This window comes from Rhinopithecus roxellana, chromosome 1, assembly GCF_007565055.1.
Source record: "Rhinopithecus roxellana isolate Shanxi Qingling chromosome 1, ASM756505v1, whole genome shotgun sequence".
In the NCBI taxonomy this organism is placed as follows: Eukaryota; Metazoa; Chordata; class Mammalia; order Primates; family Cercopithecidae; genus Rhinopithecus; species Rhinopithecus roxellana.
Genome location: NC_044549.1, coordinates 128,554,955 through 128,627,043, shown reverse-complemented (window position 1 = coordinate 128,627,043; position 72,089 = coordinate 128,554,955). Strand labels below are relative to the sequence as shown.

The 72,089-nt window shown below is 42.2% G+C and overlaps 1 long non-coding RNA gene across 1 annotated transcript; it reads right to left on the bottom strand.

The window, feature by feature from the left end:
- Positions 1–16,838: 16,838 nt before the first annotated feature.
- On the bottom strand, positions 16,839–56,443 carry LOC104672751. Its single transcript, XR_749437.2, has 8 exons — positions 55,880–56,443; positions 54,886–55,064; positions 40,187–40,425; positions 19,190–19,475; positions 18,015–18,454; positions 17,839–17,896; positions 17,291–17,628; positions 16,839–17,032 (listed from the first exon to the last, which is right to left on the bottom strand). It is a non-coding gene; the product is annotated as an uncharacterized LOC104672751 (long non-coding RNA).
- Positions 56,444–72,089: the final 15,646 nt, after the last annotated feature.

Sequence of the window (72,089 nt, the reverse complement as noted above, 5' to 3'; positions counted from 1 at the left end):
AGTGGTCAGCAGCATGCTGGGATGAAAATCCCAGTCTTCTATCCCAGTTCCCTAACACAGAGATGCCATTGGTCCTCGCAAGAAGGGATTCCACCCTGGGCCTGTGCTTTAGTGGGCTCCACGTAAACACAAACACACAACAAAACATATTTATAAAGAAATGCATGGCTGCCTCTGTTACTGGTGCAGTATAACCCATAACCCTAACATCCACCCAAAAACTCATGTAGGGAAGTGTGTCTTCACAACTCTTGCCCTGTGTTCTTGAAACAAAAGGACACCGTGTTCAGATGATGGGAAGGTGTGTGGGTTGTGCTACTGCTATCATGGAGTCTTATCTTATGATAAGACTCACTACTTTGATATGTGGAGAACATTTTTAATGACAGAAGTGCCCATATAAGAGAAAAGACACATTGATTAACTTGTGAAATCCCTCCGTTTGAGCATTTTGTATAATGAAGTATCAATTTCCAGTAGTGCTAAGTATCCATTTTCTTTCTTCTTTTTGTGTGCCAATTCATGGTTTCAAAGATTCTCACAAATTAGTGCACTATTCAAAACAATTGCACAAGATGCCTGGGGAACATTTTGCAATATTAAACATTTCACATCACTATTAAATGTGTGTGTGTGTATATATGTCTACCTATAATACATGGAAGTTTGATAATGGTTCTTTACATTGTCAAGTAGATGGACATTGAACATTAAAATTGTGAATAGCTTTAATTGTATAAAAATCTGATAATATTTAATTAAAATTTAAAAATTAAAAGATTTTTCAGCTTTATTTAAATATTTTATTAAAACACTGATATTCATTCACTATTATTTAGATTGTGTCTTTAAATTTAAATAATCAATTGGAATATTTTTTAAAAACTTATGGAAAAAATATATAAAAATAATTTTAGTTTTTTATCTCTTATATTTATTGCAATTATATTTTTATTAAGTATACTCAATTTGGGATAATTTCAATGCAATTATATTTTAATTTTTAATCCTTTAGAGCAGTGCAATTTAATACAGTTATATGTTGCTTTACAACAGATATGTCCTAAGAAATGCATTGTTAGGCAATGTCATCATTGCGCAAACATCATGGAGTGTACTTACATAAACCTCGAGTGTAGCCTACTACACATCTGGGCAATATGGTATGGCGTATTGCTCCTAGGCTGCCAACCTGAACAGCATGTTACTGTACTGAACAATGTAGGCAATGTAACACAATGATATTTGTGTATCTAAACGTACCTAAATGCAGAAATGCTACAGTAAATATACAATATAAAGGATTTTTTAAAAGTACACCTGTATAAGGCATTTACCATGAATTGAGCTTGGAGGCTTGGAAATATCTCTGGGTGAGTCAGTGTGTGAGTGGTGAGTGAGTGTGAAGGTCTAGGATGTTACTGTATTCTACTTTACACTTTATAAATACTGTCCATTAGACGACACTAAATTTATTTTAAAATACTTTTATTTCTTCAGTAACAGATTAACCTTAACTTAATTTCTTTTACTTTATAAACTTTTAAATTTTTAAAAACTTTTTGACTTTTTAGTAATGACACTTGGCTTAAAACACAAACATTGTATAGTGATACAAAAATATTTTATTTCTTTATATACTATTTTATAAGCTTATTCTATTTTTGAAATTTTTAATTTTTCTTCTTCGACTTTTTTGTTAAAAATGAAGACACAAATACACACATTAGCCTAGGCCTACACAGGGTCAGAATAATTGGTATCACTGTCTTCTGCCTCCCCTCCTGTCCCACCGGAAGGTTTTCAGGGGCAATAACAAGCACGGAGCTGTCATCTCCTCTGATAACAATGCCTTCTTCTCGAATCCTTCCTGGAGGACCTGCCTGAGGATGTTTTCCAGATAACTTTTTTTTTCATAAGTAGAAAGAGTACACTAAAACAACAGCAAAAAGGATGGTAGATACATAAACCAGTACCATAGTCATTTATTATCAAGTGTTATGTACTATACATAACTGGATGTGCTATACTTTTATTATACAACTGGCAGTGCAATTTGTTTACACCAGCATAACCACATACATGTAAGTCATGCATTGCACTATGATGTTACCATTGCTGCACTATCACTAGGTAATAGGAATTTTTCAGCTCCGTTAGAATCTGATGGGACCACCATTGTCTCTGTGGTCTGTCATTGACTGAAACATCATTATTTGGTGCATGAACTTTAAGCAATGATGAAAGTGCTCTATATCTAGACTGTCCAATACGGTAACCACTAGCCACTTGTAACTACTGAGTATCTGAAAGGTGACTGGTACAACTGGGGAACTAAATTTTAAATTTTCTATAATTCAAATTAAAACAGCCACTTTTATTTCATGGCTATTATATCATATCCTATATCATATCATATTTATATATCATATCATATATAGTATGATTATATCATATTATATATGTATATCATATTATAAATACAGCTGGAGACCATTACCTTCCCTAGAAACAAATTCATGAAAATCGTGAGTATCATAACGTAGTTACTGATTTTGCCAGAATAAAGGAAAAAGTAAATTTTATAAAAAAGCATATAATTTATGAATTATTAATATCTTAATTGATTATTCATCCAAACACCACAGGTCCATCAACAGAACTCCCAGCACATGGGATAATAATTATGTTCAGTCATCTTTGATGTTTTGCCAGCTTTCAGTCAATTAGAAACTTTGGACTTTACACGTATTTTTCTATCTAATCATTATGAAGATATATTTGTCAAGGAAGGAGGATAGAAAACATGCTGTTCAACTCTTTGTGATTTAAAACTGTTAAATGTAGGCATATGATACGCAAGTTCTGCTTGAATTCTTGCCCTGGCTCTTGGCGAAGGGTCGGCCTGGCTGGATCTGAGTCATCCACCTATAAGAGGGACAACACCACACGTTGGTCACTGCTCTCAAGCCCCTGGAATACCACCCCACTTGGCTTCTCCTAGTAACAGTGGCTGCCTTTGCTTGCCCGTCTCCAACTCCTCCCAAGAGCACTGTTGACTGTGAGCTGTACCTTTGAATCTGCAGGGGCCCTTCCCATCTGCCTAAAATTTGCTATCAGTGAAACAGAAAAACCCTTGGGGGCACTGTCGGGGAACATTCTGGTCCACAAAATGCCTACCAGCCACCATGCCATTCTCATTCTCGCCATTAGCAACCTTCTCATTCCCTACATCATCAGAGTCCTATGTGCGCTCATTCTAGAGGGCCGATAATTCTCACGGATCACCAGTGTGGACTCAAATTATTTGTATTATAATCTCACAGCACAAGTAAAAAAGTATATGCCTATGGTTTTTGTTCAGTTATAAAGTTCAAATAAACTTTCTAGATTAAATACAAACAAACTACAACACTGATCAAAATAAAAGCAGCAACATTAACTTAATGTGGCAATGTCTTGTGGAAAGCAAATTGCCAGTGTTGAAACAGTAGAAAGTTCTTAATGTTAGTTTTTTACTGATTGTATTTCCGCATTTTAAATTTAGTAACACTTATACAGAGAATGCTGTATGTAAAATTATATGTGTGTGTGTGTATATATATATAATCATAGTCCACTGCAGCCTTGAACTCCTGAGCTCAAGTGATCCTCCTGCCTCAGCCTCTGGAGTAACTGGGACAACAGGCACATGCCACCATGCTCAGCTAATTTTTAAGACTTTTTTGTAGAGATGGGCTCTCACTATAGCCCTGGTCTGGAACTCCTGGGCGCAAGCCATCCTCCCACTTTGGCCTCCCAAAATGCTGGGATTGCAGGCATGAACCACCACATCTAGCCTAAAATTATATTGTTAAAAGACTTTGTTTCTCAGTTTGGGATAACCAGAACTCATAGTTCTGATCTCAGCTACCAGTTTTAATGAGGTGCTTCTTTCTAACTCCATCAGCTGTTTTGCTATCTGCAGGTAACGACTCTTACAACATTATCCAAATTGGGCGTCTAATTACCTAATTTATCTAAATTATCTAAAATATCTAAAATGGGCACATAGAATGGGCATCTAATTCCATTAGATTTCTGGTCTTAGAAGTGGAACATTTTTTAATTGAATATTTTCAAATATCCCTACAGCTAATAAGTTGGGAGCCATGAAATAAGCTCCTCCTCTTCCATGAATGTGGTCTGGTTTGCCACAGCCCAGTTTCTTATCAGTTCAGTTTCCTTGTATTTCCATGCACTTTCCTATTTGCACTACTTCCAAATGTGATGCCCACAGAGCCAGACACCATGTCATGTGGGCCTTTAGGCATGTGGCACTGTTCAAACTGGGAGGTGGCCTACAGTGTGTTTGTACACACATATTTTAGGTTATCATAAAGATGATTACACAAAATTTATAAATTCTCAGGAAACCTCAAAGTGTCCTTACATAAGTGATTCTCAAAGTGTGGTCTGTGGATCCCTTGGGGTTCCTGAGTCCTGTTACTAGGGTCTACGTGGTTTGCAGTAAAACCAAGATGTGATTTGCCTTTTGCATTCTGTTGACATTTGCACTGAGGGTGCAAAAGCAATACTGGGTGTTTTAGTTTGTTCAGGTTGCTATAACAAAATACCATAGATTGAGTACTTTATAAACAACAAAAATTTATGGCTCACAGATCTGCTTGCAGTTAATCTGAAGTACAAGATGAAGGCTCTGGCAGAGTTGATGTCTGCTGAGGGCGCATTCCCTAAGGACAGAAACTTTGAGCTGTACCCTCCCATGGCACCCATGGCAGAAGGAGCAAAGCAGCTCTCTTCAACCTCTTTTATAAGGGTGTGAATTCTAATCATGAAGTGGGCAGTTCTTATGGCTTACTGATTTCCTGAAGTCCCCAACTCTTAATACTATCACATGGGGTATTAGGTTTCAACATATGAATTTTTGGGGGACACCAATGTTCAGACCATAGCAATGGGTGAAACTGCTGGAATCTGAACACGACACCAAACTGTTACAGAAGGCATTATGTTCTGCATCATCATGCATTTTCTGCAAAGAAAAAAAAAAGCCATCACAGCACTTTGGGAGGCTGAGGCGGAAGGATCACAAGATCAGGAGTTCAAGACCTGCCTGACCAACACGGTGAAACCCTGCCTCTATTAAAAATACAAAAATTAGCTGGGCGTAGTGGCACCCACCTGTAATCCCAGCTACTAGGGAGGCTGAGACAGGAGAATCGCTTGAACCTGGGAGGTGGAGGTTGCAGTGAGCCGAGATCACCCCACTGCACTCCAGCCTGGACGACAGGTCAAGACTCCGTCTCAAAAAAAAAAAAGAAAAAGGAAAACTAAAAAGCCAATTTCATTTAATGTCCATGATGAAGCAGTAAAAATATACAATTTTATAATATTCTAAGCGACAAAATGGGAATTACATGCAAACCACTTCTGCTGCATACTAAAGTTAAGATACTGTCTTGAGGACAATCACTCATGAAATTGAGTTACGGAGCTAAACCAGCTGTTTTTTTTCATTGAATACCATATTTACTCTTAAGAACGACTAACACACACAATGGTTGCTCAGACTTTGGTGTTTGGTACACAGCTTTCCCAGAGATGCGTTAAGTAAGCCCAATAGTTTAGGGAAAACAACTCACAATATTTTTAGCAAATGATAAAATACAAGTTTTCAAGTAAAAATTAGAAAACTTGTACCCATAAGTTTAATAGTTTCTAAATATTTAAAAACGTTTCTGATAAGATGATAGGGATATTAATGAATTTATCTTTTTTTATACACTATAAGGAAATGTGTCACTATTTGGAAGATTTATGTAACTCAGTAAACCAATATTTTCCTATTGACCAATGCATATTGTTACAAAATCATGCATAGTCAAAGACCTATTCAAAGTGCAGAATAGACAAATGGATTTTAATGTAACAGAGTATGAAAAGTTTATTGGCATGGTTTCAGACTCTATTGCAATTAACTTTTAAGAAACTACCATTTGTCAAATTTTGAAGAAGTGTTAAGAAATATCCACAATTATCTGAAAAGGCTTTCAAAACACTCATATTTTTACCCTATTACATATCTATATGAGGCCAGATATTCCTTGTATATTTCAACTAAACAACATATTTCACAGATTAAATGCAGAAGCAAATATGAGAATCCAGGTGTCTTTGATTCAAGCCACATATTAACTGAGATTTGTAAGAATATAAAACACTGTCATTCTTACCAAGTTTTTGATTTAGTAAAAATGCAGGGGTTTTTTGGTAAAATATGTTATTTATTGTAACATATAATGGGCTTTTTTTATTATTAAATTATTCATCCATTATTTGATAACCTCAGCAGAGATCAAATAATATTATATATTTAATAAATCAATTAACAAATTAAATAAATTACTAAATATTAATTAATTTAATTAATAAATATGTTAATTTCCCTTAGCTTTAATTGCTAATATGGGAATATCAATAGATACAACTTAAGTGGAAGCTGAATTCCTAGACACACCAAGAGTCTACAGTCAATGTCATGGCCCTAATTGACATAAACAAAGATTGTGCAAACTAGAGTGATATCTGGGAAGACCTGGATGAGCCTATGTTTAGAAGATCCCCAACACAGCTGGAGTTACTTCAGATAACTCCTCGCCATAATATTATTATCATTTGATAGCTGCAGAAGATATCAGGTTAATTTATTAAATACATGATATTATTATTTGATATCTGCTGAGGGCCCTTTTCCCAAGGACAATTATAATTTACTAAATGAATTAATAAATATTAATTTTTTTCTAGATACCACCCACATAAACAAAAACTTTTTGGGAGTCCTCCAGAATTTTTAAGAGTTATCTAAACTATTGCCTTTAACAACTGGGAACTCCGATTTGAGAGGTGTTACCCTACGTTAAGCCAACAGCAGCCTGGCTCCTTCATGCTGTGCAGTGTGGGACAGAGCTGGGTCCTTGTTGTCATCAGCCAGACAAGCACATATTAAAGCCCACCTTAGCCATCGGCATTAGAGCTTTAAAATCAGCTCCATCCTACCATGCTGTCACTCAATCAGGTGATCTTAATGACCAGCTCTACATATCCTCCCTCCATGCCCCCACCCCCACCACCCGCCAACAAATCCGGTCGTCTATCTTTGTCAACAGTCCTGCAATGAATTCTGAATGTAGTTTTTCCCTTCCCTGGCCTGGCGTTTACACAGTACCCTGAATGAATCTATACTTACATCCAATGGAAATGAGAGGGATGATGCGGAGTTATCCGAAGTAACTCCAGCTATGTTGTGGATCTTCTAATCATGGGCTCATCTAAGCCTTCCCAGGTATCACTCCAGTTTTTACAATCTTTGTTTATGACAATTAGGGCTATAACATTGGCTGTAGACATTTGTTGTGTCTAGGAACTCAGCTTCCTCTTAAGTTCCAAAGTTAATCAGTTTGTGATCTTGTTCTACAACTCTCTGCAAGAAGAAAAATCACCGGGAAATAGTACATTCCGAAACTTGTCAAAGTTTCCTTATCCAGCTGGAGCAGTGCAGTCTCAGACCAGAGTCAATTCCTTGCCCAACAGAAGTTACTTTGAGCCATGAGAAGCAGCCTACTTACCCTTACATGGACACTTCTCCATAACCTGTGAAATGGCCTCTGTCACTGCCTCAAAGCCTCATTCTTGGTGGGCAACTCACCTGAATCCTGAGACCAAAATATGAGAGCTTAATGAACTGCTCCTCTGCTGTAAACCTACTATCCTTTCTCAGTAAGATGTGGATATTCTCACCTTGCTCTACCCAGTGACACGTTAATCTAGTTCTTACTTCCCCTGAGAGCCTCTTGCAAATTCACTGTTAATAGGAATCACTCTTTTATGCCTTGCAAAGAACTCCTCTGGTGTAAAGAATTTATACAAAGATTTACAGGATTGGTAGGGTAACAAGAAAAGCCATATCCCTAGCTGCCTGCTTAATCTGGATCCAACTGCTGCTAAGACAAAAAAGTACAACAAATTTAATAGGAAATCCGAACAAAACCCTAAGAACGAACGCTCAGGATTGTTTAGGTTACAATCTTAGCTTGAGAGATCTGTCCCTGGCATTTATACTTCCTAAAATAGAGAATTTGACTGAGTCAGGTGGCCACCATCCAAATGAAGTGCCTCAACTGGGAAAAGATTCATGCCAACCTGCTAGGGCGTGGTGTTTAGCCTTTCTTATATTTAGTCAATTCATGGGCTCATCATTTCGGGTGAGGTCATCAGGATGGTGCCACTCAGTTCACTTGGCAAGAGCCACAGCAGCTGATGTAGGAAGAAGCCTGTTGGAGTTTATTTTGCTAAAGGGCACCTGGGGGCCAAGGATGCATGGAGCCTTCATGAATTATTGAATGAACCCCCTCAACTGGCTCAGTACAATTATTCTCAGGGGACATCTTTATACACTCTTACAGTTAAAGTCTTGGTGGGGCTAGCTTTTCAAAATAATGACTCCAATTTTAAGGCAGTTCAGATAATTTAGTGAATTGATTTTTCAATATCTCTGTCTGTTACTGATTAATTTGTTGAGAGCGAATGTAGGCATCAGCTCTAATTTCCTTGAAGAGCTTTTATAAGTGACTTACACGTATAAAGGGCATCCTCCAAAACCATTTTAATTTTTAAAGATGCCAAACAATTTGCTAATTAAGTGTCTGTAAATGTGGACTAGTATTTCCCAAACTGTGCCCTCTAGGAAATGCTTCTAGGAGATGTTAATAGATACACAACAAAAATAAGTGAATGAAAGAAAAATTTTCAATCCATTGTCAGAACACTTTGGGAAGAATTTGTTTACTAGAGGGGATTCTTCTTGGAGATTTACTCTCCAATCAGTACATTTAAAGACTTGAAAAGTTCCATTGTAAAGAAATTTGCTTTTAATTAACCAAGCGTTTCCCAAATTTACCTTAACACAGACATTTTTAAATTTTTCCTTATGCTTCCCCGGATCCTAATTTTAGGACATATTGATCTATGTAAATTTTAAGTCAAATATATAATTTTGAAGCATGTGTAGAACTTAAATGGAACAGGTTAGGGAATAGGACTTACTTTAAATCAAAAAATTCGAGATAAAAAATTTGTGTGGGGAAGTTTACTGGATGGTGTTCTCAGGTTCAATTCCTGCAAGGAAGTAAAGACATAGCACTGGGCTGAAGGAGAGTTTGAACTGTGTTCTAGCCACATCAAAGGTCTCATTCTGTCACAGGGGATCACTGAAGCTGGAATGGGCTTTTCGAGTTGTCCTGCCTTGAGGCAATGGGGCTGGGCATTCATTATCCTCCTTACCAAGTTGCTTCCAGGAAGAGGTCATGATCCTGGGCTGGATCAAGAACTGTTATCTTGAGTTGAGGGTAATTCTTGAAGAAGGATTCAGCCAGAGTCCCCATTTCTTAGAGAGGCCATCAACAATTCGGATATTTAGTGCCTCATCCCTAAAGAAGGCCCTGGAGGAGCACCATGGCAGCTCTACTTGGTGCCACTTGGATCCATTTGCTTCGTAGATTAAGGTCTGAGAACATTTCCTCCAGAATCTCGGTTGGTCATTTCTCTTGGAGAAACTTACAAGAAAAAGGAAATGGAGGAACTACAGCCTCACCACCTGCAGCTCATATAGAGATTGCAACTGACATTCATCAGCTCCTCCTCAAGTACCATTCCAGATCCCCTTGTCCTCGGGTGGTAACTTTGTTGGTCCAGGTGGCTGACCTGATGTGGTGACCAGACTTTGATCTCTGAGGGGCCTGAGCTTCATAGCCATGACTGCTGCACTTCCATTCATTACCAGAATTGCTCCCATTGGGTAGCAGCAGCTCTATCTCCTCCTTATAACAGAGCCAGGATGCTGGCTCCTCTCCTTGCTTACTGTTGGCACAAGGAGTCAAACGTGATCCACTGATAGCCATAGCTAACATTTAATGGGAGCCTTCCTGGGTCTCCTGGTGGAAGCATTTTTTTTTTTTTTTGTCTGAAAACCAGAACCTCTAAACCCATAAAGTTGAGAGTTATAGAAATAGGAAATACGAATTTCACAAGTGGGTCGGTGGTACTGATGGAAGCGGGGCAACTCCTAATCGCCTCCCTTGGTTTCTGGATTTACCTCTTGAGAACACAGAACCATGTAAAGGCAGTTGATTTAGAGCAGTAGCTTTCAAATTTTTGGTCTCAGGACCCCCTTACACTGCTAAAATTATTTTAAACAGAAGCCGGAAGCTCACTGTGGGTGATAACTACCAATACTTACTGAATTTGAAACTAAAACTGAGGAAACTTTAAAATACTTCAATTCATTTGAAGATAGTGTGGAACACACTGCATGTTAACAGAAATAACATCTTCATATAATTATTATGAAGTTAGTTTTGACCTCATGGAACCCTGGGATCTCTCCTAAAGTGTCAGATTGTCCCAGAATATGAAGGAGCATAGTGAAGGACACTAGGCAGGTGAATTTTACTTGCCTTGGTTTGTAATACTTGATTCTTAAAGGAAGCTATGAAATGTGTTGACATTTTAGTGAAGTCTGGTCTGCTTTAGTGGAAGTGCTTCCTTGATTTACTCATTAATTTCTTTGCCAACAAAATGAAATGTTATTCCTCACTTTCTGTAAAATCTGCCTAATAGCAAAGCTTCTTTATGTTAGCTTTGTTACATCCTTGATTATTCAAGAAAAAAGTATCAAGTTATAAAAGAACTTACATATTCTTTACAATCATGTTACTTTCTACATTTAAAAAAATGCTATTTTGATTAAATAGATAACTAAATATCATTTTCAGGCACCCATAATCATATGTTAATCAAATGTCCAACTCTCCTCTGATACTTTTTTGATTTTTACCTTCTCAAAACCAAATCCAAATACAGAAACACATAAGGTAAAAAAAGAATATTTCAGGATATCTTTTACATCAAAATCCATTTTGAGATTTCCCAGAGGGTCCCTGGAAAATTGCAAAGATTTGTTTTTTCACTTTATAAGAAGAGAGGTGCTAGAGATAATTAGCAGTTTTTGTTATGTTACTATTATAAAGTTTCATGGGAAAAGTTGTCAAATCAGAAGAGACATTCAGTTAAATTTGGGTAGTTAAAATATTTTCTTAACGTAATGATTTCAGAAATTATGTGATTCTGGAAAGTCCCTGCAGATTTGTCAGTGCCCTTGCATTCTATGTTTTAACTTCAGAGGAAACGTTGACCTAAACTCTGTGGATTTTTTCCATATTCACCAGAATCTTTGTGTTACTTTGCCTGATGATACTAGACAACAACTGTATGCTATTAGTCATAATTTCCATTAATATTTATAATGTGAACTTCATCACAGACTTAATTCTTCAATTTGAATTTAACATATTCTATGCCACTGATTTTCTTTTTTACTTTTTTTTTTTTTTTTTTTTTTTTGAGATGGAGTCTCGCTGTGTCGCCCAGGCTGGAGTGCAGTGGGGTGATCTCGGCTCACTGCAAGCTCCGCCTCCCAGGTTCAAGCGATTCTCCTACCTTAGCCTCCCTAGTAGCTGGGATTACAGCCTGGTGCCACCACACCAGGCTAATTTTTGTATTTTTAATAGAGATGGGGTTTCACTATGTTGGCCAGGCTGGTCTCAAACTCCTGACCTCAAGTGATCAGCCTCCGAAAGTGCTGGGATTACAGGAGTGAGTCACCACGCCCGGCCTGATTTTCAACTAGGGATGCACCTCAAACTTACTTATGGAGTTATATAAAAATACAGACATCTAGGACCTATGCCAAAATTACTGAATCTCTTTTTATTCTTGATGTTTTCTTAGTGTATGCTTGCTGTAATCTTAGTATATTATTATATTATGTCTCAGTTATTATATCTCAAGGTTTTTTCCTCTCTAAAGTTATGTTCTCCTATTCTACAAATTAGATGTAACATTCACTGACTTCTCTGAAAACAGGCCTAATCATTATTCTTAGAGACATATTGTCTGAAAGTTTATCTCAGAATGGCTTTATCATCTTGTTATGTGTGCCACAGAAGCACTCAAATTTCTCTGTCAGTTACATTATTCTTATTATTAACTCTCATTAGACCTTTACTTTAGAAAATTATTTTAATAAATTAACCACAGACATTTTCCATTTTCTCTATCATTTAAGATAGGTTTGTGGTTTTTTTGTTTTTGCTTTTGTTTGTTGTTTTTACTATTTACTCTGATGCTTGCCTGAAGATTCTGCTCTCAGCTACAGGTCTGAGTTTGTGTCTCCAACAAAGAAGAACCATCTCAAAGCCCCACAGAAATGGACTGTACCATATACTTCAAACTATTGACACCTCAGAGAACAGAGTTTGGGTGCAGGCTTCTGAGGCATTCTGAGACACTCTCAGACCATACCAGTGGCCTGGGTCAGAATTTACAGAACTATTTTCATTCCAAGAGCATACGGGCTCGTGAGATTGCTAACTCAAGATCCGGTGGAACAGGAATACTTATATTGGACTGAATAAACTGATGAGGAAAATCTTATTGCATTTATCGGTAGAGAATACCGTTGATGTTTAAATGTTCTCTTTTCCGTATTTAAAAGTAAACAAGCACTTTCTTTTTCTTCTTAACCTCTCTGTAATCCATAATGATTTAGTAGACTCTGCTCTTTCTTTTTGTTTTTGTTTTGTTTTGTTTTTTGAGACAGAGTCTCGCTCTGTTGCCCGGCTAGAGTGTAGTGGCGGGCTCTTGGCTCACTGCAACCTCTGCCTCCCGGGTTCAAGCAATTCTCCTGCCTCAGCCTCCCGAGTAGCTGGGACTACAGGCACCTGCCACCACGCTCGGCTAATTTTTGTATTTTTAGTAGAGGCGGGGTTTCACTCTGTTGGTCAGGCTGGTCTCGAACTCCTGACCTCAAGCAATCCACCTGCCTCGGCCTCCCAAAGTGCTGGGATTACAAACGTGAGCCGCAGAGCCCGGCCCAACTCTGCTCTTTTATACTGAAACGTAACATTTTAAAATGATATCTGATTCTCATCGATTCCTCTGAAATTAGAAATTTTTAAGTGTCCTCACTTTCACGTCAATATGCTTGTTTGTATATGTTCAGTAAAAAGCTGTCTTTTAAAAAAATCAGAATATAATTGGGAAAATCAAATATACAAGCAACGCCTTGCCTGAAATGTCACATTTGTGAATAATCTCATTTAATGGAACTTAGTGGGGCCAATACTTATAAGGTCTTCTCCCCAAAAATGGCCTGGTGCCTCATTCACACAGTCCCAGCCTTACAGGAGTGAAGGCTTGACTGAGGCTGAAAGCTTCACGGCAAGATGGCTCACTTCTGCCTGTTGGCCAGAGACCACAGGGCCTCTTCGTGGGCAGCCTGGGTCTACTCATGACACGGCAGCTGGAATCGCCTACATCCACTCATCAAGAGACAGGAAAGCAAGGAGGAAGTCGCCATCCGTTTTATGACCTAGTCTAAAAGTCACACTGTCTCTTCTGCCTTATTCTATTTGTTAGAAATGAATCACTAAGGACAGGCGCATGGTAGCTCATGCCTGTAATCCTAGCACTTTGGGAGGCCAAGGCGGGTGGATCACCTGAGGTCAGGAGTTCAATACCAGCCTGGCCAACATGGGGCAACCCCGTCTCTACTAAAAATACAAAAATTAGCCGGGCGTGGTAGTAGGTGCCTGTAATCCCAGCTACTTGGGAGGCTGAGGCAGGAGAATTGCTTGAACCCAGGAGGCGGAGGTTGCAGTGAGCTGAGATCACACCACTGCACTCCAGCCTGGGTGACAGAGCAAGATTCTGTCTCAAAAACAAACAAACAAACAAATAAACATGAATCACTAAGTCCAGTGCACACTCAAATTGGCGTAGGAGAGAATTAATCTCTACGTCTTGAAGGAAGGCATATCAAATAATTTGTGAAGACATTTTTAAACCCACCACAACCACCTTCCAAAGCTCTAGCCCTTTCCGTCATTCTAGGCTCCATCCTCACCTTTGGGTAATTTTATGATTTACTGGATGAAGCAGCCTTATAAACAAATAGCAATAAAACAAAGCAGATTATAATTGTGTACTATTGTAGAGGCACAAAAAGTTCTGGAAAGGAGGTTAAATCCAACTGGAATAATCCAAGGGAAGTTCATGAAGGAAGTGGCATTTGACATGAGAAGATGAGAGGATTTTGAGGGTCTAAGATTAGAAGCAAGAAGGAGGGACGGGCCAGGTGATGGGGCAAGGTGGACGTTGGTATGGAGGCAGGAGAAAGCATATGTTGGGGCTGGAGAACTGAAGACAAAATAGTGTCACTGAAAACAGTGAAAATAAAATTGTGGAAGTTTAAAGAGGAGAATAGCGTGGGAAGCCTCACATGTAAGGACCAGTACATTAGAAATCCAGGAAAGGTTTCTGAATGGGAGACTGGCATGATTAGACCTATGCTTTAGAAAGAACAGCCTAGTGATCCTGTGAAGATCGAGTCAGAGGGGGACAGGCATTTAATGTATTAAATTATCTTAATAAATTAACCACAGGCATTTGGCAGTAGGAAGGCCCAATGGGAAGCCATCCTAATTGGTTGAACAAGTGCCCTGTTCACTCCACGGGGCAGCTCAGAGGTGCTCCACTGTGGCTGCACATTGGAGTCACCTGGGTGCTTCCAAAACACACCGATGCTCAGTCTCCCCACCAGGGTTCTAATTTAACTGTGCAGAGGTGGGTTTAGGCACCCTGGCAGATTCTCATTTGCAGCCCAGTTTGAGAACAGCGTGACTGAGAAAGGGAAGTCAGGCTGATGTCTTCTCAGCTCCAGGAAGATTTGTGGATTACTACTCACTCTTGCCTCATTTTCTGAATTTCTCTTCTACCTTCTTCCTTGGGTCCTTGTCCTTTACTTCTGTGTATTTTTATGACTTTTAGGTTTCCCATGGTAGCACCTCTATTTTGCCTGACTATTCTAACCCCAAACGTATTTCAAGATCTCATTAAAATGGAAGGAATCTGATCAGACTGATTCACAGTAAGATATAAATGATTGATGACCCAAAACCCCACCTAAGGGTATTTGATTTAAAATTTTTTTTCAACCTTAAAAAAAGAATAATTTCACACTTACGGAAAAGTTACAAAAGAGATTTTCTAGATACTCTCTTCTAAAGTATATCAGTATTATTCTCTCTCTTCACACATACACACTCATACGTACACACGCATATTTATTATTCGGAACCATTCAGAACTAAGTTGCAAGCATATCCCCAAATACTTCAGTGTGCATCTCTGCTATGGTTTGAATGTGCCTCCTGCCCTCCAATTCATGTGTTGAAATTTAGTTGCCATTGTGATGATATTAAGAGGGTAGGAAATCCAATTAAAATTCATATGTTGATTGGAGGTGGAGTCTAGGTAATTAGGATTAGATAAAGTCATCAGGGCTGGGCCCCTTTGATGGGACTGGTAGCTTTATAAAGACAGGAAGACAGACTTGTGCTGACATGCATGTACTTGCCTCCCTGCCATGTGATGCCCCGCACCACTTCCGGACTCTGCAGAGAGTCCCCACCAGCAAGAAGGCCCTCACCACATGTGGTCCCTACACCTTGGAATTCCCAACCTCCAGGACTATGAGAAATACATTTCTTTTCTTTATGAATTACCCAGTCTCTGCATTCAGTAACAGCAACTGAAAATGGACGGAGACAATCTCCTAAGAACAAAAACACTCTCTTACATAGCCTCAATACACTTGGCCAAAATCAGTACCTTAATGTTTACACAACACACTTTTCTAATCTACATCCTCCACTCAACTTTTGCTGATTATCCAAATAATATCTTCTATAGAAATACAACGAGAAGGCTGGGCTCAGTGGTTCACACCTGTAATCCCAGCACTTTGGGAGGCTGAGGTACTAGGTGGATCACCTGAGGCCAGGAGTTCGAGACCAGCCTGGCCAACATGGTGAAACCCCTGTCTCTACTAAAAATACAAAAATTAGCTGGGCATGGTGGTACATGCCTGTAGTTCCAGCTACTTGGGAAATTGAGGCAGGAGAATCACTGGAACCTGGGAGGTAGAGGTGGCAGTGAGCTAAGTTCACACCACTGCACTCCAGCCTGGGTGACAGAGCAAGACTCTGTCTCTCTCTAGAGAAAGAAAGAAAGAAAGAAATAACAACAATGCCATCTTTTCTTTACCCCCTTTCCTTTCTGGTTTGGGATGCAATACACAACCACATACTGCATTCACTTGTTATGTCTCCTGTCTTGGTCCTGAGACTGGGCACTTCACATATGTCTGGCGGGAAAGCCACGGAAGCAGTGCTATGTCCTCAGTGCATCCTATCAGGTGGCACACACAGCCCACTTGACCCAAGCAGTGCTGTTAGCTTCTGTCACTAGGTGAAGATGGTTTTTGCCAGGTTTCTCATAAAGTTAGTAAATATTTTGTCAATAATTAGTAAGAATTGTATAGGGATACACTGTGAGGCCATATAAATATTCTGGCCCTCATTAAACTTTCACTCATTTGTTCCAGCATCCATTGATGATTTTTAGCTGAATCCATGATTACTACGATGGTGGACAAATGGTGATTTTCTAACTTCATCATTTTTTTCTATACCTATTGGATGGATTTCTACTATAAAAGAGAGCTTTCCCTTCTCCTCAGCTTATTTCCTTATTTATATAAGCATAGACTCATGAATTGCAGTTCTATTCAATAGGTTGTAATAAATCAGTAACATTTTTTATTTTGATGCCCAAATTGATACAGGTTTGACCAAAGACAATCCCTTCAAGCTGGCTCGGATTTTTGACTTTTAAAAGAGGCCAATTTTTTACTCAAATATGTCTCCACATAGTAGGAGTAAGGTCTTGGGAGAAAATGAAGTGGAAAGTTTCGGTAGCGAGCCTGGTGATGGTGAGCAAAGTGGCCTTTACCATGTCAGCGCTCCCTCAACTGTTCCAGCCTCTCACAGCTTCTTCCTCCTTCTCTGTCCTAAAACAGGAATTAAATGCTGGATCTTGGAGGCACCTTAGAGATTATCAGGTCCCTGATTCCCAAACACTGATTACCAAGGGCTGTGTGACTGCAACCTCTGGAGTAGTTTCTCAGAATAGGTGCCCCCACCTTCACCCCAAAGATTCAGATTCAAAAGCCCGACCTGGTGGGATGAACCCTTTTTGTGTATATGAAGCCACCCAGATGACTCCCGCGCTTAGCCAACACCCACCCTACTTCCATAGACACACACACCCCGCTTTCTTTTGCAGGTGAGAAACCAGTGACTCAGAGAGGGGAATCCGCGTACTCAGGTCATGCTGTGAATGCCAGAACTGGAAGTTTCTTGCTCCATTAACACTGGCCTTTTTGCCTGCATTGTGCTATCTCATTATAGTTCTTTGAAAGCTCTGAAATTTTTGGCTGCTAACAGTTTTTCTCACAGCAGTAAGAATGAGGAATTTACTTGTAGGATGGGCAATGTTTAAGTCAGGTGTTTGTAAACCAGGGGCTATCTCTGCTCATTTACTTGATTCTTACGTGCAATGTAGTTGGTTTATTTTATGCTGATTCCCAGAGTTTCATCATTTAAACTGAAAAGAATAATAATACTTTATATGGCCATTGTGAGCATTAATTTTAGAGATACTGTAAGTCTGGCACTTTTGCTAACTAAATATGCATTTACCACTCCCCCTACCCCAAATATGCACACACACACACACACAGACACACACACACACACGCACTCCCCTAATTTCACTTAAGGAAGCACTTTCTGTTACCATTTAGCTCTCTCTTACCTCCTGGCCCCTCACTGACAATAACAGCAGTATGTCCTTTTGCCATTGAGAAAGACAGCTGTAAGATAAACAGACGCCATTGCATTGTACATACATGTCCCCCTGAGACCATTCTGCACTGTAGCCACCACCCCGTCCCCTGGGCTACAGGAATCTGACTATTAAACAAAACTAACCTTTAAACATGTAAACTGTATCCACCCAATAACAATTCAGCCATACTTCCTTACAAATCTAGACACGACCCGATACGTTAAAGGCTTTGTGGCACTACAGTGAAGGAAGGGAACATCTTTTCAACATGTTTATAAACACAAATAACAGTGCAGGGTGCTCAAGATCTCAAGTAATCCACTGCCAACTTTTTCATTAGGTGGTCCTTTGTTGAGCTTCAGCTCCCTTCCAGTACCTTCCATTCATTTTCTTCATCAAGGACATCTGCAGTGCACGGCAGCATCCGGGGGCAGGTCTCCTGAGCCCCCAGCAGGATTCCATTTCTCCACCTTCCACTGCCATCTGACTGCTGATGCCCAGGCCTCTTGAGGAGGAAGGGCTATCCTGATATTATGAGAACAAATGAAGCTAAGAAGTGGTTTGAAGTGGGAACAGTCAGGCCCTAGAGACAGAAAGAATAGTTAATAAATCTGTATTGTACTGAATTAAATAGAGCATCTTAAGCTATCTACTGGGAATAGAACAATGCAGAAGCTCCTGTGTTTTTTAGTAACATTAGCAAAAGAGCTTAACATCACCGATAATTAAAATCACATCCACATTTGGCTTTGGAATGCATAAGGCATCACAATAACTCAGCACTGAAGGGGCTTGTAGTGGTTTTAAAATAAATCCACACATTCTTTGCAGTGTGCTCCCTTCAATGCAGCCTCATTCCTCTCCTCTTAAATGTGGGTTATTCTGAGTGACTCACTTATCGTAGAATGTAGTGAAAATGGAGGAATATGACTTTCAAAGATATGTTGTTAAAGACACTGAGCTTCTGTCTTGCTCTCTCTTTTGGATCATGTGCTCTTCAGGGAGCCAGCTGCCATGTCATGCAGACACTCAAGCAGCCCTATGGAGAAGCCACAAGGTGAGGGGCTAAGGCCTCTTTCCCACAGCCATGTGAGTGGGCCATTCCGGAAACAGATCCTCCAGCCCCAGCCAAGCTGACAGACGACTGCAGCCCCAGCCAATATCTAGACTGGAGCCTCATGAGAGACCAACCCAGAGACCCCACCCAGCTAAGCCACTCCAGAATCCCTGACCCCAAACATTGTGACATGATAAAAATGTGTTGTTTAAGCTACTAAATTGTGTGGTATTCTGTTATGGAGCAATAGATAATTAATACAGCACTCTTAATCTTTTCCATAGCAACCGTGACAAAAGGTAGTGTGGGTTCAGCTTGCACCTCCCATGACAGAGAGCTTGCTTCTTCTCAGGGCAGACCCTTCTGTTGCTTGGCTGGTCTGTTACCACTGCTGCTCACACTGAGCTGGTTTTGGCCTCTCTGTAACTTCCATCCCTGGTTCAAGATATGCCTCATAAAGCAAAGGTGAAGCTTCTCTTTTATGTGACTGCCCTTCAGACACCTGCAACTCGTGATTTTGCTGGCCTCCTGTGTGCTCTTGTGCTGGCTAAAGAGAGAAGAAGGGGAGGCAGCACCTTTTGAGGGGCACAGGAAAAGAGGCATAGTCTGTGTATAGGAAAAAAAACTGCTTTATGCTCTCTTTGGTACTCTCGCAACAGTTTTGGTCACCAAAATATGTGGGGTTTTCCCCCACACCAAGCAATTTTCTAATTCTCTGTTGATTTAATTGTAATTGAATTACAATTTAATTCAATTCTGACAGTAGCCAGAGTTAGTACAGACCACACAGGTTAAGATCCCAGTCCCACAAGACCACTTCTCACTTCAGACACCAATCACAAATAGTAGGTCCCGAGGTTACCCGCAACTTCTCTCTGACGTGGCTACACGGAATGTTCTTGCAGCTGCCTCACTGGGTTTAATCATTTGCTAGAATGGCTCACAGAACTCAGGGAAACACTCTACTTACTTGGAAGATGTTCTCCCCGCCTTCACTGTAGGGCCACAAAACCTTTACAATTGTGGATGGATTCTAGATGTGTAAAGAAGTGCGGCTGAATTGTTGCTGGGTGGAAACTCCACTGATTACAAAGTATACGACTCAGCAAGAGTCAAATAGAAGAGATGCAAAGAGAAAGGTGTGGGGAAGGGGTCCGCTTCCGTGCCCTCTCTGGGTGTGGACCCTCCCAGAACCTCCACAAGCTCAACAACCTGGAAGCTCTCTGAACCCAGTCCTTTTGGGGTTTTATGGAGGCTTATTGTTTACATCATTAGCTATTAGTTATTAACTCAACCTTCAGCCCCCTTTCCCCTCCCTGGAGGTTGGTTGCGGAGGCAGTGGGGCGGGGGAGGGAGTAGTGGGACTGAAAGTTCCAACTCTCTAACCACATGGTGAGTTCCCCTGGCAACCAGTCCTCACCCCAAGGCTGTCCAGGAGCTTCCAGCCCTTGGTCATCTCACTGGCACACAAAACGACACTTATCACTTATCACAAGGACTTTATGAGCTATGTGCCAGAAAATGGGGAGGGGTGGGAACAGGACAAATATATATTTTTTATTATATCCCAATGTCATAGCTTGGAATTAGGCCACAGTCCTTCATGTACCAATCAAAGAAAGGCTGGATTCTGGGAGATTTTGAGAAATGGATGGCACCACTCCTAAGCCACTAGATAACAATCATAGCAGTAACAGTAATAATTAGTGCTGACATAGCACTTAAACAGGCTACCAGATCCTCTTCCATGTATTTTGTATGTGCTGTCATTTAATCCCCACAAAAGCTCAGAATTATTGCCCCTTTTCACAGAGGAGGAAACTACAGTGCCAATAGGTCATAACTTGCCCACGGCCACATAGCCAGTAAGCAACAGAGCAGGATTTAAAGTGAGGCAGCCCAGCTTCAGAATACTCCTCCCTATAACTCAGTAGTCCCTTCCCTTCTGGATCTAGTTCATCTTAGAGCTGCATTGAAAGCCGTTGTAGAAACAAAAATTGCAACCATTTATTGAGCATCTGCTATTTCTCAGTACCTGGGCTGAGTGCTTCATACACACTAGAAAAATTAAGGTTCACGGTCAATGGAACTAATCATTTAACATTTATTTATCCAGCACAGACACTTTGCTGATCCCACTGGGGACACAGTGGTGACTCAGGCTTGGGTCCTGCCCTTACAAATTTTTCAGTCCCAAAGCAATAAATTATGTACAAAAATAGCTATAGTTTGAGGCATAGAGCAAGAGTTGCCCTTTTGGAGAGGAGTAGATAGAGCAATGTTATGTTCTAAATGATCATGTTCTCCCAAAATTCATGTTAAAATCCTAGCTCCCAAGGTGATGGGATTAGGAGGTTAGATCTTTCAGGGGGTAATTAGGTCATGAGACTGGAGGGCTCCTGAATGGGATTAGTGCCCTTATAAAGAGCCTTATAAAGAGACCCAAGGGAGCCCATTTGCCCAGTTCACCATGTGAGAATACAGCAAAAAAAAAAAAAAAAAAAAAAAAAAAGGTGCCATCTATGAACGAGAAAGTGGGTCTCACCAGACTCTAAATTTGCTGGTGCCTTGATTTTTGATGCCCTAGCCTCCAGAACTGTGAAAAATAGATTTCTGCTATTTGTAAGCCACTCAGTCTATGGTATTTCGTGACAGCAGCCTAAAAGGACTAAGACAAGCACGACACACGGAGAGAGCTGGGGCTATAGGGGTGTTACCTGAGTAGGCTTTATCTGAACTGGTTCTTGAAGGAGGATATGGTTGGGGAAGGTAGAGGTGGGAGAAGGGCACTCTAGGAAAAGAAACAGGACAGGAGTTAAGATGAGAAGAACGAGGCTTCACTCTAACCAAAGACAGAATGATGAGATAGAAAGATGGAAACACCATACTGGGGTGGTTTTTGTCTAATCCTGTGCCTAACGTGTGATTTTAGAGAAACCCATGGTCTTGAGGCTGCTGTGGATTTGTGATTTCAGCAAATCTATCCCAGGCTGGAAAAGCAGAGGCCCTGTGAGGTCTTCATCTGGAGCAAATGAAAACTCTCAGACCCTCAGAGCCCCCAGGACACTCATTTATTATGGTGAGAAATATTGATATTAATAAACCCTTCTGCCTGATACAATATTTTGTCATCACCCTCTTCTCCCACCCCCTGCTGCTGCCACCACCAGTTTCCATTTGGAGAATCAGACTGGCAGCAGAGCATCACACTTCTTGCAGACCTGTTGGATACACACTCATAAATACTCAACGCCAATCCTTTTATGTCTAATGAGTGGGAGGTGAGGGGTAGAGGTTCTGACTGGCCAGTGGGAGATTTGCAAACTGTTTTGCTGGGATTTCCTCTCCCCTGTGGGAAAGAGGGAAAGACATGACCCTACCAGCTTCCTGCATGTGATGTGCCTGCAGGCACTGGGGGCAAAGTCATGACTCTGATCCACAGGTCGGGGGGGGTGGGCATGTGTTTGGGAACTTGTGTTTTCTGAGATCTCAGGGAAGAGGCAAATTCTGATTTTGTGAGGCCTGAAAGTTGTACAATTTGGGGACCTTTTATAAGAAAAAGAATATCAAATTATGAATACAAAGTGAGGCTTACAAAATTTTTTTTAGAGTCGAGGTCTCGCTCTGTCACCCAGAGTGGACTGCAATGGTGTTATCATGGCTTTCTGCAACCTTGAGTTCCCGGACCCAAGCAATCCTCCTGCCTCAGCCTCCCAAGTAGCTGGGACTAGCAGGTGCGCTTCACCATACCTAGCTCAAAGTGAGATTTGAAAGTCACTATTTATTTAGAATGATTAAAGAAATCACAACAAATTTTAAACCTTAAAAATGCTGATAAATACCATGAATATCACAAAATTCAGAAAAATGTTTTATTAACTGCCTGACATATGACTAAAATTTATTTTTCTACTTTTCTGGGTCACACACTCTCTAGGTCACTTCTTCAAATGGCAACAATTTTGTAATAGTTCTGCAGAGAGAAGACAATTCAGTCTGATGTCTAGCATGTTTGGTTCAAATTATTAATATTTTCTTATTGATTTTTTCAGAAGCTTCTTTTAGCTTCACAACTCTTTATTAAATATGCCACTTAAATGTTTAGGATTTTTGTAAATTTGGGGAAAACTTTTAACAAAATATCTTTCCTGTATGACTACAAGACTTCTGTAGCTATCTCCTTAAACACTCTTTGAATTGAGAATTACTCATCGATTCATTGACCAGTTAGTCATCCACATTCTCATTGTGGAGATGCACGATGAGTTGTATGTTATCCTCAGAAGTGCCAGTTTCATATTGAGACAGTAGGAAATGTAAATCTTTCTCCAGTGTGTTCACATGATTCACTTCTCTTCATTAACTGGACTATTAAATGATCCGGGAGTCTATTCACTACGATTTTATTGGGAAGTGATCTCTTCCTTTTATTGAATTACTGCTTTTGATGCAATTAAACAATATTTTATTGTAATTCTATCCTTGGTGTCTGAATAATTTCTATGTATCTCATTTTTTTCTTTTTTGCTCCATTAACTTTTTTTCTGAAATTTCTATGAGTTTCTGAATAAATACACTTAAAGATGACAAAAGATTATACCCATCATAAATGCCAAAATTGGGAGTCTGTACTCTCTTATTTCTTTTCTTGAAATGTTCCAAAAAAGTCTTTCCAAAATGAATTTAAATGGCTTGTTGAGCTTTATAAACTTGTAAGTAAACACCTTCCTTCTTATTTGTCTTTGAATTTCTCTTCTGAATCTTCAAAAATACATTTTTAAGTTTTATTTTTATTTTATTTTATTTTTTGAGATGGAGTCTCACTCTGTCACCCAGGCTGGAGTGCAGTGGTGTGGCCTCAGCTCACTGCAACCTCTGCCTCCCGGGTTCAAGTGATTCTCCTGCCTCAGCCTTTGGAGTAGCTGGGACTACAGGTGTGTGCCACCACACCCGGCTAATCACACCCAGCTAATTTTTGTATTTTCAGTAGAGACAGGGTTTCACTATGTTGGCCAGGCTGGTCTTGAACTCCTGACCTCATGATCCGCCCACTTTGGCCTCCCAAAGTGCTGGGATTACAGGTGTGAGCCACCATGCCGGGCCTGCATTTTCTCAAAGATTGTTGTATCTATGTGTCAAGGCTTGAACAGGTTTATAATGGTAGACCAAATGTTACCTGCAAATATTTCCTGGGTGCCATAAGACACATTCATGTTAAAATGAAATTTGGGTCCTACACATTTTGAACAGAAGTATTCCTGGAAGCCATTCCTGTACCAGACAGCCGGTTGAGCACGTTGACTCACACCTATAATCCCAGCACTTTGGGAGGCCAAAGTGGGCAGATCATCTGAGTTCAGGAGTTAGAGACCAGCCTGGCCAACATAGTAAAACTCCATCTCTACTAAAAATACAAAACGTAGCTGGGCGCAGTGGCTCACGCCTGTAATTCCAGCTAGTAGGGAGGCTGAGAGAGGAGAATCACTTCAACCCAGGAGTCAGAGGTTGCAGTGAGCCGAGATTGTGCCACTGCACTCCAGCGTGGGCAAGAGAGACAGACTCCATCTCAAAACAACAACAACAACAAAATTAGAACCAAAACCTGTACAAGACAGCTAATAACAACTCATCTATACATGAAAGTGGCAGTGATTTCCAAACACATAATTATATCCCAATAGATGTAAATTAATATGTGCCAACTCAACCTCCCCTTAACCAAATACCTCAAATGCTCATGGACACTACATACAACACTATCTGGCATCAGTGAGAATATGATGGAGGAGAAGTTGCAATGGAAAGAAACAGTGGTCTTAACCAACTGCAATAAGTCGCGTTTACTTTTAAAGAAGCGCTCAAAAAATGATGGGAGGACCCTGAAAAAGCTCCCAAGGGCCAAATCTGGGATTGTTTGAGCAATTATGGTAATAAATTGTATTCATTCACTTATTCTATTTAGTGATATAAATAAAAATAATTGATTAAATAAAGAAATGGGGGAGAAGGAACAGTTCTTCCTTCTAGAAGATTTCAATTGATACATATGGAAAGGTGGAAATGGAAAAATCATCATCTGGCAAATACCACAGTAGCAATTTTCGTTGGCAACAATCACCAATGAATAGGAAAATCAGTGGGTAAACTATGATGGTAAAGAGCATATTTGTACCAGTATCAATGCACCTCTTCATCTGATACTTCTTAATTACTGGGGGAAACTGGAAACTTCACAGAAGAGAAAACTGAAGATACTATCTCTACCAGGTGGTCAGAGTTAACATCCCTCGTAATGACACATAGCAACGTCATGTGCCACCTGATACAGTGCCTGGAAAAGATGTATCACAGCCATATAAGTAAAATATTTAGCGATCCAGTGGTTTTGGACATGCAGCGACATCCCCTGAAAATAAATGACAAGTTATTGCATCTCACCTCTTACCATTAAGAAAGAAGCCCCGTGCCTGGGAGGCCTCTTCAGGTTCTAGAGGCAGTACTTAGTGATATTGCTCTGACCATTTTACCAGGTAATATGGAAGGCTGTCAGCTCTGAGTCACAGCAGGTATAAGATGCAATGCCATATTGCTTGGGCCAAATGATTGAGCAGACCCTACTGATAGTAGTTATCTGTGGTGGAAGAATTCACCATGTGAAGCTTATGGCAAGCTCCAATAAGAGAATCATAATGTAGACCCCAGAGTCCTGGAGCAAGGCCATGCCATCTGCAGAGGAGACCTTAACACTACTTGAAAACAGCTCCCGGCATGCCACTTCCCTAATAGAGATGGAGCATCTGACAAGTGACCATGTGGCCAAAGCTACCCAGCACAAGCTAAGTAGTGTCTAACCTACCAAGCCATAAAGTTGGCAAGCCTAACAGCAATCGTGATAATGGAAACAGTACATCTGGGATTAGCTGTGAGCAGGGCCAGAGGGTGAATGTAAGCTGTGCTAATAGACGGCCCAGACCCCATGGCATCTATCACTGCTGTATCAATGTCTCTCCCTTAGACAAAACTTGTGGCCACATGAAGTATGCCTTACAGCCAAGCTGATGGAGGGAAAAAAGGGCTGAGATTGGTTCAAGGAAGTATAAGCTTGGTTTGGGGGTGCTAGCCAAAACGGGACTGCTGTGGCACTGTAGTCCCATTCAGGGTGGTCCCAAAAAACATGGCAAAGAGGAATCCTCTCATTAGACTGAACACACGGTCATTCACTTTGTGTGGGAAGAGAAATGGCCTGAAGCAGGAATATATAACTCAGGGCTATGAAAAATGACTAGGCCGGTTGGCCAGGGGCCTGAACAGGGAAAGAATGTAAGACTGGGGACTGGGACAGAGCATGTAGTTGGACTTACAGGAGCAGGCATATGGAGTTAAGACCTTTGCAATGCATGTTAGTGCCCACTAGGGAGCACCTACCATGGAAGAGGTACTTCACTCTGTGAAGATAGGGTTCCTTCCTTTAGGATGTGGTTAACACCCTAAATCAAAGACTTTTATATGAGTTGGTATCCCCAGTAGGAAGAATACATGGGCCCAGGAACCAAGGAGTAAGGTTGGGAAAGGTCCTGCATACCAGCATTCCCAGGGTCACACTTGGCAATTAATGCTTGTCATTGCTGCAACATTAGGCTCTGTGGGTCCAAAGGGCCTGCTTCCCAGAAGGAAACACTTGCACCGGGGGACAAGGTAAGTGTCCCATCAGACTTTAAGCCTTAGCGGCTTCCTAGTCACCTTGGGCTTCTTGTGCCAAAAGATAAGAAGGCAAGGCCCCCATGCTAGCCAGGATGATTGACCCTGATTGTCAGGGGAGGTAGGGCTGCTGTTCCACAGTGAAGGCAGGGTGGAATAAGGCTGACACTCTGGTGATCTGTTGGGGGCTTTTCTTGGTGCTCTCCTGCCTACTTTTGATGGTAAATTGGTGAGTGTAGCAGCCATGGCTTGAGAACAGCAAAATGACCAGAAACTTGGGGATGATGGTTTGGGTCATCCTACCAGGTTAGGCACCTGGACTAGCAAAGGCAACAGTAAGAAGAGTATAAAATGAGTAACCTTGAGGCCAACTACGGCCACTCAGGGAATACACCACCCCTCTAGTCTTTATCTTGTAAGTGGTGAAGAAACCAACCAGAATTCCAGAAGAGCTGTTCCCAGGTGGATTGGACTTATAAAAAGCCAGTAGATTTGATCAGTGCAAGATATGGACTGTAGAGGATGCGCTGGTATATCACCCAGATCTCTCCTTTCAGGGCCAAGGCCCCCATTTCCTTGGCTGCCATGAATGTTGGCTGCTGACTGCTCACATCTGAACCTTCTAGGAATTGCCCCTCACTGAAGAGAGCTTCTGGCATAAAAGGCTGAGGATCCTTGCCTCAGTTTGGGACAATTCAGAAGGCTCATCTCCGCTCCAGAGCACCCTGGTAGAATTGGCTGAGGCCTCTGTTGCTTCTGCATTGCAGCTCAGCTCTTCTCTCTGCTCATTCCAGCTCCCTCACTCCCTTACAGGTGTTGTTCCCAAGAGCAGGCAAGCAAACTTCCCATACACAAACACCTGTCACAGAATCTGTTTCCTAGGGAGTCTGACCCCAGGAGTCCAGAATTTTCTCCAAGCTCTTGACATGAGTTAGGGGTGTTTGCCCCTACATGCAATGGTTCAACTACGGTAGACGAGGGAGGATGATGTAAAGCAGAGCTCCTACTAACCCTGCGTGAGCATAGAGGATAAGCAAGACATCAACCTTGGTGGTTTAAGTCACCTGAGATCTGATGGTTGTTTGGTACTACAGTACAGTTTAACTCTCCTGACTGATACAGAATCAACACAATGATTCTGCCTTTAACAATTTATAGGTTCTGGTCTCCATTCAGAAGTGGCCAATCTTAATGCATAAAGCAAATGTATGTCTGTACTTACGGCTGACAAACTAGAGTCAAGCTAGAAAGAGTCAAATAGAGTCAAAGAGGCTAAGTGCCATCATTGGGGCCTTTCTTTAAAAAAAAAATTAAATTTAATTTTTTTTTGAGACAGTCTTACTCTGTTACCCAGACTGGAGTGCAGTGGCACAATCTCAGCTCACTTCAGCCTTCGCCTCCTGGGTTCAAGTGATTCAACTGCCTCAGCCTCCCAAGTAGCTGGGATTACAGTCATGTGTCACCATGCCCAGATAAAATTGGGGGTTTTCTCAAGCCTGACTGAGAGTTGCAGGATGGAACTCAAAGTTGCTTGGGGTGCTTGTTGGACAAGTCTGGAACATGGAGATGAATTACCAGACAACAGGTCCTGGTTAGAATCGGTTGGCTAATTTGCATGTGTTTTCAGGTCACTGCCAAGACCTTTTTGCAGGCAATCCAGATGGGTCTGGACTCAAGTGAGAAGTGAGTCATCAATGCTTATATCAATGAGAAAAATAAAGATTGGTAATTCAGTGTTGGGTTCCATGTGTTTTTTTAGTGGGAGGCATGAATCCAAGAGAAAGGTCTTGGCACTACACAGTGCCTTCTTTGACAACAGCTCTTGTTAAGGACCTTTCCAAGGAGTTTTAAGCAGTGGTTGTTGCTGATAAAAGTTGACCAGGCAGGGAGCCTTACATTATGGTCCTATCTGTGTGGGTGAAATGTCTTGAGTCTGTGAATGATTTCTGACACCCCTGTTAGTGTCCTGCAATACAACACAATGTTATCTGGCTTAGGAATATGCTACTGGCCTCAGCTGCTGAGGAAGAAACCGGAGCCTCTTCTGCTAATATTTCATGAGAGTTAAGTTTTGGGAATTTGTTTGTTGTCTAATTAGAGCCATGGGCAGGGCATCTGACCTCTTCCACCCATTTTCTGCACAAGTCTTGGCCGGTTGATTATTTTTAATCCCATTTTGATATTTTATTACCTCTGCTGACTACAGACAATGTGGGCATTGACAACACTAAAGATTCTGTAGGTTTTTACAACTTTAAGAACCAATCTATTGAATACATGTCCCTATGATTGTAGAGTATTTTAAACCTAGTAATGAGATTTTCTGGAGGTCTTTTGCTGGTCACCATTGTGTCAGCCTTGGAACATATATACACTTCTACCCATTTTGAAGAGACATATAAATTACTAAAACGTTTCCATACCAATAGCATTTTCTTTATCTGGATAAATGTAGCTTGAATATTAATTATAAGTAGCCCCCAAGGAACAGAAGAAACTGCTTTCTTTTCCTTTTTCTTGGCAGTTCTCTCCTTGCTCCCTTCTTGGTTGTGAGCCTGATAAGTAGGTCCGCTCTTATCATACTGTTTGTCCAGACTAGAACATTTTGGAACATACCAGGCAAGTCTCGTGTTTCCTTACATCCTCTCTCTTTTCATGTGGATTGTGTCATGGGCTACATAAGCAAGGTGGAGGAGGCAATTAATTCCTGTCATGCCAATCAAGATATGGATGTAAAAGACACTGCCATCTCCAAAGGTTCTGTGCTGAGTCTGAGATCTTATCCAAAATCTTCTCAGCTGAGGTAGGAAGAAGACAAATGCAGTCTGAGAATAACCAAAAATCTTAGCTGTGCTCTTATTCAAAGCAAACATCTTTTTAGGTAACATGTCCCCAGAAATCTTAATTCCTCCAGAAATTCCTCCATTGTGATAAACTGCCCGTGGACACAATATGGGTCAGACTCTGAAGAACTAAGTATACCCAGCTCAGGTAAGGGCAGCAAATTTGCTCCCCCAGGAGGCCAAGCACCGGTGCAACCTCCTGTGCAGAACAGATCGCGCCCCAGAGATCAGTCCCGTTCTTTTTCTCTCTTACACCAACACTTCCCACAAAGTGTTAGGCACTGTGCTAAGCTTTTCACAACAACCCTGAAGGGAGTATTATCTCAATGGTACAGATAAGAGAGATCACAGAGGCCAAGAGGCTAAGTGAGTTGCATTGACTGATCCTGGATTTAGGCCCTGGATTTAGGCCCCGGTCTGTCTGCCTCCAAAGCCTTTGCACCTCACCTCTCTGCTACAGCCCTTCCTTACTATGCACAATAGCCCCCTTTTTGCAGTACTAGTATGAGCAGGAGACAGGTTTCCTATCAACCTATATGTCTAGGGATTACAGCAGCAGAAAAAGAAATATTTTATTCATCTAATTGTTTATTCATTCCCCAATCCATTCATTTAACAAATATTTGTTGAATTGTTACTATGTTCAACACTGAGCTAGATGCTGAGGTAGAGAGGTGAACACTGAGGAAATGAGACACTCAAAAAACAAACACACAAATGAATACATAATTACAAACTGTGATAAATTTGGGTAAAGAAAATTGTCTTCCCAGTGCATTGCCATCTGCAGCCGCAATATTGGAAAAGCAATTTCAGTTGTGTAGTTTGTGAATCAGAACTGAAAGAACCTCTGGTGCAGCACTGTTCAAAAGAAATATAATGCAAGGCCGGGCGCGGTGGCTCAAGCCTGTAATCCCAGCACTTTGGGAGGCCGAGGCGGGTAGATCAGGAGGTCAGGAGATCAAGACCATCCTGGCTAACATGGTGAAACCCCGTCTCAACTAAAAAAAAATACAAAAAACTAGCCGGGCGTGGTGGCGGGCACCTGTAGTCCCAGCTACTCGGAGGCTGAGGCAGGAGAATGGCGTGAACCCGGGAGGCAGAGCTTGCAGTGAGCCGAGATCGTGCCACTGCACTCCAACCTGGGCGACACAGCGAGACTCTGTCTGAAAAAAAAGAAATATAATGCAAATGACATATATCAGGGTAAATTTCCTAGAAGCCACATTAGAGCCAGTGAAAACAAGGAAGTGAAATTAATAATATAACTTATTTAACCCAATGTATCAAAATATCATTTTAACAAGTATCTCACTATTAATGAGGTATTTTGGGTTATTTATTCAGATTAGGTCTTCAAAATTCGGTGTGTGTTTTAGGCTTACAGCACATTTCAATTCCAACTAGCCTCATCTGAAATGCTCAGTAGCCGCATATTGATAGTGGTTGCTGTATTGCATAGCACACCTTTTACGGATACAGATAGTGCAACTTTTGCCCGTAAGTCAGTGGTTTGCAATCTTTGCTGGCATGGAATTATCTCAATGCCAGTATCGTAGATTTTCATCTAATTGATGTGGGAGTAGAAGAAGGGGATTGCCTAGGTGTCAGTATATTTTATGTCTTCCCAGGTGATTCTAATGTATAATGAAGGCTGAGAACCACTGCTCTAAGCAGTAGCAGTTTTGTACCCAAAGTCTTCAAATTATGCAAGGTAGCAAGCCCGAAGCCCCTTTAACCCAGGTTGATAATCTGCCCACCATCTTCCCTCCCCGCTGCAAACTCAGCCCCGGGCCCAGATTCTAGGCCAATGACCTCAGTCTGGGAAGCTAGGTTGAGGAGCTCCAGGGCAGCCATCTTGCCCCATCATCACTTTGGCTGCCGGTCTCATTCTGACTTTTTGCTCTGGCTCTGACAAATCTTCTGATTCCACCATTATTTTTTTTAAATTTTATCAACAAGAATGAGCTTGAATGATTCTGCCTTCGTCATTGGATTGTGCCCTGTGTCTAAGTCTTGCCTGCCTTCTGAGAAACTGCTCAGTGTCGCTAGCCTTGTCAGTTTTCTCTCTGGTCCTCTGCTGTCCTATCCACTTGCCTTCTCTAAGACCTACTATGGGACTGTACCCTTTCTGTCAACTATTGGGACACTTACCACCACTTACCAGGTCCTTCTGATGCAGCAAACTCACTGTTCCTCCTTTCCCCCTGTTGCCAGGCCCCATTTCTCCAGATACCAGGTCCCACTGGCCTGACTGTTCTCTTCATCCCCCTCCTGACTTCTCTGAGCACCTGCTCCAGCTTCCCTCCATCGCTCAATAACCCTGCCCTGTCCAATCCACCTCATAGCATCTTCAGCCCAGGCCCCTTTAGCATCCTGTCATAATGGCTCATTAATCTGTATCTAGGCATTTCAACCTGCCCAGGAAACAGGCAGCTCTGCTTATTTCTATTTTTATCCCTCTCTCTTTTACTCTATTTTTTATTTTACTTTCTTTTTTCAGTCTCCTCTCCAGTTGCTTCTTCTCTGGGTCTGCCACCCCCAGAGGAGGGAATAGAAAATCTAATAAATAGTGGCGCAAACACGTTTCCCACACCAAACACAAGAGGTGTTTGTCTCTGAGCTAACTCACTGCCTGTGGCTGCTTCAGGGGCATTAATAGGGCTACAAAGCCAGCCGAGAAAATCCCTCCAGGAAATTTGATTTCAAGCTCATAGTTTTCCCTCACAGCCTCTTTCACAGGGATCAAACAAATTTTTTTTCCCAAAAGTCCTGAGTATTGCTATCATCAGCCCTGGCAGTTCTGCTATGAGGGTATAAAGCCCTTGGCCGAAAAGTTAATAATTTCCATGCTATTTTGCTTACAGCTGGTGTCCCCAGGGTCAAACTTGTCAGATAAATAAAATTAAGGCTGTGAGGCTGTTAATCTAAAAATCTATCATGATTCTATTCCCAACAGAGATTTAGGGGAAGATGAAGATAAAGAGAAGAATAATTTCTAAATCAGTTCATCACATACACGAAGGCCAGGACTTAGGAGGCTCTTTTGTGTGTGTGTGGGGGGGGGGGGGGGTAGGCAGGAGGGATGACTTTCTCAGCTGTGGTGAATTCCCACTGCTCCAGGCCACAAGGTGCAATTTCTGGAGCAGCTGGCCACTCTGGCTCTGTCCTTGGCCCTCTCCTAGAACTATTGTGCCATAACTTGGCCTTGCCATTGGACAAATGTGTGGTTTGTCTCTGGATCACTCAACCCTGTCCATTGACTTGAAATGCTAGAACTTAGCAGCAGCAATGGATGGGGTGAGCATTGCAGAATAGTAACATGAGGCCTGTGGAGTCCTGGGGGAGGGATGGAGGGATGGATGGATGGATGGATGGGGGCTTACTATGCTGACCATGAAAAGAATTTGTTCTTCCCTCTTATGTATAGTCAGAGATAATATTTTGAAACATCAATTGATATACTTTTTGTCCCTGATAATATGTTTTTATTTTTTGGCTTTTCCACCTAGTATCTTCTTCACAGGATTGCCATGAGAATTAAATGAGATAATCTGGGAAAAACTGTTTAGCTTTGGTATTAATTTACAGTGAGGGATCATTATATGGCAGCTATTGCCATTATCCTCCCCATTTGACACTAATAAGTTGGTAGAACCTGCATTAGTCCTGCCCCACTAGAAAGCAGCTGCTGGCTTGAATTTCTTCAGACCCTCACTCTTCCCTTTTAGAGGGAGAACAGCACCACTGAGGCTTCCCAGCACCAGTGTAGACCAGTCCTTCCCTCCCTCAAGTGATCACACAGTCTGAGCTGGAAGAAAAATAGAGCTGTGTATATGTCAGGGTTAGGGTTATAGAAGAGGTCTGCTCTTTTGGTTTTGAAAATTTTAACATGGGAGAATTCCGCTGTGGTTTCTCAAAAAATCTTATATGAATCGAAGCTCTCACTGTTCATTTTAGAAGTCCAAGCCATGTGACTCTGATGGTCCTTCAGACAGGAAAGAAATGCAGACCCAGGTGGGTACAGAAGAAGAAGCGGCAGTTTATCCTCCCTCAGCTCCTTTCCTGGAATTCAGACAAACAGACCTGCAGTGATTCTCGGCAAATGGAGGGGCATCCCTTGCTCCCACCACCCCTGTACTCACTCCAAAGATCAGTTTGCCCCGAATGTCAAATATAGTTCAAAAGAAAGCAGATCATAACTGGAATCTGGCTCTGTTGGACACTAGCTGTGTCTCTTGGGCAATTAATTCTCCCCTCCAAGTCCCTGAGCTGAGGGAGAAGAAAGAGAAAGGACCATCTTTGAGAAGCGGTGTTATTTGAGTTGAGTGGAAAGACGCTGGGGAAATCAGTCTTTTTGGCTAGAGGCACAGTCAGTAACTCCTCCAGGGGTCTTCTAAGTCCAAAGCCCCCAAAGCGCTGAGCTGGGAGCAGACAGAGCCCTCTGTGGCTGCGCAGATGGAGACAGCTTGATGAGAGCCAAGCCTTCTCCTCCCTGTGTGCAATCTGCTGCTGCAAAGGCTGGAGCTTGGCAGAAAGGTGACTTGTCAAATAGGCGGCCTCCATGCATGCTTAAGACCTAGATTTTTTTTTTCAAAAAGTACATATACTAACTCCAAGAGGACTGTCCTTGAAAGCAGAACAGCTGCTGCGTTTTCTCCGTGAAGATGTCACCTGTAACTCTCACAACTTCTATTTTTCTGATGCTAGGCAACAATCATAACAAACCATTTTCACTAGTAAAAACTTGCATCTGCAATCACAGTTAATCTGCATGTTTTTAAAAACTGTATTTCAGAAAGGGTCTCAAGTCCTCCAACATAACATCCAAAACACTCGTTCTCTTGTGAGAGATGTAAACATGTAAGTGAGATAGATAAGGCATGCAGCTGGGATGAGATCCATTTATTATGAACACGTGGAGCAGTGGTGGGAGCAGTGAAATGGCAGAGAAGCCATGTACCCCTTAAAGAACACCTCAAACATGGAAATTCAGCTTTGGGGAGCAACTAAATTAGTAAAAGTAAGATTTTTTATATCATAAGATTTTTCTCAGGATTTCCTTTGATGAAGGGTTGTTCCGGATCGCTTACAATATAGTATGATTTTTAAAAAGCCCATCTGTTCGCAACGTGCAATGTTTGCAAAAGCACAGTGGTTGGTTTGTCTACAAGAAAGGAGGATCTACTGTTTATGTGAAAATGGCAAAGGCAATGTCCAGATGACTTGCAGAAGCACTTTTCCTGGAATTCTTAAGTCTATTTTCTAAGGGATTGTCCCAGTGAATCATTACTACGACCAGTACAACCGAGACAATTGTCAGCTTGTGAGTAAAGTGATGAGGAAGGAACAGGGGATATTTTGTCACATCAGCAACAAAAATGATGGAGGATGTTAGAGATGGACCAGGACTAGTGAAGCAAGCTTGTTAGTTAGAACAAGACGGGGCTTCGACCTGGAGAGGGGTCATGGGCCAGGAACCAGACAGGTAGTTAAGAACCAAGGAATTCATGGAAGCCAAAGGATAAGGCAAAGCTGTGGTTCAGAATTCAGTAAAGAACCAGGGGCTCAAATGTCCTGAGACTTCATGCAGGCAGAAAGCTGAGCTATAGGTAAAATGAAGGCTGGAGGGTTCCTCAGCTCCAGCCAAGGAACCTCAGGCCCTGTAGGCATGGAACAGATGAACCACATTTTAGAGCTATGGGATCACTTGCCTGGAAGGCAAAGCCAGAGGTTGGGCTGGAAACAAGGACTCACATGTAGTGGTTTATCTTTGGAAAGAGTGATGCTATAATGTCCAAAGAACAGGAAATTAAATTTTATTCTCTGCTGCCTCCCAGTCTATTTATACTCCCAAGATTTAATCTTTCTGTAATTCTTGTTACCTGAGTAAGGTACCTAGCCAACTTGTCAGGTATCCAATAAGAGAGATAAGGTGCTTTTTCCAAAGCCACGTCTACTGCATATTATTGGACTGCAGGGAGTTCCTCCAGGAAGGAAATTAAATCTCGAGGGCCTAGCATTTGATTTGCCTTTTTCCTTCCTGCTGCTGCAAAGTTGCAGATGTGGTAACTGGTACCCTAGCTTGGAGAAGACCCAGGTGGTCTCCACCAAGGAGGCACAGGAGATGGCAATAGTCTCTTCTGCCTGCCCTATGATCTTGGGATGTTGAAAACAAGTAAGGAAATAGGAAGAGAGAGAGTGGCCCAAAGCGCTCCCTGCCTGCATCAAGCATTTTACCCAGAGTTATTCCTGAATACAGGTATCCTGAGCAGAATACCTAATAGGGAAAAGATGATTAAAGATCAAGTTTCTACGAGGAATTGTGCATATTTGGGTTAATGCAAGTGGGAAAGGGGGAGAGAAAAAGGAGAAGAGGCAAAAGGCCCCAGCCGAGGCAAACTACTGCAGATGTATTGTTTTTCTGTGCCAGGTAGCACTGATTTTTTTTTTTTACTTATAAAATATAATAGGAGTAACAAATAGTAATATATAAATAGCAACATAAATGTACAGATTACACAATAACTTTTAGAGTCATAGTTATATTATTTATTTATATATTTTTTGAGATAGAGCCTGGCTCTATCTCCCAGGCTGGAGTGCAGTGACATGATCTTGGCTCATTGCAACCTCCACCTCTTGTATTCAAGAGATTCTCCTGCTTCAACCTCCCGAGTAGCCGGGATTACAGACGTGTGCCGTCGTGCCCGGCTAATTTTTGTATTTTTAGTAGAGGCAAAGTTTCACCATGTTGCCCAGGCTGGTCTTGAACTCTTGACCTCAGGTGATCCACCCACCTCAGCCTGCCAAAGTGCTGGGATTACAGGCGTGTGCCACCGCGCCTGGCCTAGTGTCATAATTTTATATAAAACAATAAATAATAATACCTTATTAATATATGACCAATGATTGTAAGATTTTTCTGGCTCGTTTTTCTGCAAACTCATTTATACTTTTAGCAATTTATTTTCCATTAATATCATTGAAGGCAATGTGAGTTGCTCATGGCAAATGCAAGACTGGAAGTTGATAATTGATTCTTTTTAATTTTGAGAAGGGTCTGATGATGCAACTGGTACTGAGCTATTAAGAGTTTCTACAGACTATGGCAACAGACAAATTCATCAGATAAATTTCTGGTAAATTACTTTGAAATACATAAATTTTAGTATATCTAGAGCTGGTGATTCTCATGAAACAATTTTTCTAAAAAGATTTCACTCTTTATATAAATCAGTTTCATATAGTCTGAATTTAATTTTAAAGTAATTTTATACAATGGCATTTAAAATTTTCATCTAATATTTTCTGTAACTTGTGAAAGTCCTACAAGAAACCAAAAGTGGTTTCATGGTTTTATATAATACAGAACACCTGCTTATGCATTCTGTCACCATATCTTCAATTACAAAGGAAATGAGTTATAAAATTGTCCTCATTATATTAAAAATTGGTTCACCTGACACTTTGTATGAAAATTGTGTTCCTTTCCATTGAATGCAATAATCTTTAAATTTAATTTCTCTTCCAAGGCTGTGGATATTTTCTTTGTACTGTTGCAGCAGTTTTCAAAACCAGAGTCTAATTTCATTAAATAACTCCTGGCCGGGCGCAGTGGCTCACACCTGTAATCCCAACACTTTGGGAGGGCGAGGTCAAGAGATTGAGACCAGCCTGGCTAACACGATGAAACCCTGCCTCTACTAAAAGTACAAAAATTATCGGAGTGTGGCGGCATGTGCCTGTAGTCCCAGCTACTCGGGAGGCTGAGGCAGAAGAATTGCTTGAACCCAGGAGGCGGAGGTTGCAGCGAGCCCTTGAACCCAGGAGGCGGAGGTTGCAGCGAGCCCTTGAACCCAGGAGGCAGAGGTTGCGGTGAGCCGAGATTGTGCCACTGCACTCCAGCCTGGCGATAGAGTGAGACTCCGTCTCAAAAAAAAAAAAAAAAAAAAAAAAAAAAAAAAAAAAAAAAAAGAACTCCTTGTGATGCTTTATTGCAATATATATGGTTTTATTAATTTACAGACAAAGTTTACTGTCTGAGCTCTGGCATCAACTGGCTTGGCATTCAGGCCACATTAATGTTTGTGCTGATGGTGCAGGGATGATGCTAGGGTTTGAATATGTGTGTCCCCTTCGAAATGTGTGTTAAAACTGAACCCCCAATGCAATGGTATTTAGAGGTGGGGCCTTTAGGAGGTGATTAAGGCATGAGGGCAGATCTCTTGTGAGTGGAATTACCAACATTATAAAAGAGGCTCCAGGGAGCTGTGCGGCCCTTTTGCTCTTCCTCTCTTTCTCCCCGTGAGGACACAGTGTTCCTCCCTTTTGCCCTTTTAACCCCCTGCAATCTGTGAGAACAAAGCAAGAAGGCCCTCACTAGACACCAGATGCTAGCGTCTTGATCTTGAACATCCCAGTCTCTGGAACTGTAAGAAATAAATTTCTGTTCTTCATAATTTACCCAGTTTCACCTATTTTGCTGGAACAGCAGTACTGAACTAAGACAGAAGGGTTCTGGGGACAGGTAGGCAATGTGGCCGCCACCAGTGGTCCTGCCACTACTCTCGCACAGAGTCCCCCCTCTCTCTCAGGGCTGTGGCTGTGTGGGCCACCACTGCTGCTCTGCTACTGCTGGACTGTCATCATTTTCCATCTCGGCCTGGGTCCTGCTGCAGGCTGCCAGACCAACCACTTGGCATGCATGTACCCCTGCCCACTGTGGCGGGGGACTCAGCCTATCTCACTGCCATCGGGCATCTCCTCTGCCCCCACACACTGTCCTATCTGACTTCATTAACAAAACACAAGAGTCAGATAAAAATGATAAGATAAGCAAATTCACAGCAGCAACGGCAGAGTGTTAAAATAAGCACAGGGCCCCTTGTGAGGGTGGGCCTAAGTGATGGCACAGGCTACATTCCCATGAAGCCACCCCTGCTTGTGGGACAGGGTCAGGCATGTGATGGGTACCCCATGCTGGACTTAACACGTCTGGGCATGCATAACTGAGTAGCAGGGTAAATCCTCTACATCAATTTTCTGTTTTTCCTATACAAAAAGCACAAAGAAGTGTGTGCTTCACAAGGGACTGGTTGCCAATTCCTGGACCCTGGCCCAATCCTGAAGATGGGCATCTGACTGAACCCTTTGCAGAGTGAGGTTGCAAGAAGAAGCTGAAGGAGCCGTTTCTCTCAAGGGCCCTGTGAATGTGGAGAAGCCTACAGGGATGCTTGGGGGCTCAGGTGACTGCATGGCACAGAGTCTCCCACAGCTCTGAAGAGCATTAAGCCAGGTACTGGACCACTAAGCACTCCGGAAAGACCCAGTTGGCCTGGTCCCTCAGGGCAGCAGCTCTGGGAGGCACCACCATAGCTTTTCACTGTGGAGATCAGCAGCAGCAGGTATGGCAGCATCCTGATCTCACAGGCCTTCCTGCCTTGCATGGAGGAGCCAGGCAGGAGAGGAGCAAGACCTGTAGAAGCCTGAGTGACAGAAGACTACTCGTGAGCTGGTGTGAGTCATGCTCAGCAAAGGGGGAAGAACAGGTAAAATGGGGTTAGAATCGTTTCTTGGACTCTGTTTGTAACCAAGGGTCCTAGGGAAGACTGGTTACAGATGTGATCTTGGTGTTGAGCACTTAAAGGCCCAAGATGGACCGGCTCTATGAAGGTTGGCAGTGTGAGTAAGTAGCGTGGAGATACCTTTTAACCTCGTGGGAAGAGGAGAAGAGACATTCTAACTGTAAAAGCTGCCCAGCGAAGGCATGGGCTACTTTGAACCAGTTCCAACACAGATTCTGGGACTCTGGGTTATGAATCGTGGGGAGAAGACATAGGAAGAGGGTGGGAGTAAGGAAAGGGAATGTTTTTCAAAGTGCTGCTGGAGGGACTACTTGCATTGGCAACATTTTGACCAGAGGGTGTTGAAACGCAGACTCCTGGACTCCACAGAAATTCTAATTCAGCGGGTCTGAATATGGCCCGGGAATTTGCATCTTTGACACACACCCGACATTTCTAATGTGCACTAAAGTTTGAGAACCACTCTACTAAGGTCTTTGCAGCTGTAAGACTTGATGCCTCTGTATCTCAGCACTTTTCTTTGACACATGCCCCTAGCATTTCTATGTACATTAAAGTTTGAGAACCACTATACTAAGATCTTTGCAGCTATAAGACTTGATGCCTCCGCGTCTCAGCACTGTTCTCCCTGCCCTTACAATAACGATGGCAGACAGAAGCCCTGAGTCTATAACCCACTCAGGTCCCCCATGCCTCCATATGAGATACTACAAAAATGAACAGGAGACAGAGTGAGTCTCCTACTAATATTTTTTAGCATAAATTAAATTTTATTTTCACGAAATCCTGCAGCAGTTTTTCAGAATCTGACTTTGCAATCCAAACAACCCAAGCACTACAAGGCACAGGCACTGAAAAAGACTATCTTCTTGACAAAATTTTAGTTAGGTTCCTCTGAACCTTCTTCTCAACTGGGCTCAACCTTCTGTGTGCTTCTTTCCTGAGTCCCTCCTACCGCTGATACACCTATTGGAATAGTCTTGCATACAGTCTTCTTTGCAGGGCTGTATTCAAGTCTGAACAAGCATCAGAATAATTTTTTTCTTTAACAGGTATGGTATCACGACTCAGACAGGATCAGAGTCATCATTGGATCCCCGGGCCTCTCACCCAGGACCCCAGATGCCCACATTTGAAGCTTTCATCTTCACTCCTGACTGACTGATTGGGGCTCCACTGGTGAGCCCGACTCCTGATCCAATCCAGGCCTCCAGATGACAGTCTGTTGAAGAATGGGCAGCACAGATTATGATCCTTGAGATTCTGAGTATACTCTCGAAGCTGGGTTAGTGTTCTAGGCTTCTCTGCTTGTAAGAACTGGGCTATAATCTCAGGCAAACAAAAGTCTGGGTTGGAATCTCAGGTTTATCTGTAAGAAAGAGGCTGAGTTAGATTCCCAGGTTTTTCTGTTTTAAGACATAGAGCTGGGATTAGAGTGCCAGGCTCCATTGCTTGTGAGGTATCATGAGTTATGAACATGGGAGCTTCTCAGTTGACTGAACCTCACCCCAACCTCCTTCCGAAACCCCTACTGACTATGTGCTCCACCATTTAGGCACTAACTCTGTCTGCTTCCCTTCTCGTTGATATGATTTTACTAAGGACAGTTTGGGACTTCCCTAAAGTGGCATCTCTAAGACCTCTCTCTTCCTTTTGCTTTCATTCCTCCTTCCATTTTTGATATGTCCTCCTTTAAACTCCCACCTCCTCCATATTTTTGTTCAGCCCTGCCAGACTTTTCCCTTCCCACTCCAGGCTCTCAGCTACCTACACTCACTGGAGCCCCGTTGGAGACTCTATGGGACTCAAGCACCTCCAAAAGCAACTACATTATCTTAAAAATGTCCTCCATAATATTGGCAAAAAATATTTTTGCTCTCACATTGGTCAGCTAGCAACTTGTTCCATTCACCAAAAACGCAATTTGGATAAAAAAATTAAAGTTCAGTAAAGACGAGAACCAATCTTTCATATAAACCAGTGAGTTCTGTATTACTGTGTTTACCTGACTCATGGCTACAATTTTGGAATGGAAGCTATAAGGTCTCCATTTGCATCTATCTGTATTTTATATATGAACATATGTATGTTATGTCTATGTGATATTTTCCTACCTCCTGATGGCATTACCCAATTAATTTATAAAACCCTATAAAGAAACTCTATTCTGATAGGCTTAGGGACAAATTGCTTATATCAATCAAATATTTATAAAGCTCTCAGAAATATAGGAATTAACGCCCAGTTTTTTTTTAAGTTCATGTGACTTTGGGAAGTATTTGTTAGATAAAACTGTTTTAAAATTGTTGATTCAATAAAACAGCTGTCTTCTGAGTTATCACATGTATTAAATTCATGTGAGTGGAATAAAAATTTTATAAATGAACTTTTGGACAATAGTTATGTTTTATAATATCTGCCTAAAAATGGTTTCCAAAATCTTTTTGGTAACTTGCAACCTTAAAATTATGCTAAGTAATAGATATTCATTAAATATCTAGAGTATTTCTAAGCCAGATAAACCACTGAAAATTTATTGCTAAGCATAGGTTTAATTTTATGTACTTTTGGCTTCTTATTTTTATATGATATAGAGAGGCTAAATATATTTAGGTCTGTTAATAAGCATTCTTTTGCCACATTAAAACAATTGTACCATAAGGAGGTACATACCTATAAAAATTGTGAGATGGTATGTTCATAAAATGTGCTGATCTGCTATAGAATGCTGGTACATGGTAGACAACTCACAATTGTCTATAACATAGCTTTTTCTGTTACCAAAAAAAGAGGTTACTTATGGGTAAAAATTTTAACCAACATGTGTAAATAAAACTACTAGAACTAATAAAGGTAAAGGGAAATGACTTGCAAGCACAATTTGCAAAGTAGGAAGAAAATGTTTACGGGAAAAATAAAAATAACTGTCTTAAAGTGAAATGACTGGCTGTTCCAGAATGAGAAAGAGGAAAACATAGAACAAAATGAAACAGATATAAAAAATTATAAAAGGAATATTGGGTCAGAGCAATTAGGCAAGACAAACAAACAAAGGGCATCCAAATCGGAAAGAAAGAAGTCAAATTAATCTTGTTTGCAGATGACGTAACCTTAGACCTAGAAAAATTGAAAGACTCCACTAAAACACCGATAAAACTAATAAACAAATTCAGTAAAGTTTCAGGATACAAAATCAACCTACAAACTGAATACAGTGGCTCACATCTGTAATTCCAGTACTTTGAGAGGCCAAGGTGGGTGGGTTGCTTGAGCCCAGGAGTTTGATACCAGCCTGGGCAATATAGCAAAACCAAATCTCTACAAAAATATTTAAAAATTAACCTTGTGTGGTGGCATGGACCTATAGTCCTGCCTACTTAAGAGGCTGAGTTTGGGAGAGTTGCTTGAGCCCAGGAGATCCAGACTGCAGTGAGCCATGACTGTGCCACTACACTCTAGCCTGGGTGACAGAACGAGACTGTGTCTCAAAAACAAATAAACAAACAAACAAAAATGCGAACACAAAAATCAGTAACATTTATATACCCAATAATGAACAATTTGAAAAAGAACTCAAGAAAGCCATCCCATTTACAGTAGTTACAAAAAATATAAAATATCTAGGAATCAATTTAACCAAAAAATCTATATAAGGAAACCTATAAAACTCTGATGAAAGAAATGGAAGAAGACATCAAAAAAGAAAGATATTTTACATTCATGGATTAGAAAAATTAATATTGTTAGAATGACAATACTCAAAGCAATTTATAGATTCAATGCAATCCCTATCAAAATACCAATGTTATATACCTACTACGTACCCACAAAAATGTTTTAAATTTTTTTTAAAAATAAAATAAAATGACATGCTTCACAGAAATAGAAAAAACAATCCTAAAATTTATATGAAACTACAGAAGACCTCAAATAGCCAAAGCAGTTCTGAGCAAAAAGAACAAAGCTGGTGGTGTCACAGTACCTGACATCAAAATTTACTACAAAGCCACAGTAACCAAAACAGCATGGTACTGGCATAAAAACAGACACGCACACCAATGGAACAGAATAGAGAACCCTGATATAAATCCACACATTTAAAACCAAGTCATCTTTGACAAAGGCACCAAGAATATACAATAGGGAAACGACAGTCTTTTCAACAAATGGTACTGGGAAAACTGGATAATTATATGCAGAAACATGACCATAAACTCCTATCTCTCACCACATGAGCAAATCAAAATGAATTAAAGACTTAAATCTAAGACCTGAAACTATGAAACTGCTAGAAGAAAACACAGGGAAAATGCTCCAGGACATTGGTCAGGGCAGAGATTTCCTGTGTAAGACCTCAAAAGCAAAGGGAACTAAAACAAAAATAGGCAACTGCGATTCTATCAAGCTAATAAGCTTCTGCACAACAAAGGAAACAATCAACAAAGTGAAAGGAACACACAAAATGGGAGAAAATATTTGCAAACTATCCATCTGCAAGGGATTAGTAACCAGAATATATAAGGAGCTCAAACAACTCAATAGCGAAAAACAAAATATCTGATTAAAGAATGGGCAAAAGATCTGAACAAACTTTTTTTTGGGTGAGACAGAGTTGTGCTCTGTTGCCTAAGCTGGAGTGCAGTGGTGTGATCTTTGCTTCGCAGTGAACAGACATTTTTCAAAAGAAGATATACAAGTAGCCAACAGCTATATGAAAATAAATGCTCAATTCAACATCACTAATCATCAGAGAAATGCTAATAAAAATAACAATGAGATATCATCTCACTCCACTCAAAATGGCTTGTATCAAAAAGACAGGCAATTAACAGATGCCAGTGAGGATATTATGAGGAGATGCTCATAATTCCATGGAAAATGGAAACCCTCATACGTTGTTAGTAGGAATACAAATTCCTAGTATAACCACAATGGAGAACAGTATAAAGACTCCTAAATAAAACTAAAAATAGAATTACTATATGATCCAGCCATCCCACTATCGAGTATATGACCAAAAACAAGGGAATCAGTATGTCCAAGAGATATATGTGTACTCTCATGTTTATGGCAGCACTATTCACAATAGCCAGAATATGTAATCAGTCCCAGTGTCCATCAGTGGATGAATGGACAAAGAAAATGTGGTATATATACACAGTGGAATATTATTCAACCATAAAAAAAGAATAAGATCCTGTCATTTGCAGCAACACAGATGGAACTATAAGCCATTATGTTAGGTGAAATAAGCCAAGCACAGAAAGATAAATATTTCATGTTCTCATTCATATGTAGGAGCTGAAAACATGTATTTCATGAAGATAGAGAGTAGACCGGTGGTTATCAGAGGCTGGGAAGGGGAGGGGGAAGGAGGAGGTGAAAGACAAAAAAATTATATATATATATATATATTTAAAAACATATATATAAATGTACTTATTACCACTGAACTGTACATTTAAGATGGTAAATATAGCAAGTTATATATGTATATTTTACCTCAATAAAAGTAAATTTTAGAAAGGGATATTGGAAAAGAAATCTTATCTTGTGCAATCAAAACTGGATAAGAGCAAACAGATTTATAAAGTTTTTAAAAAATTGGCTTCAGTAAAAGAGCTAAGCTTTTTTTTTTTTTTTAACAATTGTGTTTCTACGTATATTTACTTTTGAATTCTTTTACTATCGCTTTGGTTAAATTGGTAACTAAGTATTGTTTCACAGTGGCCTAGAGTTCTGTTTAGTTAACTATTCAAACCTCTTGATATTTTTGACAATTTGGCCTTCCCAAAATAAAATCCTAAATGGAATCTTGATCTCGAACTGACCTTGAGATTTCTCAGGGGACGCCTGCAAAATCTCAAAGAATTTGTTCTTTCACTTTCTAAAAACAGAAAAGTTAAAAAATAATTAGGTTTATTTGGTATATTGAATTGCATGAAAAGCATTGTTATATAAAGAGACGCTTAACCTTCCCTGTGTTATATTTGTGTGGGTCAATGTTATTAGTATAAGTATTTCAGAAATTGTATGAAGTTCATAGAAATCTGTCATTGTCCTTGTTCAGATTTGGAACTGCACAACAGTTCAGTTGTCCTTACTGGAAAACTGTTATCAATCATAATTCCATCATTTTAATATTTAAAATGTTGCATGCCACAGAGACAACTGAATTTCCTTGTTACTTGCATATTTTTTATTATGAACTCTCATCAGATCTTTAGCCATGGTCATTTTAAGCCTTTTGTCATTCACAGATAATTTTTGTTTTACTCTGATTCTTCTCTGAAAGCATTTGCAACCAGCTACAGGCCAGCATGCTTCATTTTCAGCAATAAGGAATTGTCTCAGAGACCCATGGAAAGGACTATGTCAAGCACTCTGGGCTACAGGATTCTGATAGCATTGCTCACATAACTTTAAGACCATAGCACTGGACTAAGTAAGAACTTCCAGAACTCTAGTGGAGAAGCTTATGGGTTCATAAAACTGCTAATCTAAGTGCTATGGACTGATGTTTGTATCATATCCAAAGTTCATACGTTGAAGTTCTAATCCCCAGCGCGGCTGTATTTGGAGATGGGGCCTCTAAGAAAGTAATTCAGGTTAAATGGGTCATAGGATGAGGCCCTGATCAAGTAAGATTAGTGTTCTTATAAAAAGAAACACTAGAGAGTTCATGCTTGCTCGCTCGCTCGCTCTCTCTCCACATTTACACAAAGAAGAGGTCATGTGAGCACACAGTGGGCTTGGCCATCTGCAGCCCAAGGGGAGAGCCCTCATCAGATGCCAATCATGTTGGCACTGTGATCTTGGATTTTCAGTCTCCAAACTGTGAGAATTTTCCCTTGCTTATACTGCCCAGTCTATGGCATGTTGTCACGGCAGCCTGAGCAGACCAATACAACTAAGATCAAGCAGAACAAGAATTAATTACATGAAACAGAACAAACTGAAGAAGAATAGTTATGGCTTTTGTTTGAAATACTGTTGCTGGATTTAAGGAAGCCCTTTCTCTTTCCTCTGAAGCTGTCTGTAACTCATTAGCAGAGTATGCTTTTGTAAACAGAATGAAACATTTATCTTTTATTTCTGCCTAGACTTTCCAGAATTTGGAAAGTCATATTGAGTATTCTTATTTTCATGGTAATATAATTATTTGCAGAGATGCAGTCAGAGTCTGCTCTCCTTGAACAGTTCAGAGGCTCCTCAGAAAACTCAAAATAGAGCTACTATATGATCCAGCAATCCTACTGCTGGGTATATACCCAAAAGAAAGGAAATCAGTCTATCAACGAGATACCTGCACCCCCGTGTTTGTTGCAGCACTATTCACAATAGCCAAAATTTAGAAGCAACCTAAGTATCCATTAACAGATGAATGGATAAAGGAACTGTGGTACATATACACAATGGAGTACTATTTATCCATTAAAAAGAATGAGACCCTGTCATTTGCAACAACATAGATGGAACTAGAGCTCATTATCATAAGTGAAATATGCCAGGCACGGAAAGACAAACGTCACATGTTCTTACTTATTTGTGGAATCTGAAAATCAAAACAGGCTGGGCACAGTGGCTCACACCTGTAATCCCAGCACTTTGGGAGGCTGATGCGGGCAGATCAGTTGAGGTCAGGAGTTCAAGACCAGCCTGACCAACATGGTGAAATCCTGTCTCTACTAAAATACAAAAATTAGCCAGGCTTGGTGGCGGGCATCTGTAATCTCAGCTACTTAGGAGGCTGAGGCAGGAGAATCACTTCTACCCAGGAGGCAGAGGTTGCGGTTAGCCAAGATCATGCCACTGCACTCCAACCTGGGCAACAGAGTGAGACTTCCTCTCAAAAAAATAAATAAATAAATAAATAAACAAACAAACAAACAAACAATAAACACAATTGAACACATGAAGATAGTACAAGGATGGTTATCAGAGGCTGGGAAGGGTAGCAGGAGAATGATGGGGGGAGGTGGGGATGGTTAATGGGTGGAAAAAAAAAGAATGAATGAATGAATACCTAGTATTTGATAGCACAACAGGGTGACTATAGTCAATAATAATTTGATTGTACATTTAAAAATAACTAAAAGAGCATAACTGGATTGTCTGTAACACAAAGGATAAATGCTTGAGAGGATGGATACTCCATTTTATATGATGTGATCATTATGCATTTCATGCCTGTATCAAAACATCTCATGTAGCCCCATAAATATAGATATATATACACATAGTATGGACCCATGAAATAAAAATAAAAAGAATATGTTCTCTTTATAAGATGTAATTGGACACATTTGTTATAACAAAGGCTTTGACTATAATGTTATATTTGAAAATGATACATAGATTCAGATACGGCCAGTTTTAAGAAATCAAGGCTGACTATGTGGAGCCTACAAAAACCCTCTTAGGAAAACCTGACTTGGGCCGGGCACAGTGGCTCATGCCTCTAATCCCAGCACTTTGGGAGGCCAAGGCAGGCAGATAACCTGAGGTCAGAAGTTTGAGACCACCCTGACCAGCATGATGAAACCCTGTCTCTACCAAAAATACCAAATTAGTTGGGCGTGGTGGTGCATGGCTGTAATTCCCAGCTACTTGGGAGGCTGAGGCAGGAGAATTGCTTGAACCCTTGAGGTGGAGGTTGCAGTGAGCCGAGATTGTGCCATTGCACTCCAGCTTGGGCAACAAGAGCAAAACTCCATCAAGAAAGGAAGGAAGGAAGGAAGGAAGGAAGGAAGGAAGGAAGGAAGGAGGAGGAGGGAGGGAGGGAGGGAGGGAGGGAGGGAGGGAGGGAGGGAGGGAAGGAAGGAAGGAAGGAAGGAAGGAAGGAAGGAAGGAAGGAAGGAAGGAAGGAAAGAAAGAGAGAAAGGAAGGGGGGAGGGAGGGAGGGAGGAAGGAAGGAAAGAAGGAAGGCAGGCAGGCAGGCAGGAAGGAAGGAAGGAAGGAAGGAAGGAAGGAAGGAAGGAAGGAGGGAGGGAGGGAGGGAGGGAGGGAGGAAGGAAGGAAAGAAGGAAGGCAGGCAGGCAGGAAGGAAGGAAGGAAGGAAGGAAGGAAGGAAGGAAGGAAGGAAGGAAGGAAGGAAGGAAGGAAGACTTGTCTTGGTACCTGGCTTGCAGTGTTTGCAGCCATAGAGGTGAGAAAGGAAGGCCACTTCCCAGCAGACCCAGGAAATTTTGGGGACCTCAAGAAGAGGAATTAATCCAAATCTATGGGTATTGCCAGTAAAATCTAGTGGGGAGTTCCTGGCTTGGCTGTCTGGTCTTGAGAAGCATTTTAAAAGTCTTATCTGAGATTCGTCATAGAGATGTCCAACAAAGAAAACTTCAAAAGGTCTATGTGATCAGTTACCATTCTTACTGCACTTATCTAAATAATCAGGCCAAATCTAATAAGATTTGACTTATTTCTCAAGTAAGAATAATCTTAGTGTGGTTATTTTTAATCAGAAATGGAGCTGATCATAGAGAACGTTTTGCATTTCAGTGAAAAAATAGCACAACCTTGTGGTTTATCAGATTCTGGTCCTGTTTATTGCCTTGAAGGTTTTGTTATCCACCTGTAACTGGATTCTGCTGTCAGATATGTTTTACACTCTTTCATCCACATCTTTCACCATCTACACTGAGAAATAACCATGACTGTGACCCTCATGTCTATGCCATCACCAAAGACATTCACACTGCAAACAAGGAAACCCGTCAGCTTGCCAGTGCCGTCCTCGCTCCACCATCTAAAGATGTCTCGAGTCCAACATGTAGCAATCTTGGCTGCCCTCTGGACTCAGAAACTGGATTTATTGTCTGCTCCAACCACTCATCTTTGTACTGCTTTTTATTTTCATAGAAATTTCACTCTTTAGATATTCTCTCCTATCAAATCTCTACACATGCTTCAGATAGTCCTTAATGAATAAAGGCAACTGAACAAGGAACAGACTTATATTGTTCAGAGGAAAGAAAGATGTCCTTTCCTTGCACAAGAGGAAGGATGGACAAAAACCCTCAAAACTCTCTCCTTATTCAGACCTCAGTGAAGTGCCTCTGAGCCCTCTTCTCAACTAGGCCTCAACCTTGGGCCTCAGTTTCTGCAAGACTCATGGTAAAGTGGTTTAGCGACCATCCCCCACGCTTTTTTCTGGACCCAACAAGTCAGGCTGGAGGGGCACCCTTTGCCACTGGCCTCTGGAGATGCCAGGGCAGCAAGTCATTGGAATGAGAGGTAGCCCAGCTCGTTAAAACCTGAGTTTCCCTTGAGATTCCATCCCCTGCAGGAGGACCCAGAATAGGGTGGATAAAATCAGATTAACACAGATCACAGGGCTGTGCCTGCTTTGTGGAATTAAATACTTTCTCCAGATCTGTCACTCTCATTTGTGGGGTGAGGAGGAAAAGCCGTAGGGAGCCCTGGGACTCCTCTTTTCCCAGACTTTGTACTAACCGGTTGTATGACCTACAGGCAGGCCCTTTAGGCACAGAGGTTTGGGACATATGATCTCTTAGATTCCTCCAAATCGTTCTTCCTGGGGCTTTGTCTCCCCACTCCTGCCCTCCTCGCCAGCCTCATCAAAACTTTGTACCATTTGTTGTTCCTCAGACTCATTCCCAGTGGCTCTCTCACCTACGGCTCCAGCTGGGCTCTTGCATGGTGTGAAACCTTTTATAAGGTGCAAAGTTTCTGTAGTCAACCAGTTGGCAGGAGGGAGGCAGTTATTACATTTGTTTCCTCCTTCTCCTGCACTTTGCTCAAAAAGCCTCTTTTAAATTTTTTTTTTTCTTCCCAGTTTTTCAGATTTTACTTAAAATTTGTTTGATTGTGGCCAGGCACAGTGGCTCACGCCTGTAATCCCAGCACTTTGGGAGGCCGAGGCGGGTGGATCACTTGAGGTCAGGAATTTGAGACTAGCCTGGCCAACATGGTGAAATCCTGTCTCTACTAAAAATCCAAAAATTAGCTGGGGCATGGTGGTGGGGCCTGTAGTCCCAGCTACTTGGGAAGCTGAGGCAGGAGAATTGCTTGAACCTGGGAGGCGGAGGTTGCAGTGGGCCAAGATTGCGCCACTGTACTCCACCCTGGATGACAGAGTGAGAGTCCGTCTCAAAAAAAAAAAAAGTGTTGGATTGCTTTTCCCTGGAATGGCTCTGATTGCTTCCCTCTTTGGTGTGTGAGGAGGCACCTCTTCCGCAACATCTCCAAGGTGCCCGGCTCCTTCCCCTCTCTCTCCCCACTCCTTCCTCCCTGCCAGGCTCGACTCACATTCATAACCTCCCTTCCCTCTGTGGCTACCTTGTGAAGCGGGTATGAAGAGCCATATGTCAGCTATGGACATACTGAAGGAGACTCAGAGTCGCTGGCACATGCCCAGGGTTCTGTTGCCCATGGTAGGATGTGGCTTATAGTAGGGTCTGTTTCTAAAGCCTGTGCCCTGAAGCCTTGAGGCACACCCTGTGGAGGAAGCACTAGAAGGCTGGTTCCCTGAAGGCTGGAACCTTTGTCTGATTAATTCAGTGCCCAGTCCCCAGCACCTAGGGAGATGCCTGGCATGTGGTAAACACTCAGTAAATATTTGCTGAATGAGTGAGTGAAAAGCGAAGGTCAAGCCCAGCGGTTCTCAGTCCAGGATGCACATTAGAATTAGTTGGGGAGCTCTAAAAAACTGTGAATGCCTAGGCCTTTTGCCTGGAGATTCTGATTTAATTGATCTGGGTTGAGACCCAGGAATCAATCGTTTTTTAAAGTTTCCCAGGTGATTCCAATGCACACCCCAGAGCAGTAAATTTCAACCATAGGCATGAACCAATGAGACAAATTGTTACCACCCACCCAGGACCCTCCCCTCCCCAGTTCCTTTCCTTCTTACCTACAGCCTTAAGCAACTCTCTCCCAAGAGTGTCCTGAGGCTGCATGGCAGTGGGGCCCTGGGCCTGGTTCCCCAAACCATTTGTTCTTCCTAAGTCTCTGGGCCTGTGATGGGAGGAGCTGTCCTCCCCTTTCTTCCTATCCTTCACGCCTGTTATCCACAGAAGAGATTTTGAATTGGAAGCTTTCTAAGCCATAGCATAATTTTAACTGGGAAATATGCAGGAACTGGATTACAGCCTTGGTTACTAGTGAAGAAGGCAAATTGGAAGCTTCCTAGGCTGTAGCATACTTTTAACTAGGAAATACATAGGAACTGGATTTATAGCCTTGGTTACTAATGAAGAAGGCAAATTCTAAAAGGCATTAAAGTCATTCGATCCCAAGCTATGAAGCAACTGATTAAGAACTGGCTGTGTTCTAGATACTGTATATGCCTAAAAATGTCCAGAGCTTGCCTTGAGGTTTTGTGAGATATTTTAGAAGTTTGTCTGACGACATTCCAGGGAAATAGTCTGACCTTGATGTCAGAAGACAAATCACACCAGGAATTACAATGAGGCATTACCCTTCTGTTTAGAGAAGACCAAAGGGTGATTTTTAATTCAAAGATTTTCCCATGCCACGTAAGACAGCACTTTATTACCCACCATGCTGAACTGATTCCTAATTGTCCCCATGTCTGCATCTTGTGTCTGCAATTTTAAAGCCTTTGAGGGTAAGGTTGTTAAAGTCTATCCATGCATAGCTTTTGGTTCAGAGAAACTGAAGATTTACCTTAAAAATAAGTTGGCAAGTTTCTGTAGGTGGCAAGGAGATTTCCAGAAGAAAGGAATTGAGACTCTACTTCCTTTCTTTTGGGAGGCTCAGTGTTTCAGAACTCATATAATGGGTTTCAGTTTTAAAAAGCTGATTGACTACAGTTGTTCATTTCTCTGCCCTACCAAAACCTTGCCAAGATGATAGTAAAGAATAAAAATGGGCACAAGGACAAGGAGAACAGGAGGGCAACAGCAGACAAGACATTTAGATGAGTTTTTGGAGGACAAATAGCAAACGAAGAAGTGGTTGCTGACTCAGCGGACAGGAGCAAAGTATAACTTAAGGGTCTGTCATAAAAAAATTGGCATGAAGAGGAACCCAGAGAAATACTGAGAGGCTTGGGATTTGGAGGCTCTGCTGAGAAAAGGGATGAGGCGTTGGTCTGAAAACAAGAGTCACTGGTTGAAGGTCTGCATAGAGTGTGTTGGGATCCTAGGTCCCCTCTTCATCCCACAAAGCCAGGAAGCTGATATTTGAGTTTGTCCCTGTGAAAATGATGGCTCAGGATTTGAAAACCCTAAAGAAAAGCCAATCAGCTGACAGCTCTATACACACACTGCAGAGCTTCCTACAAGACTTTTAGTGCCTCACTCTTAAAATGAATAGATAGCCAAGGATACGACATATGAGGAAAGCTTCCAACATAGGAGAGACAAAATATCCAGAAAAGAAAAAGGAATGTGGGGGAAACAGACAGTATAGGGAACATTAGAAATGATACTGTGGCCAGGAGTGGTGGCTCATGCCTGTAATCCCAGCACTTTGGGAGGCCGAGGTGGGTGGATCACAAGGTCAGGAGTTCAAGACCAGCCTGGCCAATATGGTGAAATGCTGTCTCTACTACAAATACAAAAAAATTAGCCAGGTGTGGTGGCACGCGCCTGTAGTCCCAGCTACTAGGGAGGCTGAGGCAAGAGAATCGCTTGAACCCGGAAGGCAGAGGTTGAGGTTACAGTGAGTTGAGATCATGCCACTGTAGTCCAGCCTGGGCAACAGAGTGAGACTCTGTCTCAAGGAAGAAAAAAAGGAAAAAAAGAAATGATATTGCATCATAAAACAAGAACATGATGCTATGAGAAAGAACTTTAAACCAGAAACAGTCTCTGGGGAAAAAATACATCAAAGTGATGTGGTTAAGCCTACAGAAAATTCAGTAGATTGGAATAAGTTAGGGATGATGGAGCATTTGGGGGGAAAATAACACTGCAGAAAAGCATGCAAATGTGAAACATAAATTATAAGCCCTGGAGAAACTAAGGGCCATATAAGAATTAAAGCATAATATAGCCCACTTCTTGATTCAACCATGAAAAATATTTGTATAGCCAGAATGAAATATGGATGTCAATTTAACCAAACATTGTGAAATAACTATGTTTGGAAGATGCAAGAGACAAAATGAGAAGGAGCATTAGTATATGAAAACTAAGTCCTCATCTACCATGGTGGAAGGTTAGTAGAAAATGGCTAAAAATGATAGGTTAAACATTAGGAAAAAAATATAGAAGCAAATACTAGAAGAGCTGGCTAAAAGTTTTGTGGATAGTTGCCCTAGGCAACAGAACTGGAGAATGGGGTGGTGGAAGGCGTGGGTAAAGGCCTTGGGGTTTTCAATATGGGCCCTGTAGCACCATTTGACTTTCAAGTTATGAACATCTGCTACTTGGACTAAAAATTAATTATTGACAAAAGGTACATTGCTAAGGATTGAGACAGGTTGCTTGAAATCAATGAGTAACAATGAAAGATTCCATAGGCTTCCTATGGCACACAGTAAGAACTCAAAAAGTGTCAACAACTATTATTGTCATATAACAATCAGTGGAGAAGCCAGCAGACTTTGCAAGATCATTGCCCGTCCATGACTGGCCTTTGTCTATAACTGGCAGGGATTTCTGGTGTGTCAGCTGCAATATTTAGATCTGGTTGGAGAGCTGGGCACTGAGGCTCAAAGTCAAGAGAAACCCCGAACTTGGGGAAAATAACTGTGGCAAAGAACCTTAGCCAAGTGATCTAAGGTTAGTGACCCCAGTGATATCATGTGGCTATCTTCTGAAAGTTTAAAATTATTCCAAATTAAAAAGTGAAAAAAGGTAATAGGGAAAGAAAAGGTAAAAGCTTTAAACAGGCAATTGACAGAAATACAAAGTGGCCAATAAATATATAAAAATATGCCCAGCACCCCCAACCATCAGAGAAATGCAGCACTTAAAAATTATGAGGTATCACTTTAGCCCCACCAGAATGGCAAAAAGTTGAAGAGAGTGAAAACAGCTATTAGTTATGGGAATATTGGGGTGAGGTTCCCCCAAATACTGTCTTTCTTTATAAGTAGAAATGTTATAGTGCCCCTTTTAGAGATCAACTTTGCTCTACCTTTTAAAATGAAAAAATTGACATACTCTTCCCTTCATGAGTCCCTCTCCTTGGGATCTATCTGATAGGAGCAAGAGTCCATGGGCGTTTAATGACCACAGATTCAATATTACTCATGGCACCCTGGTTCCAAGTAGCCACCCAAACCCCCAATTAAAATCCAAACAAAAGGAAAACAAACAAAGAAACAAAAACCAGAAAACCACTGGAGACTAAGGTAATTAAAGGGTTAGATCTGTTTCAGAAGAGTTGAAGAAATTTCTAGAATATATTTCTTCTTAATATTTCCCTGCCTCCCTGGTTTCTAGACAAGGTGGTTCTACACCAGGTGGTTTTCAGGGGTTACCTGAAATGGGAAGAAGAGTTGGTGCAGATAAAGAGGCACGCAGAAGGGAAGCAGGAAAGTAAGATAGCAAAAGACTGCATATTTAAAAATATCTCCCAAAATAAAAACAATCTCATTTATGTTAAAGACGTGTATGTATAAAATTTATGTGTATACGAAATATTGTCAACAAGTGGCTGATGGGATCATCTCGGGGTGGTGGGATTTTAAATGATTTTTATTTTAATTAATTAATTATTTCATAAAATTCAGCTTCTGTAGGAAGGTGAACTTTTAAGTTATTTCCTACACTTTTATACTGTTTAAATTATTCCAAAGAGCAAGTGTTAATTATATAAACTGAAACAGCAATAAAGCTGTTTACACAGTGAGAGGAAAAACAACTTATCAAGGATCCCTTAGCCATGCACCCACCTGGTGATTTCTTTAAAACAAAATTGTAACCAGCCATGTCCTGAAGCAGACATGGTCCTTTATTTTACTATGTGATAAAGGAGGTAGTGTTTCTTTTGTAAATTCAAGCTCTTGCTCTGAGGAGGGTTCCTTGACATTCTGAGAATTGTTAAATACGTGTACATGCCTCGTTGCTAAACCTGAAATCATTTAACAGATTTGGTTATTCTCTGCTCCATTAATTGTGCTATTCTCCCATTGCAGACCAGTAAGCCAGGGCTGAGGGGATCTAAAGCTCCTCCCAGCATCACACAACTGAGACTTCTCCCAGACACATCCCCTGGGAGCTAGTAGATAGACTGGAATAAAAATTCTGAGCCTTCTCAGTCTCCCAAGCCAATCTTTTCATCTTGCTATAGCATAAGCTTCCATGCAAAGCCACCCTCTCCCTCTACTGTTCTCTGGAGCAGAGCAGGTCTACAGGGTCAGGTTGCCGGCTTAGGCCCTTCCGTGAATGCCCCTTGATTAGAGAACCACTATTATTCTTCTCCTCATAGTCCATGGAAAATAAATACAGGAAAGTCAGCCAACTTTTAAGAATGATGATGCTGGCTGTTTTCAGGTCCCAGTCATCCCTGCAGCCTGGCCGTGCCTTCTGTAAGCCTGTTTCATCCTAAGCTCTCTGCCAGCAAAACTCTTGCAATAGAAAACCATCTGAAGAAGAGCCAGGCAAGGCCTTGACATCGGTGTTCTGGGCACTGGGAGTGATCATGAAGAGACTACGGCAGCGGCAAAACAGGAAACATTTTCTCCAGCCTGCCTATAGCTGCTGCCCTCGGGGCTTGCTCTCATACCCAATTTTTAAAAGCAGGCTCTTAGAATAATAAAACCAGAGAATCCTTGAATACAGAACCATTGACTCTTAGAATCATAAGTTATTGAGAGAAGAACTATGAAATTCTAGAATCTTGGCATTGGAAGTTCCCTCCCAGGTCAATGGGTCCTGTCTCCCCACCTAAGCAAAAGGTATTTCTTCTGAGGAAACTGGGTGCAGTGACGATGTGGCCACAACACCTTGTAGATGTGGGAAGATGTCCAAGGTGGCCACAGTAAGAATCCTTTTATATGTGGTCTCTACCTTGAAACAGTCCATGAGGCAAGAAAATGTCCATGCTTGTCATGACAAAAACTACGACTCCCTGGAAGTCTCTCATACTCTTGAACTCTCTTAAAACTTTATCTTCCCTTGAAGAAGGTTTCAGGAGAAGGAGGAGGCCCTGGAAACTCTTGACAATGCCCTCGGCACTGCTTCCAAGGAGCTCCAGTCTTACAGACAGACCATCCCTGAGAGAAACAAGAGAAAACGGGAAATTCTGACTTCTCTCTACTTCAGAACTATGGACTATTTTGGTTGGCATTTTTGACCCCCTCCAACTTTTTTTTGGCTTTGCTATCTAAAACAAATAAATAAAAACAGCTGATGCTGTGAACTGTAAAGAATCTGAGCTAATTTGGTCCTCCCCTTTCTCCCATCCATTGCAGACTTCGGCCATGGTGCGTGAGCATTAGAAAACAACTTGTCGCCCACTCAACTCTCTTTCTCATTCTTAAAGGAAAATATTTATATTATGCCACAGAAAGGGTTTCCATGGCAGTGATGACTGTAACACTGTTGCCTTAGCAACCACTTGAGTCCATCTTGAATGATCTGAATCCCCTTCACAGACAAATAAGGAAAATCTGTCAAAAGTGCCATTCCGCTGGTGGGAAGTCCTGGAAGACAGTTTTCTCGCGCCCTCATTCTCCCTCCAGGTCCGTCCCCCCAGCTCCCCAGTACATATCCCCTAACACTCACTAGGGAACTTTCCATATTTGCTGCTCTTTAAAGAGCTTGCCCTTGCCCTTCTCCTAGTGATTAGACCCTAATCCACCATGGAGACACTGCCTGGAGCTCTGCAAAGGGTTAAGGACTGGCGGGCAGAGCCATGCCAAAGACAACAGGAGACAAAATAAATACACAGATCATCCTTTTTATAGAGCCTTGCTCTTGCCCCTGGAGACTGGGTGCTCTTTTTTCTCTGTCAGTCCAGAGCAACTCTGAGGGGAGAGTTTTATAGGAAAGACCAGTCTTCGTTGAGGTGCAGCTCTCAGTCACAACAGGTGGGCAGGTTGCCTCTTGGGCCTCAGTTTCCTCATCTGTATGGGAAACCCCACTCAATGGGGTTGAGTGGAGGGCCCTTCTGGCTCTTACACTCTAGGAATTTGGGGGAATCAAGAATGTATCATCTGGCTGGGCGCGGTGGCTCACGCCTGTAATTTCAGCACTTTGGGAGGCCAAGGTGGGTGGATCACTCGAGGTTAGGAATTCCAGACTAGCATGGCCAATATGGTGAAACCCTGTCTCTACTAAAAATACAAAAATTAGCAAGGCATGGTGGTGGGCACCTATAATCCCAGCTATGTGGGTGGCTAAGGCAGGAGGATCGCTTGAACCCAGGAGGCAGAGGTTGAGAGATTGCAGTGAGCTGAGATTGAGCCACCACACTCCAGCCTGTGCGACAGAGAGAGACTCTGTCTCGAAAAGAAAAGAAAAGAAAAGAAAAGAAAAGAATGTATCATCTTCTTTCTCCCAAAGTCATCAGATTTCTTGAAGCATGCCTACAGAGAACTCAGATAGGACATCAGGACAAGTGACATCCTGGAGTGACAGGGAGCACACCAGCATTCACGGGGAGGTGCGTCTTCCCCCATCACACACCTGGGCACAGGGGAAAAGCACCATCCACCTCAGCGGCAGCAGCGCTAACAGGACCATAGGCACACACTGCAGACCAGGCCACTCCAACTCAACGTCTTTCACTGGAGAAGGTGCCCCCACAGGCTGATTAAATCAATAAATGAGCCCTCTCAGGGAAGCAGCGACTTTTCTCCCAGAGGAAATGTTTTCAGTGCAATTCATATCCATCTCTGGAGTTTTCTTTGCCTCTTTCCTTATTGAAAAACAGCTTGAAAAGCTAGAAATGCTGACCTGTTTTCTTTCATTCATCTTCCTGCTTCTTACTGACAGGGAGAAAGCTGTTTCAAGAGAGAGAAGAGAGCAATTTAAATCATTTTTATAATTTTACTAGCCAGCAAGAAAATCACTTTACTGGTTTTGTATGGAGACTAGGAGAAATGGAACAAAACATGGGTGGAGGGGCGGGGAGAAAAGAAAAAGGAGAAGCTGATGCCGCTTTAGGAGGAAGCTGAAATACCTCTTCACCAAACCCCTTCTTGGAAAGTGTAATATCTACAAAAGCCACTTCAGACCTTTTCAGACTTCTGACCTAACTGAGGCAGGATGGCGTGCAGCAGTTAAGAGACTGGGCTTTGGAGTCATACCAAAGTGGGAATGCACTTTGCTCCCACATCCCCTCTTGCCTGCTGGTCACAGTTGATTAGAGTAGGCAGGAGTAGATCCCTGACCTTAAGACAAACTAATCACGGCCTGACCTGATCTAACCCAAAAGGATTGGCTAGGTCAGCTGGTTTTCTTTCCTTAGGAGCCTGAATAGGAAGTCAAGAAAGAATTCAGCCTGGCGTGGTGGCTCACGCCTGTAATCCCAGCACTTTGGGAGACTGAGTGGGTGGATCACCTGAGCTTAGAGGTTCAAGACCAGCCTGGGCAACATGGTGAAACCCTGTCTCTACAAAAAATACAAAAAATTGGCTAAGTATGGTGGTGCGTGCCCAAGTCCCAGCTACTTGGGAGGTTGAGGTGGGAGTATTCCTTGAGCACGTGAGGTCGAAGCTGCAGTGAGCCAAGATCGTGCCACTGCACTCCAGCCTGGCTGACAATGTGAAACTCTGTCTAAACAAAACAAAACAAAACAAAAATAAAGAGAGGGAATTCCCCAGTCAGTGGAGGACAAGTCAGGTCAATAGTGAAAGAACTGAAAAGGCAACACTGGTAGTCACGGAATAAGACTCATCTCATCCAGACCATATCGTGTTCTGCATTTTTGTGAATCTGTTACCAATCTTTAGACTTTGGGATATTTTGCATAAAATCCCAGCTCTTTGGCTTCTCTTAAAAAGCCAGAAGCTCTGTAACACAGGGTCAGCATGTCCTGGCTGCAGTCAGCTGGAGCTAGGGCCTGCAGCTGCTCGCTTTTCCTGGGCCATATGTTCTCCCATCCACCAGCCTCCACCCTGCCTTGTTACGCTCACACTTAGCTTACCTGCCTGCCACATGTAGGCATTGGTGCATGCCTGTGTAGGTATTGGTGTGTGCAACACCTAAATTAGAGGGAAGGTCCCTAGCAACTGCTTCCTGGAAACTGAAATTGCCTTGAATACAGAGCTGGAATTACTGAGGCAAACTTTAATATAGTTTCTGGTCCCAGATTTCCCAGAGGCTCCCCTTAATCTTCTATGTGGAGGCTTACAATAAATCCTCTCTACCAAGCTAGCTTGAATGGGTCTTTATCCTTTGCAATAGAACAAGCCCCACGTATACAGGGGTAATTATTAAATTACCTCCCCTTCTCTTCCCAGCTCTCTCAGAGGCTGCAGTTTTGTACAATGGGCTGCTGTCTGAGAAGAATTCTAGGGGAGACTGGCTGACAATTGGGAGATGTAGTCCTGAGGATTAGCTGGGCACCAGGAACCAAGGTCAGGCTCACTTTGCCAGGGGAGATATAGGAATGAGAGCTCACTCACGGGCCAACAGCTTGTGAAAAATACCAAAGTAACTCCATAGGTACCTACCCGGGATTCTCTGGAGCCAGATGTAGGCAAGGCATAGATTGGTCCTCTGGACATAGGAAGCCAAGAGTGGTGTCCAGTAGGACTTTGGGGAAGCTTAGTCACGTGAGCAATCAGAACCAACCTCAGCCCTAGCCTTTGGAGGCCTCCAGCTGGACTGTAGGAGGAGCCCAAGGCAGCTGGAGTTCTCCAAAGAACTTGAGGGGCTCTGGACAGAGGTTATTCCTTAACCAGTGTGAAAGTATATAATATGTGAGCCACTGGTATGGTCCCACCTGTGACTGCGGGGCTTTAACTCAAAGAATAATCATTCTTTAAGTAGTCATGATGGATATTGGGCCTCATGGTTACCAGGTTGCTGTGAGTGCAGCATTGGTACCTTAATGGGTTAATGCTGGCACAGCCCTGGGAATCTTCCTTTGTTATGTGCACAGGGATCTCTGGAAGCCTGGCTTTGGCAAGGATTTGGGTTCAGAGATGTGTGTGAGCTCCAGGATATTGCAGTTTCTTATCACTGACTCTCAGGTACTCTGGACATGAGCCACACATCTCAGCCACACAAAGACAGTGAGGTCTTTATCTTGTCGACTAGATTCATACTGGGGGTATTGTGTGGATCAACACATAAGCAAGATGGAGGAATAGGATTTTCCAGTGCCCATCTATCCACAGAAACATCAATTTGAACAACTCTCCATGCACGGAAATGCCCTCAAAGAGCTAAGGAAACCAAGTGAGAGATTATAGCAAGTGGGTTGTAGCACAGAAGTAAGAGGTGTTTAAGAGGGTAGGAAGGAGAGTCTGACATCACCCAAATCCCCCCTCCCCCAAGTCCAGGCAGCAGAGGGCAGAAAGACACCCTCTATGTTGGGGAGGGAGAGGGAAGTGAACACCTGACTTTGCCTTGGAGCCTAACACTGGACCCTCTCAGTAAAACTCAGTACCAGGCAGGACTCCACAGCCCAGCCTCCAGGCCAATACCCATGGACTAAGCCTCCAAACCAGCCCTGGTGCCAGGAGGGATCCTGCAGCCCCAGGCTCCAGGCCTGCATGGTGGAAGGTCTCTAGGCCCGTGCCACTGCCAGGCTGACCCCAGTGGCCCCAGACTTTGGGACTACCTAACACCAGGCCAACCACTACAGACTCAATATCCAGGCCCTGGACTCTGGACCATCCCCAGCACTAGGCTGCCTCTCACAGCCCTGGGCTTCAGGCCTGCCCCAGCACCAGGTTGACCCCAGAGCCCTAGTCATCAGGCCATCACCTATAGACCCAGCCTCGAGACTAGCCTTTGTGTTCATAAGTTCTTATCACTTAGCTCTCACAAGTGAGAAAATTTAGTATTTGGTTTTCTGTTCCTGTGTTACTTTGCTAAGGATAATAGCCTCCAGCTCCATCCATGTTCCTGCAAAAGATAGGATCTCATTCTTTTTTTATGGCTGCACAGTATTCCATGGTATATATATACCACATTTTCTTTATCCAATCTGTCATTGATGGGCATTTAGATTGATTCCACGTCTTTGCCATTGTGAATAGTTCTGCAGTGAATATTCACACGCATGTGTCTTTATGGTCGAATGATTTATATTCCTCTGGGTATATACCCAGTGATGGGATTGCTGGGTGGAATGGTAGTTCTACTTTTAGCTCTTTAAGGAATCACCATACTGCTTTCCACAATAGTTGAACTAAATTACACTGTCACCAATAATATATAAATCTTCCCTTTTCTCTACAACCTCACCAGCATCTGTTATTTTTTGAATTTTTAATGATACCCATTCTGACTGCTATAAGATGGTATCTCATTGTGGGTTTGATTTGTGTTTCTCTAATGATGAGTTACATTGAGCTGTTTTCATATGATTTTTGGCTACATGTATGTATTCTTTTGAGAAGTGTCTGTTTATGTCCTTTGCCCACTTTTTAGTGGGGCTGGTTGTTTTCCTCTGGTAAATTTGTTTAAGTTCCTTATCGATGCTGGATATTAGACCTTTGTCAGATGCAAATATTCTCTCCCATTCTGTAGGTTGTCTGTTTACTCTCTTGATACTTTCATTTGCTATGCAGAAGCTCTTAAGTTTAATTAGATCCTACTTGTCAATTTTTGCTTTTGTTGTGATTGCTTTTGGTGTCTTTGTTATGAAATCTTTGCCTGTTCCTATGTTTAGGATATTATTGCCTAGGTTTTTATAGTTTTGGGTTTTACACTTAAGTCTTTAATCCATCTTGAGTTGATTTTTCTGTATGGTATAAGGAAGTGGTCCAGGTTCAATCTTCTGCATATAGCTAGCCAGTTATCTCAGCACCACTTGTTGAATAGAGTCTTTTCCCCATTGTTTGTTTCTGTCAGCTTTGTCAAAGATCAGATAGTCATAGATGTGGGGCCTTATATCTGGGCTTTCTATTCTGTTCCATGGGTCTGTGTGCCTGTTTTTGTGCCAGTACCATGCTGTTTTGGTTACTGTAGACTTGTAGTATAGTTTGAAGTTGGGTAACGTGATGCTTCTAGCTTTGTTCTTTTTGCTTAGGATTGCTTTGGCTATTTGGGCTCCTTTTTTGTTCCATATGAATTTTAAAATAGATTTTTTTTAGTTATGTTAATAATGTCATTGGTAGTCTGATAGGAATCATATAGAATCTGCAAATTGAATAATGTCATTGGTAATCTGATAGGAATAATATGGAATCTGTAAATTGCTTTGGGCAGTATAGCCATTTTAATGATATTGATTCTTCCTATCCATGAGCAGGGGATGTTTTCCCATTTGTTTGTGTCTTCTCCGATTTCTTTGAGCAGTGTTTTGTAATTCTTTATTTATTATTATTATTATTATTTGAGACAGAGTCTTGCTCTGTCACCCAGGTTGGAGTACAGTGGCACAATCTCGGCTCACTGCAATCTCTGCCTCCTGGGTTCAAGCAGTTCTCCTGCCTCAGCCTCCCGAGTAGCTGGGACTACAGGAGTATGGCACCATGCCCGGCTAATTTTTCTATTTTTAGTAGAGATGGGATTTCACCATGTTAGCCAAGCTGGTCTCGAACTCCTGACCTCAGGCAATCTGCCCGCCTCAGCCTCCCAAAGTGCTGGGATTACAGGCATGAGCCACCACTCCTGGCCTGTGATTCTCATTGTAGAGATCTTTCACCTCCCTCGTTATCTGTATTCCCAGATAGTTTATTCTTTTTGTGGCAACTGTGAATGGGATTGCCTTTCTGATTTGGCTCTCAGTTTGGCTGTTGTTGATGTATAGGAATGCCAGTGATTTTTGTACATTGATTTTGTATCCTACAACTTTGCCGAAGTTGTTTATCAGCTAAAGGAGCTTTTGGGCTGAGACTGTGGGGGTTTTTAGATATAGAATCACGTCGTCTGCAAACAAAGATAATTTGGCTTCCTCTTTTCTGTTTGGACGTGATTTATTTCTTTCTCTTGCCTAACTGCTCTGGCTAGGACTTCCAATACTATGTTGAATAGAAGTGGGGAGACAGGGAATCCTTGTCTTGTGCTGGTTTTCAAGGGGAATGCTTCCAGCTTTTGCCCTTTAAGTAAAATGTTGGCTGTGGGTTTGTCATAGATGGTTCTTATTATTTTGAGGTATGTTCCTTTAATACCTAGTTTATTGAGAGTTTTTTTTTTAACATGAAACAGTGTTGAATTTTATCAAAAGACTTTTCTGCATCTACTGAAATAATCATGTGGTTTTTGTCTTTAGTTCTGTTTCCTATGATGAATCACATTTATGTTGAACCAACCTTGCATCCTGGGGATGAAGCCTACTTGATCATGATGGATTCGCTTTTTGATGTGCTGCTGAATTCAGTTTGCAAGTATTTTGTTGAGGATTTTTGCATCTATGTTCATCAACATTTCTTTTTGTCGTGTCTCTGCCAGGTTTTAGTATCAAGATAATGCTGGCCTCATAGAATGAATTGAGGAGGAGTCTCTCCTCCTCTATTTTTTGGAATAGTTTCTGTAGGAATGATATTGGCTCTTCTTTGTACATCTGGTAGAATTAGCATGTGATTAGCTTTCTTGGGTTGGTAGCCTATTTATTACCAATTCAATTTTAGAGCTCATCATTGGTCTGTTTAGGGAATCAATTTCCTCCTGGCTTAGTTTTGGGAGGGTGTAAGTGTCCAGGAATTTATCCATCTCTTCTAGGTTTTCTAGTTTGTCTGCATAGAGGTGTTCATAGTAGTTTCTGATGGTTGCTTGTATTTCTGTGGGGTCAGTAGTAACATTCCCTTTGTCATTTCTAATAGTGTTTATTTCGATCTTTTCTCTTCTTAATTAGCCTAGCTAGTGGCCTATTTATTTTATTTTATTTTTTTCCAAAAAAAAAACTCCTGGGTTCATTGATCTTCTGAATGGTTTTTTGTATCTCAATTTCCTTCAGTCCAGCTCTGATTTTTGTTATTTCTCATCTTCTGCTAGTTTTGGGGTTGATTTGTTCTTGCTTCTCTAATTCTTTCAGTTGTGAAGTTAGGTTGCTAATTTGAGATCTTTCTAACTTTTTGATATGGGCAACTTTTAATGGGCATAGGGATTACCTTTTAAAATGTGGATTCCTGAACACTCCCCTGGAGATACTGAGCTGAAACTGACATGACCTCCTAGGCCAGTGAAAAGCACTAGGGAGAGGACAGACTACCGGGAGAGTCCCTGAAAGACTTGGAATCTGGAGCTCGATGGGTGAACAGATTGTGTGACTTGGACAAATTCCTTCACTTCCCTCTTGTTGTTATATAAGGAAGTTGGACGGAATAACCCCAGTGAACCCTCCAGTTCTGATATCCCAGGGCTGTGCCATTTGACAAGTTCCATATACTCTGAACCCTTGGTTTGGCTGAAAATACAGATGCAAAGTGTCTGGGGACATTGGCCACACTTACACCCCCCAACACAAGGTTCACTGGACAATATTCTGTCCTGCAGAAGAGCATGGAGATAAGTCCCTGGCCCAGTCAGAACACCTCATGCCAATTGATGCCTTCCCAACACGTATGCCCTTCCCAGGGGCTCTGAGAACAGAGTGCAGTCTAGGGGCCTGTCTGAATGGCTTGTGCTCTTCAGACTGAAGTGCTGTATTTCTTCTTTCTCCCATTGGCATGCCTTATTTCTGAGGATGCTCATTTATACACCTGGGAGAGGATCAGCCTATAGATATAAAATACAGGATTTTTCAAGGGATGAGAAAAGACAGGGTCCTGAGGAAATCAGCTCTGGGCTGGAGAGGTGGAGCATTCCTCTCTTTCCCCTTTGAGCCTCAAGGCACCATGGAGAGGAGAAAGGCTTTGGGGTCAGATTGAATTCCAGTCCTGACTCTGCCACTTACTACTTGGGGTAATTCAAGTAACTTAACTGCTCTGAGTCTCTGTGTTTTCACATCTGAAAAAAATGAAGTGGCAATAATCAAGTTTATTTGCAGGGTTGCAGTGAGAATTAAATCTGATTACATACATAAAGGTGCCTGGCACTTAGAAGGGGCTCAGTAATCCTCAGCCCCCACTTCCCACCTCCAGCTCTTTCTCGCTGCCATCCTCTGTCTGGGGAAGGGTATCTCTACCTAGTCCCTCCAGCCTTAGGAGTCATCAAGATAGAATGGGTTGGGGAGGGCTCCTTCCTTCTTTAGTATTATTGATGGATATTCAAAAGAAACATTTACACCAAAAGCGACTCTGAGGAAACAAAGGGAAATGAACAAAGCAAATATAAATCCATGAAATGAAATGCAGATTACAGCTTCTACAAAAGCCTCTCATAAACTCCCCACAGTGCCCAGAAACAATGGGGCCAACTGGAGCTGGGAACCTGTTCCCGGCTGAAAATTGAAGCCCTGTCTCTCCAGTGGAGCCTCCTCTGCCTCTGGACTGTTTTCTCAGCCTAAGGAAGGTAGGAGGTGCGGAGAGTTGGAGGCCCAGAGAGCGCTCCAACTTGTCTGTCAGCTTTGCAGCTCCTCTATGGCTCCTGCCCAATGCACACTCCTCCCTTCAGACATCTCTACCCCACTGAGGTCCCCCACAAAGAATAAAACCACAACCCTGCCTGTGCAGAGCTGCACAAGGCTGCACAGAGACTGTCATGACTCGGGGCTCAGAGGAGACTTGCTTCTTCTTGGGTGGGTGTTGGACAAATAGCAGGAGTTAAGAGGCTAACACTGCAGTCTTTTCTGCATCTGAGCCAGGTCCTACAGCATGGGCTGCTGGGGATGTTAAAGTGTTATCAGAAAGGGGTCCTGATCCAGACCCCAAGAAATAGTTCTTGGATCTTGTACAAGAAAGAATTCGGGGTAAGTCCACAGAGTAAAGTGAAAGCAAGGTTATTAGACAAGTAAAGAAACAAAAGAATGGCTACTCCATAGTCAGTGGCTCTTTTTATGGTTATTTCTTGATCATATGTTAAGTAAGGGGTGGATCATTCCTGAGTTTCCCGGGGAAAGGGGAAAGGAGTTCCCAGAACTGAGGATTCCCCTTCCTTTTAGACCATATAAAGTAATTGCTGGACATTGCCATGGCATTTATAAACTGTCATAGCACTGGTGGGAGTGAATCTTAGGATGCTGATGCATTATAATCAGTGTATAATGAGCAGTGAGGATGATCAGAGGTCACTTCTGTCACTATCTTGGTTTTGGTAGCTTTTGGCTGGCTTCTTTACTGTATCTTGCTTTATCAGCAGGGTGTTTGTGACTGTAGCTTGTGCGAGCCTCCTGTCTCATCTGTGACTAAGAATGCTTACCTTCCTGGGGTTGCAGCCCAGCAGGTCTCAGCCTTATTTTACCCAGCTTCTATTCAAGATGAGTTGCTCTGGTTCAAATGCCTATGACAAAGGGACAGAGAACAAGATTAGTGGGACCCATTCTTGGAATCTCACAGCTCACAGCCTACGACCCATACTCAGCCCTGGGAGAAGTGGGGGGCTTAGAAGGAAAGCCCTGAACAGCTGCCATGTCAAGGGAAGGCCAAATCAAACAATAGCCATTGCCTGAGCTTGGGACAACCAGACTGAGCCCTGACCCCTAGCTCCCTAGGACAGGAGGAAGAGTGAGACCCTCAGTTTCCAAAAACTTCCAGACCAGACAAGCAGAAGTAACACCACAGTGCAGGCTGCCTTTACTGACACAGTAAAGGTTAGTAAACCCTCCTGGGCTGAGGTCTGAGAAGGGTGGCCAGGATCTGCTCAAGGATCTGGAAAAATTGCCAGTTAATGATTTAAGAAGCTGAGGGTGCTTAGTAGGGAAAGAAAAGCTTTAAGGACACCTGGGTTTATATATGTGAGGGTTCATCTGTGGAAAAGGAATTTGCCATAATTAGGGGATGCATTTAGGCAGAGGGTAGAAGTCACAGGAAGAATTTCCGTCACTCAGAGTGGTTAGCAACGGAGCAAGCACGGCATTGAGGTCTTTAGAAGGATAACCTGTTTGGATTTGAAACAACAATGCCCCAAGCGAGATATGTTGGTGGGCGTTATGCCAGTTATGGAGCCAACAAGGGACTCAGTGAGCCCTCTTCAATATTTTGAGCAGGTTAATGATGCGTAGGGATGGTTTACACACATATGTGTGGGTTTTCCAAACAGAACACAAAAACCATCAGCTCAGCAAGTCACCATGCAGATCCCTCCCCCATGAACAGCACCAGCTCTGGGGTTTCAGAGCTTGCCAAAATGGCTGTAGCTCTCAGCTTGTAGGTATCTCTGGTCAATGCCTGATAATCTGATGCTCACTGGACCTGGGAACATGCTACTGGATCACAAGAGGTACAATCATGCCCCAGTCAATGGGGATGCAGGCTGACTCGACCAGAAGGAAGGGCTGGTGGGTCCTAACACCATAGCAGACCTTCCCTTTTTTTTGAGACGGAGTCTCGCTGTGTCACCAGGCTGGAGTGCAGTGGCTCAATCTCGGTTCACTGCAACCTCCACCTCCCGGGTTCAAGTGATTCTTCTGCCTCAGCCTGCTGAGTAGCCGGGACTACAGGGGCGCACCACCACACGTGGCTAATTTTTGTATTTTTAGTAGCGACGCGGTTTCACCATATTGGCCAGGCTGGTCTCCAGCTCCTGACCCGGTGATCCACCCGCCTCGGCCTCCCAAAGTGCTGGGATTACAGGCGTGAGCCAGCGCGCCCAACCACCTTCCTTTTTTGATCTGGGCCCTGGTTCAGCGGGCCCAGCTACTTGTCCAACCCACCGTCATCCTGTCTGGATTCATATTGTTTATTGTCCCCTGTTGGGAGGCCTAATAATCTGCAAATAGAAGGGAGTCCCACAAAGCGACCACTCTAAATGACTGCTACTGCCTACTTCCTTGTCACTGCTTTCCCTTGTCTCTTGGCTGGGGCTTGCTCTCTTATCCTTCAGAAAATTAGCCCTGAACTCAACCCCCAGAACTGTCATATCTTTTCATAATCCCAAATGAAAACATCTATCAGGTTGGATTTTAGACCAGATATAAGGAGAAAGACGCTGTTTCCACATCAGAAACAACAACTAATAGGAAGAACTAACCATTTATCATACTCAGAGGTCTACATCCTCATCTCATTCATCCCTCGCAACAATGCTTTTATGGGATACATTCCCCTGGCCCTTTGTATCAAGCAGTTGTAGCAGGATATGAAACTTCCATTTGCTTTGTAAGACACCTCAATTCGTTTGCACCTTCTCTTTGCTCCACTGAACATTATCATCTGCCTTTCCCCAGGATGAGATCAAACATTTTCTGACCCCTCCAGAGAGGAGAGATAAGATGTCTATCCTCTATGAATACTAACTCTTCGTGCCTTCAAAGGTGAAAGAGTCTGATGTTTTTATTTTATTTCTTAATTATGCATTATTTGAGCTCCAGTTTTTATGGACGGGTTTTGTGTGTGTGTGTGTGTGTGTGTGTGTGTGTGTATTTTCACTTTGGCTATCCAGCATTCTTTTCTTAATTGAAAATATTCTAGATCTGGACGTGGTGGCTCACACCTGTAATCCCAGCACCCTGGGAAGACGATATGGGTGGATCACCTGAGGTCAGGAGTTCAAGACCAGCCTGGCCAACATGGTGAAACCCTGTCTCTACTAAAAATACAAAAAAAAAAAAAAAAAAAAAATTAGCTGGGCGTAGTGGCACATGCTTGTAATCTCAGCTACTGGGGGATGCTGAGGCAGGAGAATCACTTGAACCTGGGAGGTGGAGGTTGCAGTGAGCTGAGATTGCACCACTGCACTCCAGCCTGGGCAACAGAGTAAGACTCCATCTCAAAAATATATATATAAATAAATAAATAACATCCTAGTTTCCTTTTAGGAAATCCTCTCCCCCATTGTTTGCAGACTGGTGTATGACAGATTGGTGTGTCTTGTCCCCAAATAACAGAAACAGAAGGGTTACTGTGGGCTCCTTTCACCAGATTCTTTCTCTCTCATCCCAGTACAGCCATGTGGTCATGTGACCTAAGCCCAACTAATAATATTCTCCCCTGGGACTTTGAATGTTGAGCAGAGTAACACAAAGATGCTAAAAGGGGAGAAGCAACACCCTGTCAAGTACATCCTGTCCTGATTTCTTCCTGTTTCCAAGCCGTCTTCCAGACTTCCCAGCACTTCCATGAACTCTCTGATAACTTTCTAATAAATTTCCTTTTCTTCATAGATCATATTTTAGGACTTGGCCAAAACCAAGGACGACTTCTTTCCCTGGCATTCTTTGGATTATTTAGAAATAAGCAACTAGATAGAAGTGTCAAGCCACCAAGAGATCAAAACGTCAAAGGACTTTTCTGCTATCTTCCTTTATTCTCCCTCAAGACATTGCTGCTTAATGATGGGCTAAGAGAAGAATTTCCTCTATCCTCTATGTACAACATTCAAGTAAGTGCTGAGGAACCAGATCAGACAGCTTACAATCCATCCTCATTATTCCCATGAGTGGTACCTTCATATTGCTTGCAATAGCCCTCAGTATGCCTCCTGTGCAGCCTTGAGATGAGACAGAGTTTCACTCCACATGCCCATGATCCACAAGCCTGGGTCATGCTGTGAATCAGTGCTCTGCTCTGCTCTCACTCGGCCTCATCTATGAGGATACACTTATGGGGCTGTCAGAACAACAGGAAGACCAGAAAGAGCATGCACCCCAAGGGGTAGTGTAGAAGCTCTTGTGCTCAGGTTCAGTTGCTGAACTGAATGAACCCTCTGGAGAGGCAAGAGCTGAGCTGGTGGGACCGTGGAGTCCCCTGACTCATAGCTAAGTGCATAAGCATGGGTTGAGGGTCACATGACTCACCATGTTCAACAGAAAATGAGGTTTTAGACAACTCAAGACCCATGGGGTGATTGACTCCCAATAAGCTCAGTCAATCTGGAGAGTCATTTCAATGATGTTTGGAATATTGGGGACAGCTCTGTGCCCCCACCAACGCACTTCAACACCAGGAGATAGAAATCAGAAACAGAGAAAGAGAAGATTCAGGTGGAAGGAAGAGTCAAGCGGGCAGCTGGCTGAAGCACTAACACAGCTAAGAGGGACTAGAATCTTTCTGCATCATAGGGCAAAACTGAAACCGATGGGTAGAAGTTCTAAGGCAGCAGATTTGTATCAGAATAAGGAAAATCTTTTAAACCAAGCAGCATAGCAGCAACGTGGGCTACTTCTCGGGGGCCGACAGAATAGTGGACAAGTCTGGTGTTAGGAGGCAGCAACCATGGTCAAGTCCCAGCCCTATTGCTTAACAGTCATATGACCTTTCTAAGTTACTGAGTCTTTCTGTTCTCATTTGGAAAGGAAAGGAAATAATAGTGCCCACCTCTGTGGGTATTTGTGAGGGTTAATAGTGCTGCACTATGGCACTGACCAATTGCCATAGAAGTATGGAGAAAAAAGATTTTCCAACTGAAGGGGGTCCTAGAAAGGCTCAATATAGCTTCCTTGAATAGTGCCTGATATATACATATACTGATTATCAAAGTGCTAGATATTAAGGAGGATTATGCTTGTGAAGTGATCAGCACCTCATTGCTGGAAAAGGTTAAACCATGGCTGCAAGACAAATGTCAGAGATGTTAGAGGCCATTCCCATATTGAGTGGGAGATGGGACCACACCATGGCTCAGAGAACAGGGCATAAGCTTTGGTGGTAGACAGCTCTGGTCACATCATGCAGCTACCACTGGCACACTAAGCAAACCACAAGATCTCTAGGCTTCAGTTTTCATATCCATAAATGAGACTGATATGTCTCACTCCACAGCACGGCCACAAGGATGAAATAATTATGTATACAGATGTGTTATATTATTTGCACTTGTTTTGTATTTTTAAAACCTCAAAATATAATGATAAAAGACACTTACAGAATGATCACCTGTTTGGTCCCTGGCACCTAAAGGGGTAGCGTGTGTATGACGATCATTCTCTGTCCTTTGCCCTGAATGCCCTGCAGGTCCCCGGACACCAGAGCTGGCCCTGGGCTGCCTTCTGGTGGGTCTTTTTGTCCTTTCACAGTGACTGCCCTCTCCTTCCAGGCTGCTTTGTGTGACTCATCGTTCTTTGCAATTAACTGTGATATTCTGCTGGAGGCTTCCATTAGAAATGATGAGAACAGCTACTTTGGCCTAAACAGAGTGTGGTGGGCTTGTTTCACCTCACGATTTATTGCTAAAGAGACAGAAGATGGGCCCCTGGGCAGGTCATAGCTGGCCTTAGTCCTTCCCTCTGCACAATTTTGTCCTGTGATCTGGGTCCCCATGGCATATTCAGTCTTGAGGGCCAGGCGTGCACACTCACACAAGCTCAGTGGCACCTGGCTAGACAGCAGGAGCCAGGAAGCAAGGCTGGTGAGGAGGTTGGCAAGGAGAAAAATACGGTTTCTTCTCTGGGAGTTTGAATCCCATTTAATTCAAGAAGTTTTAATTGAACACCTACTGTGTGCCAGGCACACTGGGGGATCAGATGTGAATTAAAGCAATCCTCACTCCCTAGAAGCTTAGAATTTAACAGAGATAAAGGCAAATCTATGACTCATCCTGAGCCTCTAGTATGGCACTGAGCAATTTTCACAGAAATACAGAGAAGGCTGAGACTTTGCAACAAGAGGGGGCGCTAGAAAGGCTTCATACAGCTGCCATTTGTTGAGTACCTACTATGTGCAGTATACTCCCCTTGTTTAATCTACGCAACTCTGTGAGGAATGGGATTATTGTCACCCCTATGTTGCAGACGAAGAAACTGAGGTTCTGAAAGGTTAAATAACTTGCTCAGAAGTTACATAGCCAGTTAAGAGGTACAACCAGGACAAGATTCTGAGTCTGAAACATGTGCTTTTTCAAGAAGGCCAGGCTACCTACTTCTTAGAGGAGGCTGAATTCGTCCCAGGCCTGAAATAAGGCTGATATTTTGCCACACGGCTCTGGGTGGGGAGGGCCTTCCTTTTGGTTCTGCTTCTAGGCAGGTACAATCCACCTGTTCTGAGACAGGCTAATGTCC